General features: G+C 36.0%; 5 protein-coding genes and 1 long non-coding RNA gene across 8 annotated transcripts; 3 read left to right on the plus strand and 3 right to left on the minus strand.

Annotated features, from left to right (window-relative positions):
- Positions 1–5467: 5467 nt before the first annotated feature.
- Positions 5468–15797, minus strand: LOC116171100 (solute carrier family 66 member 2). Of its 2 annotated transcripts, XM_031487774.1 has the most exons (5): positions 15457–15797; positions 15274–15410; positions 15076–15141; positions 7038–7254; positions 5468–6992 (listed from the first exon to the last, which is right to left on the minus strand). In XM_031487774.1, the coding sequence occupies exons 1-5, from the start codon at positions 15657–15659 to the stop codon at positions 6800–6802; spliced, it is 816 nt and encodes a 271-aa protein (XP_031343634.1). In that variant the 5' UTR covers positions 15660–15797; the 3' UTR covers positions 5468–6799. The 2 variants fall into 2 exon arrangements, with proteins under 2 accessions (XP_031343634.1, XP_031343635.1); XM_031487775.1 differs by lacking the exon at positions 15076–15141 and having other exon boundaries at positions 15457–15796.
- A 1249-nt stretch (positions 15798–17046) lies between these two features.
- Positions 17047–18385, minus strand: LOC116171324. Its single transcript, XR_004145433.1, has 3 exons — positions 18264–18385; positions 18145–18209; positions 17047–17193 (listed from the first exon to the last, which is right to left on the minus strand). It is a non-coding gene; the product is annotated as an uncharacterized LOC116171324 (long non-coding RNA).
- On the plus strand, positions 17335–18221 carry LOC116171323 (mitochondrial import inner membrane translocase subunit Tim21). The gene is made up of 2 exons (XM_031488096.1): positions 17335–17924; positions 17974–18221. Exons 1-2 carry the CDS (start codon positions 17421–17423, stop codon positions 18091–18093), a joined length of 624 nt encoding a protein of 207 aa, XP_031343956.1. The 5' UTR covers positions 17335–17420; the 3' UTR covers positions 18094–18221.
- A 1950-nt stretch (positions 18386–20335) lies between the features above and the next one.
- On the minus strand, positions 20336–21209 carry LOC116172328 (transmembrane protein 231-like). Its single transcript, XM_031489521.1, has 4 exons — positions 20939–21209; positions 20734–20897; positions 20557–20682; positions 20336–20502 (listed from the first exon to the last, which is right to left on the minus strand). The coding sequence occupies exons 1-4, from the start codon at positions 21075–21077 to the stop codon at positions 20491–20493; spliced, it is 441 nt and encodes a 146-aa protein (XP_031345381.1). The 5' UTR covers positions 21078–21209; the 3' UTR covers positions 20336–20490.
- A 3856-nt stretch (positions 21210–25065) lies between these two features.
- Positions 25066–35120, plus strand: LOC116172196 (hemocyte protein-glutamine gamma-glutamyltransferase-like). The gene is made up of 8 exons (XM_031489354.1): positions 25066–25172; positions 32638–32839; positions 32890–33113; positions 33161–33430; positions 33478–33740; positions 33793–34131; positions 34183–34779; positions 34827–35120. The coding sequence occupies exons 2-8, from the start codon at positions 32638–32640 to the stop codon at positions 35053–35055; spliced, it is 2124 nt and encodes a 707-aa protein (XP_031345214.1). The 5' UTR covers positions 25066–25172; the 3' UTR covers positions 35056–35120.
- Positions 35121–40424: 5304 nt separating this feature from the next.
- Positions 40425–47071, plus strand: LOC116171812 (annulin). Of its 2 annotated transcripts, none has more exons than XM_031488814.1 (5): positions 40425–40707; positions 44682–44915; positions 44965–45621; positions 45671–46017; positions 46064–47071. In XM_031488814.1, the coding sequence occupies exons 1-5, from the start codon at positions 40605–40607 to the stop codon at positions 46961–46963; spliced, it is 2241 nt and encodes a 746-aa protein (XP_031344674.1). In that variant the 5' UTR covers positions 40425–40604; the 3' UTR covers positions 46964–47071. The 2 variants fall into 2 exon arrangements, with proteins under 2 accessions (XP_031344674.1, XP_031344675.1); XM_031488815.1 differs by lacking the exon at positions 40425–40707 and adding an exon at positions 44501–44613.
- Positions 47072–71850: the final 24779 nt, after the last annotated feature.

Below are 71850 nucleotides of genomic sequence, written 5' to 3' on the forward strand. Positions count from 1 at the left end.
TTGTAGCCAATTATCACGCAAAAAGATAATATGCATTCGTTTTTTCGTCGTTAAATATACATGATTGATTGATCGCCATTTCATATGTCAACCACAGTCGCTGTATCTTTCGACTTTTAAAAGTATGTTCGCATCAAAGCTACACTATCAACTTTAAATGATGTGAATTCAAAGGGGCGAAGCGTAAACCCAACGAGGGTTGTTGAAATCCATTTTAGATTGCAGCATTATTAACGTGTCTCTTGACAAATCAAAACAATTAACACATTAACAAATTAACTTACATTTATACAGGACAATGTGTGGAACTGAAGGTAATATATAGATTAAAAATTTCCAGAACGATATCTGTTACCTAATCAAACCATCAAATTTGATGTACACTACTATAGTAGTCTTGTTGTACCTACTGAGTACTGAGTGTCCCATTTTCGACACTTTTTATAGGGTAGCTATCTCCGTAATTGTTAGTCCCATCAAAAAAGTCATCATCATATGATGCTCTTTTTGGTCATACTTAAGTTGATAAGAAAAAAATTAAAAAATATTCACTTGCGATACGAGGGTAAATAATAAAATTGTCAATTTCAGAATGCCGCTATATTTTCTTAGCTAAAAGAGATCCAGAAAAATGTTTATTACAAAAGTTTCTTTGTAATGATTGTTAAACAATCCCCCGTTTTCTAAATAAGCATAAGGGGTCATTTGTTTAAATGAATCACCCTATATATTTTAGTTTAAAAAGTTAAACTATTAAATTCTCTCTTAAAAAAATATATCACACCATGGATAATTCTAAAAAAAGATTCAAGTGAATCAGCAAGGGATTTAACAAAATTCAAAAAACGTCCCAAATTTTTAGATTTTCAAAAAAAAATTTAAATCTTTTTGCATCAATATATTGCATTTTTTCAGTATCGTATTTTTGAAAAAAGAATCTTTTAGATTAAAATATGCCTTTTCCATTTAAAAAAATGAGGTTAGGTCCAATAACATGCTTTTTGAGGCAACTTTTGTGTCATCCCTGACTTGCAGTAAAGCACATGATTTATCTTCGAATCTCCCATTAGTTACCTACCCGCAATTTAATTGTAGGTATACGTTTTTTTAAATTTTTAAATTAAACTTTAAAATAAACAAAATGACGTTCACAGAAGGACAAGAAATCGTCATTGATTACAGCGTTACCTGTGATGCAAGCTGTGATGTATCTACGCAGACCGGTTCCGGGTAGTTTGACGGGACCGTTTTTGGCGCAGACAGTTTGTCACCGGAAACGTACCTATACACATTGAGGACCTTAATCGATATTTGAAAAATGAAAAATAGAAATATTTATCAGAAGCCATTGTGGTAATTACGAAGACGTTCCGGCTCCAAGATATGCCTGAGCCAAAGTATCCCGATGTCTAGGTACCAAGAAAGTGTCCACGCCATACACTTTTTACCTACGTACCTACTTTTCTGTGGTTCAATGTTAGGGTGACTTAAAAAGTGTCGTGTGGCGAATTGTTTGATATTAAAACGCCACCTACAGCTACTGAATTCTTTCCTATCAACGTAACTGTAGCAATGAGTCACTTTTTATTTTTGTTTCAGTAGGTATCTCCGTTTGCCATTACAGGATCCGAGCAATTAGACGGTCCAAAAAAAATTTCAAAAATGCATCTCTCAGAAATAAATACATAAACATCAATATTATCACAATAATAGCAACAATAAATATTGAAATAGGTTATATCAAATAAACAACATTTACATAATCATAAAATCAAAAACAAAAATGTAAAATTTGAATACATGAAAGACACCTATACGAATAAAAACCCTGGAATTTCATTTCAATAAGAAAAAAAATTCGTTAAGTCGCTTGTCAGCAAAGGCGAAGAGTGCACTTTCAAATTAGTTTTTTCGATGTCCCTTATGGACATTTCATGCCTTAACAAGAATACAAACATGAAAAATGTGACTCAGACAGACAGACAGACAGATGTCTATCAAGAGCGAAAAAGTGCACTTTTTATTTTTTTAAAGTGAAAGTGCACTAAAAAGCATACGATAATGTGAGAATCTGTAGATATTGTTCTGTAAACTACGTCAGGCGGACGTTTTATTTGGCTGCGGCATCTGCAGTCATGAGGGGTCACTCTGTATGTGTATTTCAATTATTTTAAAGTGTAAAATGTGGTCGTATTTTTTTTGGTTAAACGCAAATCCGATCGTAATTATTTCAATTCAAAGTCAATTTTATTTTGTATCGGAATTATATGTGGTTAGTTTTGTTTAAATAATGCTGTTCATTTTGTTTATTAATTTGTAGATAAAGTGATAAAAGTGAAAAAAATAGGTCAAAGAAATCAAAGGGATGAAAGAGATTAAAGGAATTAAATGGTTCAAAAAGATTAAATGGCTAAAAGTGATCATAAGGGGCAAGGGAAAGGATCAAAACGGCAAAAGCGGTCTCAAAGGATCAAATGGGTCAAAAGAGTCAAAAGAGGGATCTAAAGGATCATAAGAATCAAAGTGGTCAAAGTCAAAGACATCACAGTGATCAACGGGCAAAGGGGTCAAAGGTTCAAAGAGTTCAGAAGAAATAAAAGAATCTAAAAGATCAAAGAGAACAAAGGAATCAGATGGATCAAGCGATCAAAATGATAGTTTCATTTTACCTAACAACAGTCCATAATCAAAGGAATCAAAGTGATCAAAATGGTTAAACGAACATTATCCCAAAGGGATCATACGAATCGTCAAAGGAATCACAGGCATTATAAAGGATCCAAATGGGCAAAGAGCCTCAAACGAATCAAGGATCAATGAGATTAAAGTGTAGGTACAGTTGCTTTGATCACATCCTTCAGCAAACACATGACCAAGCCACATTCTTTTCCTTGTCAAAATTTTTTTATACAAATATCTTTCTTTTCGTATTCTTTCTAGTAGGTACTTACCAGTTCGAATCCTGTCAGACCTACACTTAATTCCAAGCATTCTTCTCCACATCCACGTTCCATAGCTTCAGTCCTTTTCTTATATTTTTTTAAAAATTGTCCACGTTTCACATCCGCACAGCGTAACATACATCTGCGCAGCATTCAACTTTTCGTGACAAATGCTTCTTGTACCAGTCCAATGCGCGTGTTTATTTTTTTTCAGCTTGTCCAATGATGTTACAGTCGTTTCTAGATATTTACACCTTTCTACCTGTTCCAGCATTGCATCTTACACATACACTTGCATTTCTTATACGCCTCTCCAATTCTGATTACCTAACTTAGTATAGTTGCAAACAATTGGTGATGATTCTACACAAAGCGCGTTTGTAAACCAAGTGTCCTGTAAATATCAAACCAAACTACCAGCAGCACGTACAGAAATCTTACCAAAAAAGGGTTAAAAGTGATAGAGCAAATGTATCACATGTTTCATGAGGAACATCTATAAACTTCGCTCTTTTAGACTTCTAGCTACAGTATAGTTTTTTCCTTTGTGCATTGCTTTATATGTTTATTTTAGAAGTCTAATAAACGGCATTTATTATTATTATTAAATACACGCAATAAGAAAAGCTCAAAAATCTCAATAACGCTATAAATATTTACAAAGTTTAATGTAAACAAACACAAGGATGAATAGGAGAAATATGGAACCTAAAAAGAGATTTCCTCGGGGATTCCTAATTAAAACAGAGCCGAATTAAAATGGATTTGTCTATCGCATCCCAATTAAGAGTCCGTGCGCCGATAATGAGCGGCTCATGCTCATGGTTAATTATATACCTACCTAACATGGAAAAACAAAATCAAAATCATTAAATTGGAAATTGTGAATATAATCATGGGTGTAAGCTACTGTATGTCAATTTCAATCAAATAATAATCGCTGAAGACTTACAGGTACCCGATTTTCTGAGACCGACGCTTCAAGTTCTCTATACCTCTCCCTCTTTCTTACTGTATCTAATGTCATATTTTTTTATTCAGGTCATGCTTGTAACACGTGTCCCAACTCCCTCTAATTAACATTTCTTCTCTTTAGTACCTATATGTGGGGTCTGGTTGTGTGATAATCGATTTTATCATAACGGCCGCTTGCCTCCTCACCTCCACTTTTCGTGTTAAATTAATGGTAGCCTATGCTGGATTAGAGCCATGCCATTTTGATGTGTTTTTATATGGTACATGCAATCATTGATGCGAGTGAAAAATCTGACTTCGTTATTCAATGATGCAATTTATCATTTTACCAGTTTGTCTAAATTGAACCGTAGATGTATTTTTATACTAAAATGCTTGCTTTCCCTTGTAACGGGCGTTATCAAAAATGAGTTTGCTGTCGAGTCGCCTTGGACGTTCAAGTTAAGTACGTATTCCAACGTAAACAAAAATTCCAAAAAGTGACTCGACAGCAACTCATTTTTGATCGCATAGTATTTCCCATGTGACTTTGTATCTCGTTTTTATTAATTTGTTTTAGCGCATTTGACTGCATACGGGATACCTGATTTTTATTGTACAATGTCTGATTTGTGTATTTCTCTTGCATTTTGTTGTCTTAATTGATTTATTTCTTGTATTTGGGTTTTTTGTCCAATGATGATTTTTCCCTGGCCTTTTCGTGTGCTTATTGGCTATAATATAATATTTCATTTTTCTTGTCTTACGTCCCAACGCATAAAACACCGACATTTGTATACAGTACCACCCAATTCGAACCGATTACCATTGAGATTTGAAAGTGCCCAAAACGTTCGAGATTACGAAATGGCGGCTAGATGACTGCAGTTGCAGAGTTGCCAACTGTAAGTACAGGATAAGTCGAAATTACAGTGCCCGATCGGGGGGATTCTAAGATCATCATGGCTTTCTATGTTCCTTCTACGCTTTTGGCAATGGGGAAAATACATAAATATGTAGGTACATTAATTAATAAATCGCATTATTCATTGCGTGTCAAACGTGGACTTGATGATGTCTTGTGGGAGGGGGCTACGAGGAGTTTAAATGCTATGGATATTGATGTAAGAGAACATAGCTCAAAGAAATTAATTCGAAAATTATCTATACAAGGTGATGGCTATAACAATGCCCACGATAACATCTCTATTTGTTATTATTTCAGACTTCGCACATAGGTAATATGTGGCACAAAATTTTACACGAAGATATCGGAATGTTTTAATGTAGTTTTGAAGACGAAGCATGGATTCATTTAAGAGAATAGGTTAATAGTTGAAACTATTACACATGAACAACTGAAAAGAACTTGACGTCAGACTTAAAATTTAAAACTAGCATCTTGTAGACACTGCCTGATTAGGTTCAAAACGAGTAACGACTTTCCAGATTAAGTTCGTCGTGTATTATTGTTGTAATCTAATTGAGTCTCTATCATTCTATCACATTAACTATCTGCTTTTATCATCTTCACCATCTTTTAGCCATTTTGTTTACCTAAGACACAACAATTTAATTTTAAGGCATCAATTGTTTTATTTTTTATAAAAAATATTTTTTACAAGGAATTGACTAAGTCAACGATATAAATAAACAGTAGGAGTAACAAGATTAACTATCAAATAGTTCAATAAATAGCGAACGGTACCCACTTATACTACAGAGAAAAATCAGACTATTCATAAATATTACAGCTTTCAGTTATACTTCGACTACAAAAATATTATCGGAATAAATACAAAATATTCTTAACGAGAAGAAAACCTTCAGTCGCGTTGTAATAAAAAAAATGCCATTCAATAACTTATTCTAAACAGCAGGTACCAAAAGATAAACATGTTTTTCGGTCTAAAATTATACAAAAATCACATTTTCTTATCAATAGTCGGGTATTGCAAAGTGAGTTAGTTACGTGGTATGTTCAGAGTAAAGGTGGAACACCTTCAAAAGAAAGCATATTAGCAGATTCCAATTTACACAATATCTAACTAAAAAGCGCCTATTGTAAATCGACATTAAAACTTTCAAGCTGATATATTTCAACTGTTCCCAAACCCTGTTCTACAACAGCAAACAGTGATTTAATTGACAATTAACTAAACGTGTTATTTGTACTAATTGTACCCTTGGAATTGCAAAAATTGAAGTTTGTTTTGCAGTGAAAATAGAGGGTGTTGGAAAACAATCATCGTCAATATGATTATAAAAATATTAAAAAGACTTAAAATTAACCGACAGTGTTAGGATATAAGAAAATATTTAACAAATAACTATTTTGCAATTATTTCTAAACGTTTATCAATAAAAACTTTTGTTAACAGTCACAGTTTACGTCATAACGTGTGCCTATGTACAAGCATATTAACTTTATTTTTTCCGTGTCTGTTATAATTAAAATTATACTTACAACCTTTCTCAAAGTTACTAAAATTAACATTTTTCTTTAATACCTCATTGGCTATAATCACATTTTTATCTTCAACAACTGGATCACTACATTGTATTTTATACTGACAGTTAAAAAAGGGAACGGCGGAATTAGATTTTTCGTTGTGAATCTCCGCTTGTATTAAATGAACATTTGTCTTTTTAGTTTCTTGATTGTGTAAAAGATTGTTACTAGCTTCCGCACTCCTCCAATGAACGCTATTAACTTCACCAGTTGGTCCTGTACTCGAGATCGTATTGATTACGTAACTTTTACTAACATCACAAGTAGTTTTGGAAGTCGTCGGATTGAAATGATGCATTTTATGGGGGTATCTGCAATATTTATCTACTTGGTTTGCCTGTATCATACTTAAGTTATTTTGTGTATCATCGTGAGTCCACACCATGGCTACTCAATCCCCCCGGTGAGGTCGCATCCTTTGAGGTTCATCATGTTGTTTGTACACGTAAACCTGTATCAAAATTAAAACGTCGACCGCAACCTGTATCGATCCGCAAACCCAAAACTGCAACGGCGCCTCGCGAAATAAAAAATACAAAGTTTTAAATATGTCGCCGCACGTCCACATTATCACCATACTGATGCTAAAACAACTTTTGTACATGTTATTCGAGCAATTGAGAACCAACCTCATGCCTTCCGTCGATTTGTGCTGGAAATTTTTTACAAGTTGTGGAGTACCGAGCATGGCCTCGGTGAACACAGCCAAAAATCCGACGAGTTCGACGAAATACGATTGATCGATAAGCAGATACATTAGAAGTGACGTTAGGATAGTAAATACCAGCATGCAGTCGAGGTACGATTGGAAATCCGACCAGTTCCAAAAGAATTTTGGATCAAAGTCTAAAATTCATTCAAAAAATTGGAAACGCGCTTTAATCGCTTTGATCTTCATGCACTACTTCCGATTAGGTTTAACATTTAGCTGACTGAAATTACAAGCAAAAACACTATCATCAGCAAAGCAGGATATTTGTAATAATTTTACATAATGGCACCAACACCGAGTTGAATTCTATAAAGACATATCAAAAATAAAGCATGCAGTGTTATTCCCGACATAATCTAAAATGCGTCCAGAAAACATCTCTCGAATGACTGGAATTTCAAGATCAGAATCATTGGCAAAAGTCACTGCATGTTTTATTTAAATGAAAGATGAAGCTTATACAATTGGTTTAAAAAGTTAAAAAGGAAACATGTGTGTGCATGTGCATATTAGACAGCGCTAGATTAAAGCAAAATCGCACCTCTCTCCAACTCCTACATTTTACAGAAGAATACTTCAGTGAAAATGCTACTGAAAAAACTTAATAATTAGTGCTCCTTTTAAAATGCGTTCCTGGGATAGTTTTCCAAGTGACTTCAATGTTGTTGTACAATGCTGAAGATGGTTATCTTACATAAGGTGCCCTACGACGAATGTCGACCATCTATATCTCGACAAGGAGACCTTCAAATATTTTGAAAATTTGGCAGTATCCTAAGGTCGATACGAGATATTCATCTAAAATATAGGGCGATTCAAAAAGAATACCGCAACTTTGAAAATCTGTAATGAATTAAAGAATCAAAATAGAACCATGGGTTATAAATCAAAATGAACAGGTTTTTTTTCCACTAGGAAATAAGTTTACAGATGTTCAATACGGCCTCCTCCAGACACTTGACCGATATCAAAACGATAAGTATATACGTGGGCGAGTGTCCTGAACTCTGTACAACACCCCTTCTCAATGAACTGTTTATACCAACGTTTAATATACCACCTATCAGTAGGTTGCACGCTAAACAACTGTCGTCAATTGATTTCTGATGCAAAATGCTTTATGTGTAGCGGTCGCCATTTTGGCATGTCAACACCAATCACTTTGACGACAGCGGACAAATAAAAAACTAAGGAACTTCAAAAATTCCCATCGATTTTTAAAGTTGTGATATTCTTTTTGAATCAACCTGTATTTAGAAGTTTGTGGGGAGTTCTGGTTATACCAATGGAACGCCCTATATGTTATTTCATTTTTAGATTCCATATAAAATTCTATATACACTTCAGATACATATAATGTATACGTAAATTTAACAGTTTTTGCCAAATTTTTGTGCGAGGGTGTCATGGCGGCGAAAATAACACGAGCACCAAAGAAATGACGGGTTATGGCCAACTAACAACAATTCATAAAACAACATGTGTGCCAAAAAGTTATTTACAGACAAATTTTTAATTATAAAAAATAGGGCGCATTGTCTCAAAATCTACTCGAGGGGATGGATTCTATGAGCTTCCTTAATATTTTGACCATGCTTTAATGTCATTTTGTTTGTTTGTATTTTGATTTTTGACACAATTTCTACATAAATTGTTCCTTCTAGAAATGTAGATATTATCAGCGGAGGTTATATGTTTTGTTCTACAGAGTGGTTCACCGTCATGTTTCACCATTGCGATCTCCGTAAGGATCTCACCCTTCTTTTTTTGTCCTCTTCACATTCCTTAAAAATCCAATATGGCGGTCTGATAACAGATCCAAAACGTCCGTTTTCGACCGTTTAAGCTAGGGAAAATGAAATCGAAATTTGACGTTTTCAGTTATATAGGGTTATCATAAAATAAGGGATATATTTTAAATTATTATAATTTTTTAACAAATTAAGTTAATAACAAGAAATAAATGAAATCTAATTGCTTAAGAAATGGGATTTAGTATGCCCAAAACCAGTTACGGCAATTGCTCAATATGACCTCCATTTTGCTGTTGTAAGATTACCAACCTTTCCCCGAAATTGTACACAGCATTCCGTAACATTTTTATGAAAGACCTCTGCAACTTGGACATCACTAATTCTTGGTCTTCCTGATCTTGGTAGGTCAATTACAGACCCTGGTCTTTCAAATTTTTGTATCAAATTGCGGTACGCTTTCATTTGAACTCTACATTTACCAGAGTTTTAATTTCAAACTAAAACTCCTGATTTCGTTTTGACACTCATGTCAACAATTAAAATAACAACAATTTTGTTTCCCATACCGGCAATAAAATCCCATTCCTTAAGCCACTAGATTTCGCTTATTTTTTGTTATTAACTAGTTTGTTAAAAAGTTCTAATAATTTAAAATATATCCCTTATTTTATGATAACCCTGTATCTTTGAATATAAAATTTATTTTATACTTATTCAAAGGTTATATCCAAAGGTTTTTAAAAAATTTCAAATGCGTTTTTTTATCACAAAAAGGGACACTTTGCCTCCATTTAACCTACACTGTATATCTACCGTTAATTGCCTTTAGAAGTCTGGTTGAAATGAGTTGGTGGGACGGGTAGCGTGATAGTTTAGTTGCCTAAGTATACATACCTGCCGAGACACCTGCTAACAGTCAAAAATCGTACAAGTACTTTTTTAAATAATTACCTATAAACCAAATCCATGTACTGAAAAAAATGTAAATTCCTGCAGACTACAGGATTTAATTGCGTCATAAATGTTCTTGGGACTCCAATCAGTAACCGCGTAATCTTTGACAAAGGATTTACCTCATAGACAGGTTCGACATTTTTTTATTTTAACCGAGATTTCAACTGAAATCGAGAGATTTTGTTCTTTTAAAACGACTAAAAAAAATTGGACGCAAAATATTGATATTTACGTCCACTGTAAGTATTTTAAAATCAAGGGTCGGCGCGAAGCAATAAAACGTACCCGTGCGCGAACCTATACCGCGTGACGTCAGTAACCAACACGTCGCGCTGGCAGACTATACGAATTTACGTAAAAAAAATTTCGCGAATCAACTTTTTGATAACCTTGCATCCTCGCTTGCATCCTTGCACCATTGTGCAGACAATAAATAAAATAAACAAATCGATCCCAGTTTACGTGAATTCGTATAATCTGCTAGCGCGGCGGCAAATGTGTTGGCTACTGACGTCACGAGCCTAGTCTCGCTCACAGCGGACGTAAATATCCTCGTAAATATCAATATTTCGCCCTCAAATTTTTTTTATCGTTTTTTAATAACAAAATCTCTCAATTTTAGTTAAAATATAAGAAATACAAAAAATATCGAACCTCCCTATTGGCTAAAAAATGGAAAAACCAGAAATGATCCCTTCCTACAGACGGCCTATTTGATCTAATCAACAGTTACCTACCTACCAATCTTGACATGTCTGTGACGTAAGCGACTACTAGAATTAGAATGTTTATGTAGATTGACAGATAATTTTGATTAACGTATGTATTTCACACATTACATATTTTACTCTTAATACGCTTTTATTTAATATCTACGTTCATTATTCTACATGGTGGCAGCATGAGTCGTAAGAAAAATAAGAAGAATATTGATGAATCATTTGGTGAATTGCAAGATAATTCATCGGTCGGCCGTCGACACATCACGTTTCAACCACCGGCTCAATTTGACTTCCAGTGCCCAGAAAAATGGGAAAAATGGTTTAAAAGATTCCAAAGATACCGGATGGCGTCGGGGCTTGATCAGGAACCAGAAGAAAAACAAGTGACTTCTTTAATTTATTGTATGGGGGAGAATGCTGAAGATATATTGACTCGCTCCCAACTTCCTGAAGAAAAACTTAACTCCTATAAAACTGTAAAGGCCGCATTTGACGAAGCTTTTATAGGGAAGCGGAATATACTTTATGAGCGTGCTAAATTTAATTCTCGAAACCAGAAAAAAGGGGAGATCTTTGAACAGTTTCTCACTGATATCAGCTTGATGGCCGAACGTTGTGCTTTCCGGGATCTTAGAGATGAACTTGTTCGTGACCGTATAGTTGTCGGTATTTTAGATAAGACTTTATCCTCACAACTACAAGAGGATGCTGACCTAACTTTGGAGAAAGCTATACAAAAGGCAAAACAGAGAGAATCCATAAAAAAACAAACTTATGAACTGGAGGAGATTCAATCAAAACCTTCATCAGAAGTTGATCGTATCCATTCCAGTTCGTCTAGCAAATTTCCACTAAAGGAGTCCACAACTGATATTATGGAAGGTGGGTGCTGGAATTGTGGGGGTCCTAGACACCCACGAAATTCTTGTCCAGCTAAGGACTATACCTGTAAGTGTGGAAAAGTTGGCCATTTTAAAAAAATGTGCAAATCAAATACCATTGTGGGTAAATTCACAAAGAAAATTGGGGAATTGCGCGAATCCTCGCAAATTTCAGTCAGCGAGCAAGAGGATGACGCAACGTACCTTGGAGCGTTGAATACCATTGGTGGAGTTTCCAATGCTTGGTACGTTGACATTTTTATTAATAATCAAAAGGTTAAAGCTAAACTTGACTCTAGGGCAGAAGTTACAGCCATACCATCTAATATTCTAAAGCAAATTCCAAATCTTTTCAAGTCAGACAAAACTCTAAAAAATGCCGACCAAAATATCATGGTGGTGGATGGCATGTTTACGGCAGATTTAGAATTTAATGGTCAGAAAGTGAAAGAAAAAATATATGTAATTCCTAGTTTAAGTGAACCTTTGCTCGGAATTACAGCCATAAAATCTCTTAACCTAATCACAGTTCGAAAATCGTATGAATCAGGCAATATTCAATCAATCGCCTTAGATAAAGTTGTACAAGAGTATCCCCAGCTTTTTATGGGATTAGGTAACATTCCAGGAGAATACAAAATTGAACTAATTGATGATGCTAAACCATATTCAGTTAGAGCCCCTCGGAATATTTCAATTCCTCTCCGTCCTAAAGTAGCAGCAGAGTTGCAAAGAATGTTAAAGATGGGAGTAATAGAAAAAATCGAAGAGCCTACTGATTGGTGTGCACCTATTGTCCCAGTCATTAAGCAAAACGGTAGTTTACGATTATGTGTAGACTATACAGATTTGAATAAGAATGTGAAACGCCCAAAAATCATATTACCAGATGTTGAAGAAACCTTGGGCCAGATTGGAAGCTCTAGAATATTTTCAAAATTGGATGCGCAATCTGGGTTTTGGCAGATAAAAATGTCACCTGATACTGCTAAATTAACAACATTTATTACACCATTTGGAAGATTTTTCTTTAAACGTCTACCTTTTGGAATCACATCAGCCCCAGAATTTTTTTCTGCTCAAATATCTAAACTATTGGAGGGACTAGAGGGAGTCTTATGTCATATGGATGACCTACTTATTCATGGGAAGACGCCAGAAGAACATGATTATCGATTAACTCAAGTTTTGAATAGACTGAAAGATGCTAATGTAGTTTTAAACAAAGAAAAATGCTCTTTTTCACAAACATCAGTGAAATTTCTGGGTAATATAATTGATTCTCAAGGAATAAGGGTTGATCCTGATCGTGTGCGAGCCTTAGAAGATTTACCTACTCCAAAAGACATATCAGGAATTCGTCGTCTGAATGGCATGCTAAATCAACTCAACAAGTTCGTTCCAAACCTTGCAGGGAAAACGGAGGCTTTTCGTGAAAGAAAAATAGAAAGTTTTGTTGGACCCAAGATCATCAGAAAATTCTTTCAGAAATAATTGAATTAGTTAAGAAATCAATTTGTTTGACACGGTATGATGTAACAGCAAAAGCAACTGTTATGGCTGATGCATCAGCTTACGGACTGGGCGCAATTTTACTACAGAATGAACATGATAAACTGCGAATTGTAATGTGCGCATCTAGATCACTTCAATCAGCTGAAAAAAGGTATGCCCAAATAGAAAAAGAAGCTCTTGCAATCGCTTGGGCAGCGGAAAAATTCTCTAAATTTCTAATGGGGAAGAAGTTCACAATTCTAACCGACCATAAACCCCTTGTTCCATTATTAGGCAGTAAAGACCTGGATAGCATACCTATACGAATTCAACGATTTAAGATGAGGCTAATGAAATTCGATTACACCATTGAGCACATTCCAGGAAAAGAAATGTTTACAGCAGATACTTTGAGCCGAGCACCTCTTTCTGATTCGGAGGATGATTTCACTGCAAAAGTCGAAGCTCATATCAAGGTGGTTTCTTCGGGATTCCCAACAACTCCATCCAGACTCGAGGAAATTAAAAACGCCCAAAGTCAGAATCGTGAATGTCAACTGTTAGTCGAGTATGTTGAGAACGGTTGGCCAGATCACAAAAAGATGTACAGGAGTTGATGAAGCGATGGTTCGCATTCCGTAATGGTATCACAATTATTGATGGTCTAGTCTGCTACAATGAAAGAATGATTATACCAGCAGAGCTACGTGAAGAAATAAAGGAAAAACTGCATGACGGTCATTTCGGGATAAACCGTACACTCCTGAGGGCTAAACAATCTGTTTTTTGGCCAGGTATCACTGAAGAATTAAGTAATGTGGTAGAAAATTGTAACATTTGCGCCAAGCATAGACGCCAATATACCGAGAAGATGATCCCTTCTCCTACTCCTTTGTACCCATGGCAAAAAATAGCTGTAGATTATTTCGAATTCCAAAAATGTACTTATCTGGCTGTGGTGGACTACTATTCGAGGTATTTGGATATTATCAATGTCACAACTATGTCTGTGACAGAACTAATAAAAAAAATTATGATTTCAAGATTGTGACGAGCAGCCCCTTATATCATCAGTCGAATGGAGAAGCGGAGCGATCAGTCCAAACTCTCAAGAAGATTCTTTGCAAGAATAAGGATCCCACTCTCGCCTTGCTAGAATATAGGGCCACTCCCGGGCTTTCTGGATACAGCCCAGCAGAACTCCTGATGGGAAGGAAGTTGCGCACTCGGATTCCTCTCCTGACCAAAGAACTTATTCCAAAAAACGTGAACCATAAACAATTTCGTGAGTGGGACAAGTGCTATCGTAGTGAACAGGCAGAATACTTCGACCAACGTCATCGATCGAAAGAAGAAGTCCCTCTTGAGATTGGTTCCTCAGTATTCATCCCTGATAGGCAAGAAGAGGGAACAATTGTAGAGAACGTAGCTCCGAGATCCTATACCGTAGCTACAAAGGAAGGATTATATCGTCGAAATAAAACTATGTTGAGACCACTTTCTTCTTCGGATAACCCTACATCAACAATTTCCTCTAGACGCGCTATCAAAGCACCACAAAGACTAAACTTGTGATTGTGATGAAAAGGGAAACCCGGGAAGAGGAGATGTGACGTAAGCGACTACTAGAATTAGAATGTTTATGTAGATTGACAGATAATTTTGATTAACGTATGTATTTCACACATTACATATTTTACTCTTAATACGCATTTATTTAATATCTACGTTCATTATTCTACAATGTCTTTCACATACAACATACAACGCGAAAAATATGACATAAGTTGTGTAGATTGTCCTATGGATAAGTATCTCCTCCATAGGAGTCTGAATACAGAACCCTGCTAGTTTGTTCTACAATCTACATGACTATTTTTGTATATCTAGTGTTCATAAAGAGAATGTAAAGGGGTAATCACTTGAATACCATGGTAGAATAGATAATATGTTAAAGAAAATGGCCTACATTATTCTTCAATCTTCAGTAATAGCAAAGATCATGAAGTATCTCGTGTAGTATGATCTTTGGTAATAGCGAGGTATTAAAAGGTGCCATATGGGAAATCATTATTAACTCATGCACCATCTACAAAACCTACGAACGAATATAACGTAAACAAACAAGCCAAGCTAGCATGCAATTTTACCACAGATAGTATGTGAAGAGCGTGGTGGTTTGGATCGAAGCAATCGCACCACCTCAGTGGGTTTAGCTGCCAAAATACGCAAAAGTTAGCCTTATATTATAACAACCAATTAAAAAAACGACAAACAACCCACAAGTTTTCAACAGTGCGAAACTAAATTATACAACGTAAGCACATCGGATACGAGTGATAACCCACCTGTAAAAATTCGCTGGCGTGCCTGCAGTAGCTGGTTTTTATTTTTGACACGCACACATAAATGTATCATGGTGAACATCATAACGTTCATAATTAAACTTTGAATAAGAAGAGGGTATTCGAAATGCTTCCCGAACCTGCGAAACGCAATACTGAATGATTACACACGAGAGGAGCACTTACCAAAAGAGTATCCTTAAGGTGTTTGCGATAAGTAAAGCTAAACAAACGTGCAATGAAAACCCTTCAGCGTCGTGAGTTCTTTTAATTTGCCTGTATTGGGGGATGTAGGGTATTACACCACCAATTATCATACCTCCCGCACTAATCCAACCCACAACTGTCCCAACAGTAAGGGATAATTCGTCTGATAATATCCAATCCATTTATAAAATTTGCTAACTACCTACTACTAAAATTTAGTTAAATTTTGCATGATTTCTTCACTGCAGTTTAAAGGTTGCGTAGCCGTGCTGCAGTCTCCCGTCTCCGTGTTGTGCAGTGAACTGTCAAATGTCAACCAAATGTCAGTGTGTCGTGATCTTTAAAGTTTGCGGTTTCCATTGGCGTACACACCAGGAACTAACGGGCGATCATTAATTATTCTGGTCAGTTTATAGTTGTCACAAAAAAACGTGTGCCCTTCCCATAGACATGTGGGCGGCCAGTGACGGATTTTCCATAAGGCACAGTGGGCCCGAACCTAGGGCGGCCAGAGATTAGGGGCGGCCAATCGTCACTGATGATAACAAGAAATGACTCAGACTCAGAGTACGTACCTGAATATTCTAAAGTGAAAAGTTGTTGCTCACTGATTTTGCTGTGCTTAAGTGCAGACGAGTTTTGTAGCAATGTGAAATACCTATAACTTATTATACCTGTATGAAAATACCTAAACCCAAGATATGTCTCTATATATCTTGCCTAAACCTATAGTTAAACTAGTTAAATAAATAAAACCTGGCTAAAACCTTAGAGAAAGTATTACGAACTATTATAGCAGAGTTAGCAGCTGTTATAGTTAAGAGTTAACTAAATTAAAATTTCTGAATCGATTTTAAAAGTTGGCAATAAAGTAAATTCATTATAATGTACCTAGTCTATATGATTTGTACTAAGACAGGGGCGGCTACGTGGCCTGGGGCCTAGGGCGGCCAAGACTGCAAATCCGCCACTGTGTGGGCCGTTCCATACTTTTCACCTGAACAATATTATTTAAGCCCCGTTCAATGCCGTTACTTAATCCGTTGTATACGCAGGATGTAACAATTAGATAGGTATATAAAAAACCAAACAAACGTGTTATTCGTTTTTAAAGGAACCAAAGGTCTAAATTTTGAGTTTAGGAGCTAAGTTCCCAAATAACACACTATTTGTGTTTTTTGTTTCATTTCAGCAACCATAAAACATAGGAAGAATGAAATTACAGGCTGTGCCTAAGCTTTTGGTACTTATGGCCTTCCCAATTTTCCACTAAATTGCTATCCCAAAATGCCAATTCCAACAGGGATCAAAAAAATTCTGAATTACACAAATGTGTGGTTTTTTTAACATAAAAGAACAGACAATTCTTCAAATTTCCTAAATCCGTTATATTTCTTTGATTCTTAACATCTTTTGGATTCCTCCATTCTTGGTTTTTTGATCCATAAAACCCTTATACTCCCAAAGGTCATCGGACCTTTTAGTTTCTAAGAGCTTTCAAATTCTTCCCAATAATTAATAACTATATTTTTTTTGTTAAAAAAGAATACAAATTTTCAATAACAACGGAATATATACTATTGCATATTTAAAACGTTTTTCCTTTTTTCTGGAGCCCAATATCTCACTCACGCACCATTCCATTCTATTTTCATTAACTTGAAGCTCAATTTATTATCGGTTTCCAAAATAGCCATCGTTGCAAAGGGCAAAATCCTAGAATTGAAAAATAATTCCGATTTATTTACTTTATTTCAGTGGCAGTAGATGCATACGAGTGCTACATTTATGCTTGTAGGAATTTTGATTAGGAGTATGAAAAATGACCCGGATGCCGGCCGGTCATTTTTTGACAAGTTGTGACCAATACATATACAAATGTTAGGTTAGAATTACAATTAGTTTCCGTTAATTAAAATTTTAAGTTTATTAAACGTTAAATAATGATATTAAGAATAATTCCACCCTTAACGCGATGTCGTCGAGCGACATTGTTACAGTACTCTCAAATAGTGACTTACCAATTATGTAAGAGACAAAAGACAGATAAAAGTGTCACAACTACCTCCAGAACGGAACTAGATACAAATGTAAAACCTATCGGCGAGAAAGTAAAGGAAACAACAAAGACAGCTTCCTATTTAGGCATTATTTTATTAGGTGTGGGAGTTACGGGTGCTTTATTTTATGCCGTTTTTAGTGAACTATTTTCGAGTAAAAGTCCCAATAATATTTATACGAAAGCTGCGAAATTGTGTATAAACGATAGTAGAGTTCAAATTGCCTTGGGTGAACCCATTACAGTTTACGGTGAAGAGAACAGAAGACGGAGACGGCAACATGTTAGTCATGTAACTTACGAGAAAAATGGTAAAAAGCATCTACGTATGCAGTTTCACTTGAAGGGTAGTGTTAGAAAAGGGAAAGTTCAATTGGAAATGCAAGAGGTAATCGTTAGTATTCGAGTTGTCCTGTTAATCATTATAATTTTTGTAGAATGATGCCGGCAAGTATGAATACCGTTACTTATTTGTTGAAGTTGAGGATTTGCTTCATTCGACAATTGTTTTAGAAGACAATAGGAGTCAAGATGCGACGCTTCCATCTTTTGTCTAATTTGTGTTGCAATCTTTATTGTTTGTTTGTAAAGTTTGATTGTAGTCTTACCTTTATAAATGATTGTACAAAAGATCCATACTCGGTCTAATAAAAATAAAAGAAAGGCTGAAATACTAACACACAAAGTAATAGTTTTGATATCAGATTTATTTAAGTAGGGAACTTACCTATTTGTAAATATTTAAAACTTTAGTTTTGAGGGAATGATACAGCAAATGAAATAAAATAATTTAGACCATTATAGGTATTTCCTATTCACATTTGCAGTTGTGTATTGTATTCTTCTATTTTAAATATTAGAAATGATATGTAAACACTCTCAAGGCGTTTCATATACAGAGTGTTCAGAAAGAAGAAATTCAATGATGGGCATATGCATTGTTTAAAAGTATTTAAACAATGGCATAAGCTATAAAAATATTTTGTGAAAAAAGTTGTTAAATCAAATGCGTCGCCGCCTACCTAACTAAATTCATTTATGGCCGTTTGCACCGCCAAAATAAGCGGAGCTTAGCTTAAGCCTAGGTTAAAATCCATGGCAACCATTGTCTCAACAATCGTTGCTATGGATTTTAAGCTAAGCTCCGCTTAAATTTGTCGGTGCAAACGGCCATTAAATGGAATATCATACTTTTATTAAATTTATAAGTAAAGTTATCAGAAATATATGTTGTAAATTCCAATAATCTAATAAAAGGGAGGGTTTTCCATTGAAAAGAATTAAGGTAGGTAGTGCCACCCTGCGATGACGCGTTTAATTAAAAAACTTTTTATCACAAAACATACCTACGGTCATAGCCTACGTTTATAACAAAGTTTTAAGAATTTGAAAATCTGCAGTCGTTTCCGAGATATCGCCCTATCCCCATCCTCGCTGAACACCCTGTATACATCTGCACTCCATGGACAAGTGGGTGAAACATTCATTGCTAAAATAAGTTATAGACGGACAACTAGGTAAATGGAAAAATAATTAATTTTACGACGCACACAACATTGAAGCCATTTTTTAAATGCTGCTCACTTTAAAACCTGAAATCGGTTTATGAAACGTGGGGTACGTACTTAACAATTAACAACTTATAATACACAAATTGTAAAGGGCATTCACGGTAGGGAAGTATATCGGGTTTGCCTTACAAAGAAGTAGAGTACCTACCTACCTACAATACCTAAATTGCGTGATTTTCGCAATAATCAACTTTCATGTCCATAAATAGTATAAGTAGTGTATGAAATAAGTTTATTCTTTTTTTGTAAGATCAAGAAAATAATGTTTTCTGATGTTTTTTGTTTTTATATCACTTGATTTTTTGAATATGTAGCTTTATCAGAAATTGAAAGTAGAGTAGTTTTTCTTCTTACACTATATTATCCTATCTCTTGTAATAAAAGAAATATAGGCTTGGACACGCAAAATCAATCACACTGTATAGACCGTAACAATTCAAAGAAATCTATTCTACTCGGTTATATCTAAGTTTTCTGTTTCAAAAATCCATCATGGCACCACATAGACACTGGAAAAACTAAAAAAAAACTTTTCCATTACTTTTATTCAAAAAACAAAAACACATTAAATTCATCTTGTAAGACTGCAATTCTTTCCACAACTACCGTCTCTCTATAGGCTGAAAATTGATTTCAACACCATTTGCTAAATTTAACAGAAAATACTATTATCATTGAATTTAGTTATAAATTCAATGCTATTATGAATCAACAGTAAAAATCAAGTTATACGTATTTAATTAAATTTATTTTATTTTATTTATATTTAATTAAAAATACGTTCGATTTACTACCTACTGCGTTTTCTTTAGAGGCGAAACTTCATAAAAAGGCACCAAACGATTATCAAACACATATTGAATGATCCTTTCTGTAAACCATAAAAATATAACAAAGACTGATAGAAACTGGATCCATGCCCATTTCACTTCTTGCCAGAATCCCGGTGTGTAGTAGACGTGGTGTATCGGGTACTGGATTATTAAATTCAAAACAAATTCAGATGATTTCCTTGGTGTTTGTGTCATGTATTCATTTATCAGACGGGTTGAAACTACAATAACAAAAAAAGTGTTGTTGGTAAATATGCCACAAACTGCTCTATAGAAATATTCAACATAAATTTGATGATTTTGATAATAATAGTGGCTATTTATGGATACATACCATTTCTTAAATTGTATTCCTCCAAAATCCGTGAAAGATCAAATTTGTTAGTATTCTCTTCTTTTTCGTTTACAATAGGATAATTGTATCTTTTGTTCGTCTTATGTTGGTGGCATCCTAATGGTTCAAATTGGAACAGTCCTAATTGGGCATTTAATGTAATGTCCCTCGTAAAACTTTGGCCATTGTTCTGTACAATGATGGCTGATTGCATTTTCATGGGGCATACTGTCTTAAAAATAGTGAATTGAACACCGACGGCATTTGCATAGGTTTTCTTACATGTAAACTGTAGTCTAATGTTAGGATTAGGTAGAACGACACTATTTCCAATTCGGTAATGTCGACAGTAACACTAAACTGCAGTTCGTCAATTTTATCATCTCCATTCTTAGTTACTTCTATTACCTGGAAAAGCACGTTGCAATTATTAGAAGCATAGGCGAAACAAAAACATACCTTGACAAGAGGGCACCTGTCAAATTCCGCATATTTTTGAAGGAACGGGTAATTACTACAAAAGATCGGCGAAGTGGCGACATTCGTTAACGCGCCAAAAATATATTCACCCCTAAAATGTACGCTCGGCTGCTCGTAGAATGAGTCCTGCTTCAACCAAAACGCTAAAAATCAATGGTTGGAAATTCCGCTATTTGTCGCTTACCTCTACTGTTATAGACTATCACGAAAGGCGCAATGACGGAAATTATTCTTAGTATTAAGGTAAAAAAAGTTGCTTTCGAAATTAAATAGGTCTTGTATTTTATTGGCAAACATTTAGAATAGATTTCTAAAACCACCATTGCTTTTCATTGGGTGGAAACACTTAAATGAATACAATGTTGATATTCAACCTGGTTGCTTAGCAATACCTGAATAGAAATCAATAATTGCGCATTTATGCTGTTAACCATTAACAATAATTGTTTACAAGGCAATTGAAGCAGTAAATGGTTTGAAGAATGATTTCTCTGTAGATGGTGATGGTGTACTATATATTCCAGGTGCCCGAGGACTCACAAGTCACAAAGCTTGTATTCTTATTTTATTTTTAGTTGATATTTTTTACTTAATTTAGGGCGTGACTTGTACACACCTGGCGCCCAAAATTATATGCACTTTGTCAAATGTCGGTGGCAGTTTCACTGGAAGACCCGTTTCTCCTGGCTAGCCGTTGCCAATTCCCTTTTCCTCCTTGAGGTTCGCTGCACTACGTGACACCAGTCGGTGCGTTTTCGGGCCAGCGGCAAATTTCTTTCGTAGACTTGCGTGACGGCAAATATTTTTACAACCGTACAACTAAAAATAGGAAAGTCATATTCGCACGAAATAAAATATTCTACGCCTGTTTCAAACCGCGCATAAGTTGAAGCACTTTGAATCTGCGCTATTATCAACAAAGGCGCACCTTCACACCAGGAAAGCTGAAACCGTATAAATCCACGCAGGAAACCCCTTTAATCTGGGCGAAACGTAAGGCACATTCATCTATATATTTCGGACAATATCGTCAACTTAAGGAGAAGGCTAATTAGAGCTATTGTAAAATTTCGTTTTTCGATTGCTTTTCTACGCCGTGATTTAGAAATCTTGGTATCATTACAATTACAATGTATTGTTAAGTCGTTTATTTCCTTTATTGTTAAGTACCCAATATACTCAATATTTTGTATTCGTTATCAACTAGATCAATTAGAGGGTCAAGTGGTATCAGTTTTTCTATGTCAAGGATATAAATTAGTTTTGACGTGTCTCAGACATGTGCTATTTTTTGCTGAATGAGACTAATTTTGTTTTTTTTTATGTTATTTTATTTTGTACAATGCAACCCATGGTGACCCAGTTTGTTCAAATTGGCGCTTTTTTTCTCTTCTCGTACGAATCCGAGTTCGGGCACAGACTTCAACCGTTTCCTTCAAATTATGGTGTAGATCAACATGTTGGGTCTTCCTGGCCCAAAATGATCGCTAAAGCTGAACAAGCCCCATGTTTGAATTGTGGTCAAGTTCAAAGGATCACAATACAAATGTCTGGAATTCATAAGCACAATAAACGGCAAAAGTTAAAATTTGTGAAAAGTGAACATAAAAACAGGACCCACTTGGCAGATGTCTTCGGATTTGAGGAGGTCTGGTAACATCCTTTCGAAAAAACCGAAGGATAAATATCTCATGACCTTGTTATAGGAAAGCATTTCGTTCGTAAAAAAATAAGTAATTTGATGTTTTGCTGTTATTTTTCTATTGGATACAAAACACCTGTCCAGCTTGCTCAAAACAAAACAAAATTGAAACTTACAATTTTAGGGGAGCTTTTGAAACAATAAAAATTCCTCTTGTCCGCCTGTCTGTCTGCTCCTCGTCTAACTCGAGAACGACAAGAGACAGCGATGTCAAATCTTGGCCAGTTGATTTCGACAAGTTCAAGCATCAGTACTATTGAATATGAGCCGAATTAAAAGTCTGGTTTCCGAATGCGCACATTGCGAGCTGAGTGGCAAAAAAATCCCTTACTAAAAATCGTAAGCGATTCTTCGTATCTATATATAATCTCTCCTCGTACTCATCCGGCATCTGCTATAAGAAAAATTCCAATACTGACTGAAAATGTCTCAATTAGAGAAACTCTGTAGCCTCGATCAACTTCCGAAAATTCCAAAGAATTTATTACACAATTTTTGATTAACACTTACTAAATCTTGATCACGAGTAGAAAAATGTCTGACATGACAACTCTATCTGGGTCAAACAATGGATTCGAATAAACACACAATCAGGCAACGACAAAAATGTATTCCGAAACACTGAAAAAAAAGTAAAACAAAATCCCTATAAGAAAAAAAGCTTACAAAGCTTGTTTGGACATATTACCCCCCACGCAGGCATCGAAAATGAAAATAAGAAATCTTAAAATTACCTTTTTTTTAAATAATCCAAATAATCTGATCGTACAAGATTTTCCAAAGATAGGAACACTAAACTTACAAAAGAGCCGACAGCTTCTGAACTTTTCTTTGATTTATAACATAGAATTAAATGACAAACAAAACTGGCTTAATGAATAAGATAAACAAATTTTCGGTGGCTGTTCAGACGGTTTAAACTTTTAATAAGAACACCTTATCTTATAAACAGCACGTGCATTGATTAATTTTCCCTTATCACAACGACTAGGGGCCTATTTCATAAAGTTGCTTTGCAAGATGTGACTTACTTCTAAAACCTTATCTAAATTAAATAAATAACAAAAGCGATCAAATTGAAACAAGAATTACGCATTTACACATTTTCTAAAAGCAAAAAAACCACTGAGAAAAAAATTCAAATGAAACGAACCAACTCTGTGCTTAAAGTAAATAATCCCCCAGATTTACTTAATAAATTGAAATATATTTAATAAAATAAAATAATAAGTACAAAATTGCGGCTATTTAACAAAAATTAGACACCGTCCATACTACAGAAATTGTACGCACATTTTATTACTTTGAGAACTTTCCACTTGATTATAAATTTGTTTATCAACTTATGCCGTTAAACTCAGAATACAGCATTACAGCTCTTAATTGATCTATGAATACTGACATGATTTGGCTATTTTGCTAAAAATATCACTCGAAAGTGGACCAAAAGATAAATTTTTTTTTGTTAGAATTTTTTCTTTTAATGAAGCTAGGTACTGTAAAATCATTGTATATGTATCGTGCTCAGTAGCAAATCAAATTTTGTGTATTTTAAGAAAGGTAATAGAGTGAGTTTTTAAAAATCTTGATTTGACGCTTCTTTTCATTGTCAAAAATTCAAAGTGGTACAAAAATTTAGTTTTCCGAGTTTCCGACCCTAAATCAACCGTTGCGAATCTGGAGGTACCTATTGCAATAAGAAGCCATCTTTTGTGTTCAATATGACTGGTTACACCACAACTATCACCATAACCCAATGGTAAAATTGTTTGGCTCCATTAGATGACCAAATCAAAATTACAATGCGTTTGATAGGTACCTGCTATTAGCGTAGTTAACAATAACGTTTAAATTTATAAACGATTTTTGAATATCAATGACAAAAAGTTTAGGTCTAAAATAAAAAATTACCATTATATAACCTCATTAACATTCCACGAATGAAGTGATGTTTTGATGGACAATTACCTATGCTGTAATTATAGTATCAGATTGGCGGATATATAATGTAGTACCTACCTAATCAGACATGCTCCAGTTTTATATGATCATGAGTAAGTAATTATAACAATCTGTTGTGCACTTATTTAATGTCTCTCAAAATAAGCTGAACTTTGGTATCTATAAATCATTTTTTTGTAGGTAATTCATTTCGGCAAAAGCGCTATTAGAAAAAGTGAAACTCCTACAAATATGATTTTAAATAATTACGATCAAGTTTAATCCAAATGTTACGGAAAATATCACGATGCCATGCCATTTGAAAGCTGTGGGTGCCTCCTAGGAAAACCTCCATAAATCCGACAAACATATTTTAGTCCTAATTAATACCTACTTTGGATTCACCTTACTTTATCAGAAGGTATTCAATAAAATAATTGATCAAGGATATACATTATTAGAATAAGACACGATGAAAAATTCATAACATATATCGAATAGCAATTTCCGAAGTAGACTCGTACATATTAATTTTAAAATTTATAAAATCGAAATACCCATAATTTTTTAATAATCAAGCGTAAATGGTAATTAAGCAAATAATTCTTTTTTCATAACACGATAAATTCCGAATTTGTGAATGCTACATAATTGATTGTGATTTATTGGAAAGAAGACCCCGCGGAGCGCGCGATCGTCACAAATTATATAAGCTACGTCGAGACGAACTTTAGATCAGTTTTGTTCACTGATTTGACAACTGATCATCATAAGGGTATGTCCTTTCTTATTTTGAAAATTCTTTGAACTTTTACTATGTATTCGAAAATCTGTCTGATGCATTAAGAAAAGCAGCGCAGTTTTCTAAAGAATTTGTAAATTTATATGGCAATATTGCATGGCTATTAATTGTTTAATTTTCTGTGAATATGTATAAAAACAACTATACATTAATTAATTCCCATGTTGTAATACTCACTACTAATACGGGCGATGACAATATATTACATATTATGTGTAAATTAATCATTTTGTATAATCAATTTAAGAATTTTAAAAATGTCTCGCCTTAAACTTGGAAATGGAAATGGGGTGATAAATAAAAGCTTCTTGAGGATTTTTGTGCACCAAAGATGGTAACAATAATGTTAGGTAATTATCTGAATTTCCAGATTTTCATTAACTTGCTTGCTCCCTCTAAACAGGGTGTTCAGTTTCACGCATCTGACGCATCTCCATATAATATACCTACCTAAGTAAAACAGAAGTTGGAAACACAAAAAGAAGTGCTTTAATTTAGGGAGAGTTTCATTAAAGCACACTTTTTCTGTCTGCAATTGCGACAAAAAACGATGAGGAATGTTTTTAGGGCGCAAGCTTATAATATTTTCGTACAAATTCCAAAAATCCAACTCCACTATCGGTTATACAAAACGACCGATTATTCTTGGTCTTAATATCAAATTAAGGAAAGCAATTATTACCGACTGTCGGTCATTATTGAAAATGTCTAACTTATACAATTTGTCCATTTTGCGAATTCCTTGCAAGACGATTACAGCAACAACCTGTAAGTTTACATATGTAAGCGGTGTCTTCCAAATTGAAAAGTTTGTTTTGAACAAAAATTTTTGAATTTAGGGTAACATGATGAGGTAGTGTATATTTTTCCCGAGGGGTAAACCGCAACCCAAATTTTGTACACTGATTTCCTATAAATATTAGATTTCCTCTGAGTTCCTTCGAGTTCTTCAGAGTTCATTTGATTTCTTCGGAGTTTCCCTGATTTCCTCCGAGTTCCTCCAACTTCCACGAAATACCTCTGATTTCCTTGGAGTTCCCTCGATTTTCTTTTGGAGTTCCTGTGAGTTCCTCTGATTTTTTAAAGTTTTTTAATTATTTCATTGTTATTCCGTTGATTTAACAATTTCCTGGTACGTAAAACCCGAGGTAAAACCATAAAAAAAATATAAAAGTGTCAAGTGTCAAGTTAAAAAGTAATCGTAAACGATTTACATAAAGCGCGCATTTCCACTTGCATTCATTTCCCATTTGTAAGATGCAACTTCTGTTAAAATCGTAAAAATCCGCCCACAAATATGAAAGATAGCGTTGCACATGGGCAATCCATTGTTGACGTGCTACTTCAATTTCAGTTTATGAGAAGAATTTCATTTCAATGCTTTTCTAAATAAGAAAGTTGGAACTGCGCATGCGCAAACCTAAATTTTAAAACTAATGTTAGATTTTCCTTTGTTCCAAGCGCCTAAGTATCAAATTTCACTTAAATGTTCCATAGATAAAAAAGTTGGCACTGCGCATGCGCAAAGCCAAATTTTGAAACTGGCGTTTGATTTTCCTTTATCCCAAGTGCCTATGTATCAAATTTCGTTTAAATTCTTCCATAAATAAAAAAGTTGGCACTGCGGATGCGCAAAACCAAATTTTGAAATTTGCGTTTGATTTTCCTTTATTTCAAGTGCCTATGTATCAAATTTCATTCAAATACTTTTATAAGTAAAAAATTTTGCAATTCGGTTTATAAATGGTCGAGATGCGAAAAGGGCACTGTGAATTTTGAATCGATTCGATTCAGCTTTTGGCATTGCGTATTGTATGGCTAAATCTATGCCCATATTGAATTTCATGCAATTCAGTTCATAACTCACGGAGATGTAAAAGCGATCGAACATTTCTAAACAAAGTTATCGTTCACACGGACAGATAGATGGACAGACAGACAAAGGAACAGACGGAGAGACCAACCGGCAGGCGACAGATAGCAATGCAAAATTATAAACGATCTCTAGGATCGTTAATAAACGGCAAAAGTGTAAAATTATGGAACATGTAAAAAACGGTTTTTTGTTTTTTTTACAATAACTTTTTTTGTAAGCGGTACAGAAAAAATTCCTTCCTTGGTACAAGACTCGACACCATAACGAACCAAATAGCGAAAAAAGTAGAACAATAGCTCTTAAGATAAAGAACTAGTAGCGTCGCAAAGTTAGCGGAGCGGACGGACGGACGGATAAAGACACGACCTTAGACGAAACACTATTTTATATTTTAATAGACCTATTTGCAATGAGAAAAACTCATTATTAAATGAGAAAAATACCATAAACAAATAAACAAATTAGTTAAGACCAAATTAAATAATAAAATGCAGCACGAGTTCCTTTGATTTCTTTAGAGTTCCCTTGATTTCCTCGGAGTTCCTGTGATTTCCTTGGAATTCCTCCTGAATACACATGGAATTCCTTGGAATTCTTAGCTTTCCTAGGAGTTCCTCCGGAATTCCTATGATTTCCCATAGATTTCCTCAAACGTGTACACTGATTTCCCATCGCGGTTTACCCCTCGATTTTTCCAATTAGTAAATTCTCAAAAATTTGCTATGAAAAAATACTGAATTATATGCATAACGACACAAGTTCCGAAAGTTATTCCTTATGATGTGGCTTCGCGTTGTAGCTATCTATAAGCAAAGAGTAACTATAAACTCTTTGCTATAAGCCAGTAAATGAACGTGGAATACGGCGATACTGTGTAATTTTCCGCGTCTCCACCGAATCGCATGAAAATTTGGATTTAGGTTCTACTTACCCTCCACTTCAAAGTTGATTTTGAGCCCAGGGTTGCTTTTTATTTTTTAGGGGAAAAAACTACCCCTATTAGAAAAAATCGTATAATTGTAAATTAAAGCGGGTAATTGATTCAAATCATCTTTTAAAGGAGTGACTAAATATCAATTAACATTAAACAACATAACTTAAGATTTTATCACAGTTTAACCTCTAAATCTTACCTCTAAAATAGTTATAATTAAAACAATGGCCCATGTGAATAAAAAGAAGCATTTGTGCTTATACTTGCAAAATTCAAAGTAATTACTCGTAAGTGCCCCCTCACACTGGGCGACCTAGCAGCGCTGGTTAGCCATAGGACGGGACGCAGTGCAGAGCTGCTGAGCAGCCCAGTGTGAAGGGGCACTTATGAGTATTTACTATGAATTTTGCAAGTTTAAGCACATGCTTCTTTTTATTCATACGGGCCAATGCCATAGGAACTTTGACTCCACTGATTTGCATGGAAATTTGGATTTAGCTTATTCTTACCCTCCACTTCAAAATTGGATTTGTGCCGTTGGTTGCTCTTTATTTTTTAGGGGTGGAAACTACCCCTATTAATCTTGTAATTGTAAATTCAAGCAATTTGGGATTATGTATACAGTAACATTAAATTTTGATTTCTTTGCTATTTTTATTAAATAAATATACACATATATACGCAACGCTTATATATAGTTTGTAAGGATGGGTGAAATGTCTGTGCCTAAATAGCACATTACATTATGTGTATCTTACAATGCTCCAGTAACTACACGCCTTTTGGTGTATTAAATATGTGATTGGTTTTTTACTCATAAATCGGTTAAATTATAAGCTACGAAGTGCTTTAAAAAACAATTTTGTAGTTTTTTTTAAAAGCTATAAGATTATTCAAATTAATTTTTTTTTGAACCCATATTTTTGAAAGCGTTGTAGGTGAAAGGGCTCGAATGAGTCACTAATGACGAGTGTATGCAAACTTTGAACAGCCATATCTTCGCCAATTTTTGTTTTACAGAAAAACAAAGAAAAGCAAAAGCTACATTTTTTTATTCTTGTAAATTTTTCGTAGCACCAATACTTTTGAAGTTATTTTGAAAAAAATGCAATCTTTCAAAATTTCAAAATTTTTTTTTACTTCAAAACTCTCGTCAAAACTACATTTTTTCAAAAATAAGCACTTTGCACCGGTCAAACTTACAGATCATATAAACAATACATAAATAAAGTAAACTGTAAAGCGGTAACGCTTAATTACAATTGGGGTGCTAATTAGGGGGCGATTTCCTTGATTTTTTTACCAAAAAAAAGGACCAACTTTATTTTGAGCGGAACTCACTTAGTTTTGATGCTAGAAACTTTTCTTAAAAACAAAAAGAAAGGTTTTTTCAAATAGTTTAAAAAAGTATTCATAAGTTTTCCCCGAAAAGTGCTACATTTTTCGGTTATTTCACGTTGAAGTACTCGATTTGGAATTTGACGAATGAGAACCTACTTTTCATAAGCTACAACTTTGCTTCTACTGGGTCTACAGACTTCATATATAGACCATTTTGTTTGTTTTACTTTTTTCGATACAATACTTACTTTTAGAGTTATTTGCGAAAAACACGTCTGAAAACGCGGTTTTTTTGTTGAAAAATGAATATTTTCTCTCGCAAATAACTCGAATACCCCTCACCTTCACCCCCCAAGTAAAAGCAACCCTGGGCTCAAGTTCACCTTTGAAGTAGAGGGTAAAAGGAACCTAAATCCAAATTTTCAAGCAAATCCGTCAAGGCGCGAAAAATTACACGCCAAAACGGTCATTTACTAGCCTACTTATAGTTATTTATGCATCAAGGGCATTAAGGCGATATTTATGCCGAGGGCCACAGACCCCGAAGGATTATAAGTCGCCCGAGGGTTAAATATCGAGTAATGCCTAAGGTGCATACACAATTTTATTTTCCATCGTTCCAAATAATGCATTTCCAATATACAAATGTAATGATTATACAATATACATTAAAGTGCTTCCATATCAAGTAGCATCTTTTTTTATTACATAATATCCGTCAATATATTTGACAGGCCGCTTGAGGGCATAATAAGATGACAATCCCGAGGACAATCCATTATACCCTCGGGCGTTATAGACTGCTTTATATATCTCATATGACAAATATAATAAAATATTGGCATATAATAGGCAAATGAAAAACAAAAATTATTATAGATGTATACGACGATCATTGTAGATTGTAGATACGGAGATGCAATTACAAACTACCCTTATTTCGTAATGTAGAAATCATGGCTGAAGAGAAGAAAAATTTTCTCTTTAAAAAAATAAAGTTTCCACATTTTCAAAACTCTGAAATTTCACATTAATTCAGTTGTTACACATTAGGTAACGCCTCAATCTAACTTAGGCAGACCCTGGAAGGCATAGGGCTGTTATTGACCTTATTAAAGACAATTTCATTCGAGGAGTACACTTTCTGGACATTTCACAAAAACTTCACACAACTCCAAAACCTTTCTTTTTGGGCGTGTGGTCATTTATAAGTTTCGCCAAAGTTCGATTTAAAATTAGAGAATCCCATTTGAAATAAATAAACTTTGAGGCTTTCCGATTTTCTAAAATTGAAATCTCCAAAACGGAAAAAAATTTTAAACAACAAAACAGCAAAACCGAATCTAATTTTCACGTGTTAACAAAGAGGAATTCTATGAAAATAACTTTACCTTATTACGATACTGACACCGTTCCATTCGCGTAAAGACGCTTTTAGATAGTTAATTTAAACAATTTCAGCGTGTCTATATGTCTACCACATATACTACAAAATACACGCCGTTTCTTCCAATTAGTTTAAATTTTACTATCATACACCAAAAAATTATCAAATCTAAGTGATCACTTTCGCATATGAGGTTACTGTCTTTTCAAAAATGATTTTGGCATGGTCTTGTCTATATTTTTAACTATTATTTGTCTATTAATAATATACAGGGTGGCCATTTGAAAACGAAACAGAGCCTATTTAGGGGACCTCAAAACATTTACGAAAAAATCCTCGGACCCGTCAATTTTTGATCCAAGGGGGAACCATTTTTTTGCTAGTTTCGCCCCCCTGAGGGCAAAGTCGTAGCGGGGGTGACAAGTGCCCTCAAAATTTTAAATCGAATGGGGGGTCGAGTGATACCTTATTTTGAAGGTATTTTTATGTAGAATATAACTCTTAAGATTTAAATCAGTTTTTTTCAAGTAAATGTTGAAAATGTTGGCCTTCGACTTCCATACAATATTACAGGTTTTGTTCAAACCTTTCCCGTATATTTTGCAAAACTTCTGGGGTGATTTGACGACATTCATCAATTATTCCTTGTCGCAAGTTCTCTAGCGATGTTGGCTGACTAGCATAAATTTTAGTTTTTAAATGTCCCCATAACAAAAAATCTAACGGACTTAAGTCCGGGGAACGAGGAGGCCATTCGATAGCTCCTCTTCTTCCAATCCATTGTCCTGTAAACGTTTGGTCCAAATATTGAAGAACCCTTGCAGCATAGTGGGGTGGCGCACCATTTTGCTGAAATACTAGACGATTTTCCAAGTACTCGTTGTTATTTTCTAGTATCTCCACTAATGCTGGATGAATCGTATTTTCTAATAACTCCAGGTACATCTCTCCTGTTAGATTGCCAGGTAAAAAGAAGGGGCCTACGATATGGTTACCAAAAATGCCAGCCCAAACATTCAATTTTTCGGGGCGTTGTGAAAGTGAGAAAGTGTTGATCATTTGTGGCTTCTTCAATAACAATAACCAAGATTTCCGTTGCAGAATTGGCATAGCCACTTACAGGTATTAAAAAGAAGAAAAACAACAAGTACGGTTCAGAATGTAGGAGAACAACATTTTTTGTATTTATTGTTGTATTAATTTTTGTTATTTAACTAATTCGTTTACAAGCATTATTTTTCATAAGAAAATGTTGACACGTTTTTGTAACTTTTATTAGCCCCTGTATCGGCTAGGCAAATTAGTAGCGATTTAAAACTTAAGGGTTATAATCCACATAAAAATACCTTCAAAATAAGGTATACTCGACCCCCCATTCGATTTAAAATTTTGGGGGTGGTCGTCACCCCCGCTAGGGCTTTGCCCTTAGGGGGCGAAGCTAGCAAAAAAATGATTCCCCCTTGAATCAAAAATTGACGGGTCCGAGGATTTTTTCGTAAAAGTTTTGAGGTTCCCAAAATAGGCTCTGTTTCGTTTTCAAATGGCCACCCTGTATAATAATAATAATATACCTATATAATAACTTTAGGGTTCCTTCGTTTTGATCAAAATTAACGTAATTGGTTTGGTGTAATAAATTGAAATCTAAAGAAATTCTACGGTACCCCTAAAATACCAATGATACTTCCTCTGAATTACAGGGCAGGACAGGATTTACATACATTAATAGTTATTATTTTTAAATAATAAAGCAATTAGAATGATAAGTAGATGCTTCAAACTGAATGTTAATAAGCAAAATTTATTCTAAACAGATGCCTTCTACGGCACCATGTCAAGGTTACAAAATTAAATAACATTCCTGAAAATGATTCATTTAAAAAGTGTTAATTATTTACAGATGGAACCAATAACCGTTCAATCAATCACGTTTTTTCCTCGTGAAAACGCAAAGGAAAATTACACGGACGAATACGATCTAGTAACCAAGACCGAAACTCCCACCGCTATCTTTCGTAGAGGACAAACTATTCACTTTGACATCAAATTCGATCGACCCTTCAACGAGCAAAGAGACACTGTGAGGGTCGGATTTTCATTGGGTAGGTACAATTGCGGCTTGAACAAGTATGAGTACCTGCGTTGTTTTTAGGACCAACTCCGAACGTTACAAAGGGAACTCGAGTAATTCTACCGCTCCTGCACTTGCAGACGGAGTGTCCCAAGGCGAACAGGTGGAGTTTGGGATTTAGAGGAAAAACTGGGAATGTGGTCCACTTGCACGCTCACATTCCGGCGTCTGTACCTGTTGGTATTTGGAATTGTTCGGTTCAAACGAATATTGCCGGTTCGCGAGATAAAAGAAGTGACTATAAGGTGAGTTCGCTGAATAACTTACGTAGCTGATGAAGGCATTCATTTAGAGCGATGAAGAAATCTATATCATATTCAACCCTTGGTGCCGAGAGGACCCCGTCTACATGCCCAAAGCAGAAGATCTAAATGAGTACATTCTGAACGAAGTCGGTAAAGTTTGGGTAGGCTCGTTTAATCATCCCAAAGGGAAGAAATGGATATTTGGACAGTTTGACGAAATGGTTCTACCTGCCGCCATTTTACTGTTGGAAAAGTCGAATCTGGCCCATTCCGACCGAGGATCTCCGGTTTTGGTAGCAAGAGCCATTTCGGCGATGGTGCGTGTCTTAGAAATTTGGGACAATTATGATACGAGTAATTTTAGATTAACTCAAACGATGACGACGGCTTGCTCGTGGGGAAGTGGGACGGAGATTATTCCGACGGTACATCGCCGTTTGATTGGACTGGGTCGACTGCAATCCTGGATGAGTATCTGATTCACGGTGGAGTCCCAGTCAAATACGGGCAGTGTTGGGTTTATTCGGCTGCAATTGTAACGGTCTGTCGAACCTTGGGCATTCCTTGTAGATCTGTAACGAATTATGTTTCGGCGCATGACACCAATCGTTCCCTTACAATTGATAAGTAATTAACTCCTCATGATGGAGGTATACACTTTAATTTGTCAATGTTACAGATACTTTGACATCTTCGGAGAGCTTATCGAAAACGGGCCGCAAGGAGATTGCAACGATTCGTGTTGGAATTTCCACGTATGGAACGACGTTTGGATGGCACGTCCCGATCTTCCCAGAGGTTATGGTGGTTGGCAAATCATAGATGGAACGCCTCAGGAGCTTAGCGGCAATGTATTTTGCTGCGGACCTGCATCCGCTGAAGCAGTCAAACGAGGCGAGGTTGGATTTTTGTACGACACCCCATTTGTATTTTCTGAAGTAAACGCAGACGTATGTCACTATCAAGAGGATGACGAATCTGAATGGGGATTTTCGAGATTATCCATAAACCGCTATCAGTAAGTAATTTTACCTCTTAAAACTCTACGTTTCAATCGGCCCTTTTATAGTGTCGGTCGCAAGATATTGACAAAGCATCCTCAGAAAAATGACGATCTGGGTGATTCGGATATATGGGATGTTACTGACGTGTATAAAAACCCGGAGGGATCTGAAGGAGAGCGACAAGCTGTTGCAAACGCAATTAGAGGCGTTCCACGAGCTCAAGAGCATTACAGCGTTCCCCCAAAAACCGCCGAAGACGTGTCGTTTGATTTGATTGACATTGAATCTGTACCGTTCGGAAAAGATTTCGACGTAGCAGTCGATATCAAAAATAATTCTACAGGAGTACGAAACATCACGGCGGTTTTAACCGCTTCATCGATTTACTATACCGGCACAACTGCCGCACGGCTTAAAGCAGCACGAGCAAATTTTGCACTAAAACCTGGTCAAAAAGATTTAATAAAGTTGCGCGTGCCTTTCTCGGACTACGTCAACAAATTAGTGGACCACAGCTTGGTCAAGCTGTACGCAATTGCTAACGTCAAAGAAACCAAGCAATCGTGGTGCGAGGAAGACGACTTTGTACTTACGAAACCCACGATGAAGATCGACGTCAAAGAACGCGGAAGATTGGGAGAAGATATGAACGCGACCTTCAGGTAAACTGGCTTGTTCCCATCGGATATTTCATATAGGTGTGTTACAGTTTTACAAATCCAATCGACCTCACGCTAACCAACTGCAAGTACACCGTAGAAGGTCATGGTTTAATCAGACCGAAAACCGTAGATTTTCGGGATGTTAAAGGAAAGGAAACTGTTGTATTTGCGGAAACCTTGACACCCACTTTGAACAAACAGCGAACACTCGTTGCCAGTTTTTCATCAAAACAGATGCAGGGTGTCCAAGGCAGTACCACTATTATAGTAGAATAGAGCACTTCCAGATGTTATTTGGACAGCTAATGTGACTATTGTTATGATTAAACCATTACGAAATATCCGGAAGTAATTAATGTGCAAAATTTCTTCAATTTAACCACACACAATTGATAAAAGAAGGGGTTTCGTATCATGTATGATCGTCATTGGTTTTCGTGTTAATTTTTTTCGGATTAGTTTGATATTGCTATTTTTGTCGCAATAAAAAAGCGTTTATGTGGTCAATAAAAAACCTATTTTAAGAAATTACATCCTGGGTACACTCGCATATAATTTAATCACAAAATTTAGCAATTACATATTGCATAACAGGTACTTGGTATTTTCATAATGAAATATTCATACAAGTGTTGAGTGATTTGCTAACAATTATCCAAATTAATAGCCTCTTCCTTATACAACCTACTGTCATTTAGTTTGTCATATACACGTACCTACATTGTGCCAAAGACTATTCTCCCAGAACTGCTACCTCCGAGGAGAAAAATGAGACATTCTGCTTGCGATAGAAGTAAATTCCAAACTATCTACCAATTAGCTTGCTTTGGAGCATGAGATTGGTCAAAAATGTGTAGTTACGAACTATTCTTTATACCGAAAAAATGCATCCATACAAAGTTAATGTTGTATTGAAGCTTTTTTGGCGTTTAATGTGATCGAAGGCTAGAATTTTACGAAAGAATGACTGGAAACCTTCATTTTTCAAACAATATTGTGGGCTCGAAAATTACCGTTACTGGGCCCGAAATAACCCTGCAGACAGGCTGGAATGTTTGCGAGGCATGTGATTGGACCTTCTTTTATCGAAGGAAATTTGAACGGTTATCGATATCTCCAGTTTCTTCAGCAAGAAATAGTTCCAGCCATAAACAATTTCACTGCCGATATTTTAAATACCCAAAAACATGTTTGCGATCATTTGTATCGTTGCACTTGCAGTTGTTAAATGGGAACCATTTTCAAGACTTAAAAATAGAGCCGTTTTGCCATAGTTTGTTATGTTATTGAATTGTTTCTTGAAATTTATTTTGTAACAGATCAAAATGTAATATCATCTAAGAAACGAATGAATGTACGTATGACATATGTTTAATAAAAAATGTTTATTTGTTACTCAGTTGTAAACGTTGATTAACAAGACTAAAAAAAAAAACTAACGGCTCGCCAGTCAACTTCTCCTATCGCCAGTAAAAACTCACTTACCTGGCTAATAATGTAAAATACTATTAAAATTGACAATCAAAATAAGTAATACTATACACAGCCTGTTTAAAATTGACAATTAAAATAAGTAATAATATACAGGGTGTTCCAATTTAAAAAAAAAAATTATCAATCTCCACAACTTTGTAGGCAACTCTTCAATTTATCACGATAGGTAACCCTAAAACTTTTGTATAAGACATTTTTTGATAATCCCTGTATATTTCGAAATATTCGACAGTTCTGGTAATTTTTCCCAACCCTGTATGTACCTCCTCAACTCGTATTATTATCGCAGGCTGTACAGGGTTGCCAAAGTTGGTCGTTAGTATGGGGTCAACTCTTAAAGTACAAGTGAAAAAAAATAACCTCGCAGTCTCGATATCTTTTTTTGAGATAAGCCCATGCTGAAAACCAAACTGACCTACAGTCTTTTGTTTTTAGTTACGAGCAGAGGTTGCATTTTTCGATTTTTAAAGGATATGCCAACTGCCACTGCTGATCACGTGCGTAGACCAAGTATCGGTGAACTGAGAGGTCGGATCTAAGGAGAGTTGCTGCGCGGGAGGAGGCAAAATTTCAATTTGTCGAAGCGAAAAACCTCCCAAAACTAGTATGGGCACATGTTTAGATCGGATTCTACGGTGGCCTTCTTCGAAATAAAAATATTTATAAGAACATTTGGCGAACTGATAAAACCGTAAAATTCTTGGAAGCTGACTGGGTCACTGGGTCAACTGGGTCACCTGGGTCACTAAATTACACTGGGTCGCTGGGTCACGTCATACTCTTTTCAGTTAGACCCAGTGACCCAGTTAGATCCTGACCCAGTTTGACCCAGTGACCCAGGTTGACCCAGCGACCCAATTTAACCCGGAGACCCAATTCGACCCAGTAACCTAGTTTGATCGAATAACGCAGTTAAGTCAGTGCCCTCGGTTTAAGTGTACAGATTATGAAATAAATGAAATGCTGGTTTGTTGAAAATAATACTCGATTGCTTGACAACTGCGATTTCTGTGATGTTTGCTTTAATACTGCCCTAAAAAACTTTCCATGTCCCGAATTGTATTAGAATAATGTTATTTCTAAACAGTTCCCTCCTTCGTTTCTTTGCTTCAGGGCTTACCAGTTTGCTTAGGTGCTCATTCACATTTAATTTTTTTCTACTAGTTAGCTTAATCCAAATAAATCTTTTCTCTAAATACTTTCATTGACTACTGGAGTACAAACTATAAACAAATGCATTTGATTTTTTTAGGTATTAGTTCTCTTGAATGAAATTGGGCTACGTGCTTGTTGGCGAATATTATTGAGGAAGTTTTTTTTTAAATTAAAAGTTACGTGAAATTGTTTTGGATGATACCTAACAATAATTTAATTACTGGGCCACCGGGTCAAGACGGGTCACTGAGTAAAGCTGGGTCAAGATGAGTCACTGGGTCCAGCTGGGTCACCGGGTCAAGCTGGGCTACAGGGTCAAACTGGGTCACCGGGTCAAGCTGGGTCACCGGGTCAAGTAGGTCACCGGGTCAAACTGGATCACTGAGTCAAGCTGGGTCACCGGGTCAAGCTGGGTCAACTGGGTCACTGGGTCAGTAAACTAACTGGGTCACCGGGTCACTGGGTTACTCTATGCTTGACCCAGTCCAACTCTGCTTGGAAGTAGTCACATTTGGGGAGGTTCCCATGCTATGTATATTGAACTCTCTTACTCAACTAGTATTTTGTACGAAACCTTCTGCTATCTTAATTGGAGGTGGTTTCGTCTTCCCGGTATGTGGCCATCTTTGACTTTGAAATTTCCTCACAACAGGCAATGGAGGTGGAGAAGACTTACATCTTTGTCGTACAACACCCGACCTGTGAAATTATTGACGATTTACCTAGATAAAACTGGAAGTCTACATTATATTGTAAATCGCAGTCTTTGGACCGGAGGGCGTTCTCAGAAGAAATAACATTTTCTCTGGGGAATTGGCAATTTATCCTCCAAGGTAAGTAAATGGAGATGGTTTGAATTTAAATGATGAATAATTATTGACTGATAGTTTTGTTCTTAAATAGGTATACAAAAAAATGCACCCACGCAAAATTTCATAAAATCCTGAGCTTATGCTATTTATATGGTTCGACCAAGAATTGTATTTGGGTTTTTTTGGAATTTTTAAAAACTAAATTTGGATTTGGAGGGGGTAGGCGAGTGGTTAAGAACACCAGCCTACAACATGAAGGTGTCGGGTTCGATGCCTGGGCCCGTCAACAGAATTCGTCGACTCAGCATGCTACAAAATGAGTTCCTGGGATTCACCCTGGGGTTATAATAGGCGAGGAGCGTAGTGCTTCCCCCATGTAAGGGGAGTCCACTAGAGCAGTTTATTTAATTTAAATTTTTTTAATTTTTTCAATGTTATGTGGGCGAGAATTTAATTTGATTTTAATAGTTAAAACGGTTTGAATTTCTTTGGGGTTGCGAGTTTTTTTAAATTAGAACCCATAAGATTTAAAGGAGAGTATCATTTTTTGGCAACATTCGTAAAAAAAGTTTTGGGTTGTATTACTGCCGCGTAAATTTTCATATGTCGAGTAGGTTTAAAAAATTAAATTCGGGCGGATTTTGATACCAGTGGTTATTGATACCACACCGCTGCGTTAGAAATTCACAAGATTTGTCGCATTGCGTACCTTCCGTTGCGGTTTTCCTAGCCGGCACCACAGTTTCGGGACAGAGATGGTAGATTTTGTTTGGTTAGAGAACGCGAAGGGGGCTCCCCAAGTTTGGACGCGAGCAAAGGAGTTTATGGTTCCGTTTAGGATTTTCTCGCGGGCCATTGGTGACAAGAAGAAGAGCGGCCAGCTCGAGCGTAAATATCGTCTACAAAATTTGAGCATTTGAGCAAAAATTTGAGTTTTTAACCCCAAAAAAAATGTAAGTGTTGTTTTTATAAGCAAACCGTTTTTATTGCGGAGGTTGTATTTTATATCTTTTGCAGAGCGAAATTTTTGATACCAGTGAATTGAGTGAATTGTCTTTTGTGCAGGAGCCAAGTGAATTACTCAGAAGGTGCAAATGTTTTGTATTTGGAGACATTAGCACGTAGACTTTAACGCCGGAAAATATAATTCCTTTGTAAACATTAAATTAGAAGAAATTTGAGGTGGGTTACATAAAAATAATCTATGTAATGGATAGGTATGTATGTACCGTGTGTCCTATTTTGGTCGAGACTGCAGTGTATCTCAGCTGTTTTTAAAGATTGAGATTTACGGTTTTGGCGGCCCTGTGCCATTTTTTGTGAAGCTCAATACCACAAACAGAATCAAAGCTACGTTTGTTTCTGAGATACAGGATGAAAACGAAAAGTTTGCTTTTTACCACCCGCACGTTAGTAAGGGAGGTATTGCATTGAGGTAAAAAATGACCCTCACCAGGAATCGAATCAAACAAAATCTAGATGATGTCGGTCTGTCGGTCGGTATGTTTATCGAGATTGATAATCAATACATAATTCATAATAGACCATAAATAGAATGTCAATTTTGGCACATTTGTATACCAGATTTAGCAACTCTTGGTTCAATTGGGAATAATCTTCAGTTTAATAACCCCGACCACCAAATCTTTAAAATAGTTAAATCAAAGCGACGATTTTCATTTTTTAATTGCTATGCGTGCACATATCTCTCGACATATCTAGAGAAAGGGCGTTTCACACGTTTCCCAGGGTCGTTTTTTAAGGGCCCGAATTTCTAAAAGTGAACTATTTATTAACATTTTCCAAAAAATTTTTCATTTGAATAACGTATTTATTATTCATATACCAAGGACTGAAGTATAAATGCATAATACTTCGTGAAAATAAGTAGCAGCAAACAGCAAGTAGCAGTGAGTGAATAACAATGTACAGGTACACCTACTAAGCTTTTACAGGTAAGTATCCGATAAAAAGGTGATGGCGTCAACGTAGAATAATTTGAGATATACATAAATTGATAAATCCGGTGTCCGGCGTGTAAAATTATAACATACCTAATCTTGATGAATGGGTTTATTATACTGGAAATGCGCTCACCGTCATGTGACCACGGTTGCTAAACTTCAAAGTATGCAATACTAGTTAATGACTAATATTGACCAAATACCTCGCTTTAAACACATTACAAGTCTTGACCAAACGTAAGATCCCACTCAACGTTTATATATGGCTACATGACCAACAAACCCAGTCGCGAAGCAGCCTCTTTAATATCAAGATCGTTCTACATTTACACTTTAATTAATATACCAATACTGACCTATTTCAAAGGAACCGAAAAAGGAAAGTGTTTTTCCAAACACGATGGGTGTCAAAGAGTGTGATGGTTGTTTTTCGTGTTTTCGTGCCAAATTTTCACCAAACGATGAGGTGCCTCTACATGTGCTACCGAAACCCAAAGAAGCAGGTGAGAATTACTCCTACTATGAAGTCGAGAGTTGCGGAGGAAAATGATTTATAACAAATGTCCTGTTTTTCTGCTTTAACATTTTATAATAAGTTTGGATAGTAACGTCGTGCTCGTGGTTTTAGCACGGGTAATCCATAGAACCCTTTCAATATATCCCCTGAACTGCAGTCCTTATAATAAGGGCCTTACATTTTCTACTACATAAAAACATTATTTATTCAATGATAGAACAAAGGTTTTTATTATAACGGGAATAAAGGTATTTAGATGGGAATGAACTCTCATATTAAACACGTACACGCTTACATTGTATCCTTAATTGTCATGTCTCCTATTAATTTCATGAATGAATGACGCCAATGTTAATTTCGTGCACCTAGCAGAGCAGTCGAAAAGAGTGTGATCACTGTACAAAAATGCAGAGTGTACGAGACGTTAACGTAATTTATATTTATAGCCAATAAAATGTACAAAAAATCTTAGTAACAACATAAATATAACCTTGACTTACTAATCATTGGAAATCATCGCTTCTTTCTGTATACTTACCTGTTTATTTACCAGTCAACAGCATAATTGAGATATGCATTTCACACCTGAAAATGTGTCGTCTCAAAATGCATTTTTAACAATTCAAACTGTCAAACAAAAGCGATGTCTGAGTATTTTTCAAAAAAATTGGCGCCCTTGAAGACGCTCTCTGTGTAATGTCAAGAATTTTAATTGCAAGTTGTAATGACATTATTTCTTTTTACATGTGTTTTTGCGAAATCTTATGTAAGAAGGTGACGCATTTTCAAATACGACAGTCGCACCTATAGCTTCCATGTTTAGTTAGGTCCGGTTACCCATTCACTATAGGTATTTTGTAGAAATTTTATTAGAATGAATATAAAAAGGTATAGCTACGGTTTACGTTTCGAGGGCGCAGTACCTACTATTTGCAGAAGTAGGTAACGCTATTTATTAGTCCATGCTAAATAGCAAAATAATTTACTTAAAAAAAGTTACTTTTCGATCCAAACCGGGTTTTTCATGCAGTTGAGGGTGACAAGATTAGAAATTGGGGAAAAATAATCAAAACAGCTGAATTTTTCCGCGGGAGAAATCGCTAGGGGTTGAAAGGGGTGTTTGTGGCAAAACCATTAATTTTCGAGTTAATTTTAGATGAAAATGTTCGAAGTAAAAAAGTTGTAGGAAATAATGAAATGAATAACTTTTGTACCTATCTACACTTTTTTCACATTACCTCAAATTTTCCGAGAAAAATGGGAAAATCTGTTTTTTTTTGTTTTCAATGCTTATTTTTACGAATAATTATTTTGAAAAAAATTTAAAGGATCTTTAATAGTTTTGAAAATTTCGATATACGATATATATAAATGAGAAGAGTACTTTGGAAAAATAAATCGTTCTTTTGTTGTAAACAATGCGTTGGCATGGAAATAGCGCGTTCGCAACCTCCAGATGCAATATGGTGCTTAAGAATATTATGTTGTATTTTCATACTTCAATTCAATTATATGTCAGTTTGGCATCATGGCTATGGGGAGCAAGGATAGCGTTATCGAAGAACGAATTAGTAAGAGAGCCATGTATTCCATAAGACCCCATCCTGCCTCTGGAGGTGAGAACGCGCTGTAGTTGTGTAGAGATAATTCGATTTTTATCTGAACAAAATTAAACCTTCCTTTTGCAAGAAAATCATAATCCAATTTAGAACAAAATACTTAAAAAATGCATAAGAATAAATAATATTTAACCAATGTGACATGACATGTGTTCAAAAAACTAAATTTGAGCCTGTGCCACTCTCTTCTTGAGATTTGTTATGGCCGACGCTATGGCTCTTGATATATCCCATATCGACGAAAAATAAAAATTACCTTTGAACTTCACGACGCAACCTTTTGAGCTCAAGATTTTATTTTTCATAAAACAACAAAAGACATGGATATTGACGAGGATATTGATATTAATAAAAGAAATGTTGAAATTTATTTTTAAATTTGCGGGTATACCAAAAGCTCGACCAAAAGCTTAACAAAACATGTAAAAACAGTTTTGAATGCACCTTTTAATTCTGAACAACTTTGAACTCTACAGTTTTTTCCGTAAAATGTACAGAAGGGCAGGATATAGCATGAAACTAATTTCCCATGTTAAATCCCTATGTTCCTACTTACCGTGCACCACCCTGTATACGAAAGGGGCTAATTCTTTCGGATATTTTATAATTAAAACTTCATACAGGTACTAAAACGCTTCGTTACCGATCTACGGGGTGTTGAGATTTCAAGATTTCTTCTTTTTAAGATACTTCTCTCAAATTTGAAATATAAGTTATGCTGAAGGGCTTATATCATTGGTCTTGTCAATGGTGGTGAGAATCTACAGGGTGCTGTGTTTTCAAGGATCACGTTCCGTTTTCGACTCCTGAACTTTATTTTAGTGCGCCACTGGTAGATTGTGAGACAAGAATTTAATTTTCTGATTTGTTTCGACACTTTTTGGTTTCTGATAATTTTACGTAACTGTTATCGAGAAAAGAAAATTTCGGTAGTTAGCTAAATGAAAGTATAAGTTTTAAAATGGACCAGAGTAGGCCCTGGTTTTACTTGGATAATATCGTGTATTTATTAGTTTTGGCAGTTGGAATTGAAAATTGTATTTTGTGTTTGCCCGTTAATTGTAAAGGTACGGTAGAACTATAACACCCTGTAGCTCAGTAACGAAGCGTCTGCGGACCTGTTTATTTGGACTTTTAGTCATAGAATACACCAAAGTATTGACCGAGAAGAAATACTTGGAAGTTGAAGTTCAAAGGTACATTCGGATTTTAAGAGCAATCAATTTGTAGTCGGTGCACTTAATTAGTACAAATACTAATTACATTTTGTATCGGAATGATGTGGAGTTCTGTAACCGATGTTGTAATAAAGGAGCAATAAGTTTCGAATTAGGACACTATAAACTAGCACTTACTTAATTAGTTCTAAAATTATTGCTATTTGATCCATTCCCACACTGTACACATCGTTTCGTCATCACTCATCTTTCATTTGTGTGGGTGTATTCTCAACTACTATATCATGCAATAAACGTAGTCAATGGTACTATCAGCAATAACGCCCAGTACTGCTAGTTATCGCTGTATTTCAATACTGCTGGAATGCAATGCAATGACATTCCATGTACCGAATGCCACAGTGGATAACCCTTCGTTTGGTGGACCAACTTTTAGTAACGGAAATGTGTTACAAATGTCGAATGCCTCCGACTTAGTGTGGAATTTTGTCATTCGAAGTGGAAACGTGGTGTCGGTCTGATGTCTTCATAATAACTTTTACTATTCATGGATGTCCAACGTCTGCTAAAAGTAAAATTCTTTTGGAATGAAATCCCAATATTTTGCATCGAATTAATAGCGAAAAAAAAAAACGTTTTGCATAACAACTTCTACTTCAAACTATGTGGATCAGATGATGACCTGAAGAATGTGACCAAACAATCATGAATTCACTAAAATACCCTAATTGTTGTATTTGGGTCCAGCTGCCACTGTTTAAAATAGATGCATATACGCAACAACTTGAGATTAAAAATCAATAGCTTTTTACAAGAATTAGTATACATTAAAAGTATTTATAACAAACTTTTGCCCGGCGTTACAGAAATATCGATGAGGCTAAGGCTACAATGTTTTGTAAATTGTATTTTTAAGTACCCCTTTGTGAGCTACTTTAGTACAGAAAGAAATCTTCGATTGAGTACACAAAGTCGGCGCATAAATTTGCGTTGATTAAATTAAACTAACTTTCATTTTTTAACAAAGAGAAATAACGAGAAAAATGATCAAAACCGCACCTCATCAACGCCCTTGGCAACCCAAATCTTCCGAAGGTTAACTAATATAATTCCTTAATTGTGAAAAATTGCACCAATTATGTAATTATGTAATTTATTTTCAGACGAAAATGCTGTGCAAGAATTGAAGCAGGCCGATATATTGATCGTCCGAAAAATTGACCCCTGTATCAAATTGAATGGCGAAGCCCATCATACCTCGAAGTATGAGTTAATGAATAGATCAATTGAACCCGACCTCGTTGTCAGAAGGGGTCAACCGTTTACTATTATATTGGCACTTAATCGACCTTATAATGAGGCTAAAGATGCAATTTCTTTTATTTTTAACGTCTCAGGTGAGTACCTCCCTTTCAGTTACTCTGGCTAATCATACCTAAATTTTAGATGAGGAGTCTAGTTTTGGTCATGGAACTTTGATTTGCGTGCCGATGATCAAGCAGTTTAATAGGCACTTCCCCTGGAACGTCATTTGCAGTTCGGTGGAGGATAATACCGTTACAGTACAGATAACTCCCGCTTCCGATTGTGTTGTTGCAAAATGGCGCATGGAAGTAGATACCAAAATTATAGACGGCGAGGCTTACAGTTACAGCTGGGAGACGGGAATTTACATCCTGTTCAACCCCTGGTGTAAGATCGACCAGGTGTTCCTAAAACATGAAGAATGGAGAGAGGAAACTGTGCTAAATGATGTGGGTTTAATATACAGGGGCACGTTCAATCGTATACGCCCGTGTATTTGGAAGTACCACCAGTTCGAGAAAGACGTGCTGGAATGCTCTCTTTACCTAATTAAGCATATCGGTAAAATCCACGGCAGCTTTAGGGCCGACCCCGTATTCATAGCCAGAGCTCTATCGGCCGCGGTGAATTCCGTCGACGACAATGGGGCAGTCATGGGAAATTGGAGTGAGGATTTCTCAGACGGAACTGCACCGACTCAGTGGATTGGGAGCATGGAAATCCTTCAAAAGTATTATAAGAAGAAGAAGCCGGTGAAGTACGGGCAATGCTGGGTGTTCTCTGGAGTACTTACGACTAGTAATGGTTTCCGTTAGTTTGATCCACGAGCTAATGTGATGAATTTTAGTATGTCGAGCTGTTGGTATACCTTGCCGTCCAGTTACCAACTACAAGTCGGCCCATGACACTCAAAACTCGTTAACTTTAGACTACTTTATGGATGCAAACGGTAAAGTGATCGAAGACATGAATTCTGATTCCATCTGGAACTTTCATGTCTGGAATGAGGTGTGGATGCAAAGACCTGATTTAGGGAAATCGTATACGGGTTGGCAAGCGATTGATGCTACTCCACAAGAACAAAGCGATGACATGTACAGAGTGGGCCCATCGTCGGTCGTCGCCGTTAAGCTTGGCGAAGTTAAACGTCCATACGACACCGGCTTCCTTTTCGCCGAAGTTAACGCAGATAAGGTAACTACACGCTTACTCTCCTTCCGCAACTGACCCCAATTTTCAGGTCTATTGGAGATATACCGGTCCAAACGAACCCCTGAAGCTGCTAGGTAAAGATATCCACAGTATCGGAAAGCTAATCATTACCAAAAGTCCCGGACGATGGGATTACGAAGACATCACTCGAGTTTACAAATACCCCGAGAACGCCGCCGAAGAACGCGCCACAATGTTCAAAGCTCTACGCCAATCTGAAAACATGTTCGCTCGCTATTACTTGAATGACGATTTTAATGACATCGACTTCAGTTTGGAAATGAGAGACGACATTAAAATAGGCCAACCGTTCGCGGTGACGCTAGTAATGAGGAACGTGAGCAAGTCCAAGGATTATACGGTGATGGTAACTTTGAGAATTGATGCCATTACCTACACCGGTAAAGTTGGCGAATGCATAAAGCAGGACAGATTCAAAGTGCTGGTGAAAGCTGAATCGTCGACGGAACTACAAACCAGCGCAGCTTATCACGAATACAGCAAAAAGCTGATGGACCAAGCCGCTTTCAACGTCGGCTGTCTGGCGTCAGTCGAAGATACCAACTTTGAATACTACACGCAAGATGAATTTCGCGTACGCAAACCGGACATAAAGATAGTGTTGCTGGGGCCACCAAAACAGAATCAAGAGGTACGCGTCGACGTATACGTGGAAAACCCTCTACCGGTACCGTTGAAGAAATGCGAATTTACAATTGATGCCCCAGGGTTTGAAAAGAAACTAACACTGAGAGTCAAAGGCGTCGTGGCGCCGGGAAAGAAGGCGCTGGTGGAATTCAAGTTTATTCCACTTAAATCGGGAGATCAAACGATTGCGGCGACGTTTAAATCCTCGGATTTGGAAGATGTCGACGGATTTCTAAATTTCAACGTAGAGGCCGCCAAATTAGATAACGGGCAGAGCTAGTCGTGGGTACCAAATACCTTTTTTTTAAATTTAGTATTTGTACATATTTAAAGCGTGAATTTATTATTTATAAACATTTATTAAATTTTATTAAATTATGCAATTTTACATTTTTTTTAGTAAGTGCAGCAAGTCAGCCCAACATCAACAACTAACAAGTACTGGACAAAAACAAGCAACTGTATAAAAGAAAGTCGTGGGTCGGGCGCTACCTAGTGAAAAGAAATTTTCATTAAATGATATGAAATGTTCATCAAATGAGATGAAATTTTCATGAAATGAAATAAAATGCATGGTGGTATACAGGGTGTTAAATATAAGTATGTAAAAAAAATTGGGTGGTAGAGGGGATCAAAACAAGCATTTTTTCCAATTAAACCGAGGGTCCAAGGTGTTTCGCTTGTGAGTCGCTCCCACAAAAGTGGTGAAATTTGCATTCTTCTTTAATTTTTTTCTCAGCAACCATAAGAGTTAGAAATACTAGTGGCACCTTTTTAAAATAGGTTTTTGTGTATGCAATTTACGATTTTGCCAAATTCCTACCACGAAAGGGCGCGCCCCTAAATGAGGGTGCGAAAAAAATTCTGGTTTCGACGAAATTTGGCATCTGGGGGTTTTTGAACATGAAAATCACGAATATGAATTTTTGAAAATTCGAAAAAAAATTCCACTGCAATTCTTGGGCCGTTTGGGCGGACAATGAAAATGCGGATTCCACGAAATTCGTTGTGTACACAGTTGATGAGTAAGGAACAAAATTGTCCAACAGTTTTTTAAAATCACGTTTCAAACAAAAGTTATAGTCATTTGAAGATTGGACCTTCAGGTTACAAAGTGTCCTCCGTCTACTATTGCGTGATCTAATTTCGTGTTCACTCGTGAAATAACATGAAATATTCCTGATGTGAAATAAAATGTTCATTCAATGAGAATGAAATTTTCATGAAATGAGATCAAATTTTTATAAAATTAAATGAAATGTTTATGAAATGAAGAAATGTTCATGAGATAAAATAATGATAATGAAGTGAAGTAAAACGTTCATGAAATGAAGTGATATCTTTATAAAAAGAAATGAAATGCAATGGAATGTTCATAATATCCTATATCCAATGACATTTTTATGAAATGTTCACAATATGTAATGTAATGAATTGTTTATGAAATGCAATGAAATGAAATGAAATATTCATAAACAAGTACAAATTGTGCACAACCCCTGTGCAGATAAAGCGCATTTTTTTTAAACACACCTACGAAATTTCTTCCGTAAATAGGACAGTTGGCACTGCACATCCTACACAAAACCAAATTTGGATAATGGCGCTACATTTGCTTTTACTCCAAGTGGCTATGTATCATAATTTCGTTTTAATGCCTCCATAAATAAGAAAGTTGGCACTGCGCATGCGCAAAACCAAATTTTAAACCTGATCTTAGCTTTGCTTTTATTCCAAGTGACTATGTATCAAATTTCATTTAAATCCCTCCATAAATAAGAAAGTTGGCACTGCGCATGCGCAAAACGAAATTTTGAAACTAACGTTAAATTTGGTTTGATTCAAAGTGGCTATGTATCAAATTTTATTTAAATGCCCAATGGTTATATTTCTTCCAAACGTCCCAATCGCCCTTTGTAGGTACTTTCCTTTGATAATTCACTCTTAAGATATAAGGAATTATAACCGATCACGACAAAGGATCGAGGAGGAAGACTATGGTTAGTATAAATTAATTCCTTTCGTTGAGACCTTTAATATTTATGAAATACAATGAAATGTTCGTGAAATGCAATAAAATATTAATGAAATGCAATGAAATATTTATGAAAAACAATGAAATTTTCATATGATGTAATAAATGTTCATGAAATGCAATATGTTCATAAAATGCAATGAAATGTTCATGATATGAAATGAAATGTTCATGATATGAAATGAAATGTTCATGAAATGCAATGTTCATGCAGTGCAATGAAATCGATCGATCCGCTCGCGAGCACTTTTCGGAGCGGCCGCTTGGTGCTGGATATTCGAGCGTTTACTTAAGTGCTTTTTCCGCTCGCGAGCGGTTTTTCCGCTCCTGAGCGTTTCTTTTCGGTCGTGAGCCCCTTTATCCGCCTTCAAGCGCCGCTCACGAGCGTTTTTTCCTCTCCCGAGCGGTATTTTTCCGCTCCCGAACGGTCTTTTTCGCTCCCGAGCGCTTTTTCCGCTCCCAAACGCCTCTTCCGCTCTTGGCCGTTTTTCCCGCTCACGAGCACATTTCCCGAGCGCTCGCGATAAACCGCTCGAGCACTTTTAGGAGTGCTCGGAATTCGCAAGCGGTCTCGCTTTGCAAACAACTCGATGCTCGCGAGCATTTTTGAGAAAATTAGAGCGCCCGAGCGGTTTTTTAGAACGCTCGACCCAGCTCTGAATGAAATGAAATGCGTTCATTGTCTGAAAGGTGTCAGTTTGTTTCCTGCTTAAATACAAATTCTACTAACGTGTCAAATAGCATTATTGGAAAATTTCCGGTCACGATGGGAGTCCCTCAAGGGTTTGTACTTGGCCCGGTATTATTTATTTTATATATCAATCATATAAGTGAAGTAACAATAAGCGCACTATGCATCCAAAATATCCTCAAACTGGGTTTAAAGAATTTGAAAAATTCGAAAGTAAACATTCAAAGACTATAAGAAGAATTGATATAAGTCTAAATAACGGAAAAGCTCAAGAAAGTCGGTAGAATACGGATAGTCCATAGAACAGTGGGGAAAAATGCGAAGAAACGGAAGAATCCAAAGAATCACAGTTGAAGCAATGTGTAGAAACTAAACGAACGAAGGGAATTTGACGCAAAGTATAAATCTGGAGAACGTGAAGCATTTGAAGAATTGAAAAAATTCGGGGAAGAGGAAGAATCCGATGAATCATACGAATAATTTGAGAGACCTGATACATGTGGAAAATTTGAAGGGTTCCAATAATAATTCGCAGAATCTTAAGTTAAGAACAACAAATATTGACATCCTTCCTAGCGCAAACCAGATATTAACAAAAAAGTTTTTGAAAGTTTTACGTCATTTATGCCTGATGTACACTGCCAAAATTTTAACGGAATCAAAATAGCCGTTTTGTCGAAAAAAAATTTAGGTTTTTAACTTTGGGAATTTTTTCTCAGTTTTTGTGTAATAGAATCGAGCATAATTTTTGTAGGTTGTACACAGAAGAAAAAAGTCTTTCGAATATCAATTTTGCTTTGCTAGATGAAATAAAAGGTACATACGGTGTCGTTGCGGCGCTCCAAAACTTTTTTCAAAAACCCGGTCCGTTATTTTTCGTATTCGCATGCCTAATTATAGGTACATATACAAAATTTAAACAAAATCCTACGAGCCGTTATCTCGGAAATACGTATGTAGGTACATACAGACGGAAAAAAATTATTCTTTAGAAATCGCTTGTTGACCGTTACAAACGGGCTTTAAGTGACAGGAATTAATAATAAATAAAACAAGTTAAAAAGTAATCGTAAACGATTTACATAAAGCGCATTTCCACTTGCATTCATTTCCCATTTGTAAGGTGCAACTTCTGTTAAAATCGTAAAAATCCGGCCACAAATATGAAAGATAGCGTTGCACATGGGCAATCCATTTTCGACATGCTATTTCAATTTCAGTTTATGAGAAGAATTTCATTTCAATGCTTTTCTAAATAAGAAAGTTGGAACTGCGCATGCGCAAACCTAAATTTTGAAACTAATGTTAGATTTTCCTTTGTTCCAAGCGCCTAAGTATCAAATTTCACTTAAATGCTTCCATAGATAAAAAAGTTGGCACTGCGCATGCGCAAAACCAAATTTTGAAACTGGCGTTTGATTTTCCTTTATTCCACGTGCCTATGTATCAAATTTCATTTAAATTCTTCCATAAATAGAACAGTTGGCACTGCGCATGCGCAAAACCAAATTTTGAAATTGGCGTTTGATTTTCCTTTATTCCAAGTGCCTATGTATCAAATTTCAATTTAAATTCTTCATAAACAACCAAAGTTTTGGGCACGCGCATGCGCAAAACCAAATTTTGAAATTGGCGTTTGATTTTCCTTTATCCCAAGTGCCTATGTATCAATTTTCGTTTAAATTCTTCCATAAATAAAAAAGTTGGCACTGCGCATGCGCAAAACCAAATTTTGAAATTGGCGTTTGATTTTCCTTTATTCCAAGTGCCTATGTATGTATCAAATTTCATTCAAATACTTTTATAAGTAAAAAAGTTTGCAATTCGGTTTATGGTCGAGATGCGAAAAGGGCACTGTGAATTTTGAATCGATTCTATTCAACTTTTGGCATTGCGTATTATATGGCTAAATCTATGCCCATATTGAATTTCATGCAATTCAGTTCATAACTCACGGAGATGTAAAAGCGATCGAACACTTCTAAACAAAGTTATCGTTCACACGGACAGATAGATGGACAGACAGACAAAGGAACAGACGGAGAGACCAACCGGCAGGCGACAGATAGCAATGCAAAATTATAAACGATCTCTAGGATTGTTAATAAACGGCAAAAGTGTAAAATTATGGAACATGTAAAAAACGGTTTTTTGTTTTTTTTTACAATAACTTTTTTTTGTAAGCGGTACAGAAAAAATTCCTTCCTTGGTACAAGACTCGACACCATAACGAACCAAATAGCGAAAAAAGTAGAACAATAGCTCCTAAGATAAAGAACTAGTACCGTCGCAAAGTTAGCGGACGGACGGACGGACGGATAAAGACACGACCTTAGACGAAACACTATTTTATATTTTAATAGACCTATTTGCAATGAGAAAAACTCATTATTAAATGAGAAAAATACCATAAACAAATAAAACAATTAGTTAAGACCAAATTAAATAATAAAATGCAGCACGAGTTCCTTTGATTTCTTTAGAGTTCCCTTGATTTCCTCGGAGTTCCTGTGATTTCCTTGGAATTCCTCCTGAATACACATGGAATTCCTTGGAATTCTTAGCTTTCCTAGGAGTTCCCCCGGAATTCCTATGATTTCCCATAGATTTCCTCAAACGTGTACACTGATTTCCCATCGCGGTTTACCCCTCGCGTTTTTTGTAACAAACAAAGAAAACACTAATTATAAGTTAGTATACTGATTTCAAATATGCTTATCATGACTCGAGTTGATTTTTCATTGAAATTTTGTGAGGTTGAGAAGTTTAAGTTTATTTAGTATAGCGGTGTAGCTCAAAGGGTTTGGGGTTTATTAATAAAATTGGGCGGTCCATATTGATTCCGTATACTAAAGAGGAGCTTAGTAACATGACTGGATGACAGTCTGACGCAACATAAAGGGTGTCAAGTTCGATAGCGGTCTACCATGTATAATGTGATCTACCATAGAGTAGCTGGTTCAATATGCGGTCTACGTAATATGCAGACCAACAGAAGTATTACGGATCAATAAACGAACTAGTGTCAATAATATTTATTATGTTTAACCAAAGATTATGGTTACTCTTTGGTTTAACTATGTACATACAGTAAAGATGGTTACATTGTCAATTTNCGCAAAACCAAATTTTGAAATTGGCGTTTGATTTTCCTTAATTCCAAGTGCCTATGTATCAAATTTCATTCAAATACTTTTATAAGTAAAAAAGTTTGCAATTCGGTTTATAAATGGTCGAGATGCGAAAAGGGCACTGTGAATTTTGAATCGATTCTATTCAACTTTTGGCATTGCGTATTATATGGCTAAACTTATGCCCATATTGAATTTCATGCAATTCAGTTCATAACTAACGGAGATGTAAAAGCGATCGAACATTTCTAAAGTTATCGTTCACACGGACAGATAGATGGACAGACAGACAAAGGAACAGACGGACAGACCAACAGGCAGACGACAGATAGCAATGCAAAATTATAAACGATCTCTAGGATCGTTAATAAACGGCAAAAGTGTAAAATTATGGAACATGTAAAAAACGGTTTTTTGTTTTTTTTACAATAACTTTTTTTGTAAGCGGTACAGAAAAAATTCCTTCCTTGGTACAAGACTCGACACCATAACGAACCAAATAGCGAAAAAAGTAGAACAATAGCTCTTAAGATAAAGAACTAGTAGCGTCGCAAAGCGAGCGGAACGAGCGGACGGACGGACGGACGGACAAAGTGGCCACAATAGCGCATTTTTTTTATGTTTGTGGAAATGCGCTAAAAATTAAAAATATCAGTTGTATGTATATAAATTTGGCGGCAGTTACTGGTTATTCAGTTGCCAAAAAGTTAAGTGAAGCAACCACAGAGCAGACTTCATGCAATTTGTAGTAAGTACATAAAAGGTCTTGTGCAGTGTCATACAGATACAGTACGGAAGCTGTACACGAAAATGCAAAAAATGATTTCTGTGCCTATCCTCGGTGGATGTTGGTCCACGCTGCTTTGAATAATGTACCTACTGTCTGAAAACCTCATTATTCAATCGTACCTAGTCCACATTTCTGATCTTCAGAGTACCGTTTACAGTACCTAGGTACCTACCTATCCACATTGAATCTATCCATAACTATTGAATTTTTTAACTACATACCTACATAGGTGCCTATAAGTATAGCGTTGAGTGAAGTTTACTCAACGCCTATAATGATTATAAATTCAATGGAACAAGGTCTAGTTCATCATATGAAATTACGGTATCACCATTGGATATTTATTATTAAATATTGACAAGCCAATTTTAGACCGGCAAGAAATGGTTTTATAAAAGATAGATTATTGCTCTGCAAAGATTATTGCTTTGTTGAGTGCCCCATAGCGTAAAAACACAGAACTTTGCACTATAGGGATGCACAGACAAAAAACCTAAATGAATTTACAGAGCATTGCTTCTCTTATATATATGTTGTAGCTGAGTACCGTGTGCAGATCGCGCAGATTACCTTTATGGTGGTATAACCATTGAATAACTATCTATAAATTCAATGGTATATCTTACAGCATGTGGTATACAAGAGCACTGCAAAGACCGAAAAGAATAGGTAAATTTGTAAGGTACCTAACATATTTACACATAGAAGTAACAACTTTGAGTTTAGCTACTACTTAAGAGAGGGAGATACTATTCAGTTTTCAACATCGGAAATAAAATCGCAGCACTAAAGAGAGAAAGCCGAGGAGAAAGCAGAAATTGCGGGACGTAGCAATCGGCTTCAAAAGAGATTTGATCAAAGTTAAAATTTCCTCTGTTTTTGTACTCGAGCGTCTAAATTCGAATGATTTAAACAACACCGTTACCTACTCATTATTGCCGTCAGCATCGGCATTATACGGATTAAACGTGGCAAGAAGCAACTAATTCATCAAAACGCGCTTCCCGGCCCTGTAATTATCCCCGAAGCCGCTAGCATCACTTGCTTTACCTTTATGGAAAATTAGAAGAGACTTAAAGATCATTTTTAGACACGATCGCACCGAAGATCGTTAGAGAACTACCTCCAAAGTAATTTACACTTAAGCCAACGCCAGAGTAATTGAACGCTCTAATTAGGATTAATCAAATGTTCCTTTCACAGAAAAGGCGAAGGTGTTTTTTTGTATGGAATATTAAGTGATTCCGTAAGCTTCGTGGGTGGTATCCACTGGTATTTAAAGATAGTGCTGCAAGGAAAATCTGGAACTGTCATCATGTCTTAAATGTCATTTTTAAATACTTCTAATTTTTGTGGTCTTAACTCGTAAATTTCGTTTCCTTTGTAAATTACTTCGAAAATAAATTAGTCTTAACGTTGTAGTTGAAATTTTTCTGTGTTCAAAAACACAACTAATGATCAAAACGTAATTTATGGCAAAACTTTGGTTGCTTTTTTTCATGTCGCGGTTTACCTACTCGTTAACTGCAACGACGTAAAGTGTTGCTTTTCGAAACTGTGCCCATGGTGATATTTTTACATTTCTGTTCAACGGCGAAAATATGATCGAAAGTGCTCATTAATGTCATTCATTCCTCTTGCAATCGGCTCCCGGCTCGCGCTTTTATTTTTCGAAAGGAGATTGCCAGTATACGACGAGGTTGTAATCCTTAGTAGTAAAATTAAATTATGGCCACACCATACATCACGAATGACGTTTAAGACTATTTAGAATTCTCAACAACAGATGTATGGAAATTTCTTGTTGATAGCTCTTTACAATTATAAGTCATTACTTTTACATTAGTCTGAGGCGCTTTGGAAACGTATTGAATTATAACTCGTCCTCGGGCCGTATTTCACCGTTTAAAAAAGATCAAATGAGTAATTAATTTTAAACGGAGGATAAATTAACCTTGTATTGTACTAAATCTTTTTGGGTTTTTTCTTTATCCTATACGCATAGGTAGGTACCGTTTCTATGGATGCGTTTCAATCATGTTTGTATAATATGCCACCGTAAATATTATCCTCGCCATTAGAGATTGCCGGTACGTCATAAGTAAATGACTCTAGCTATCCAAAACGTTTATAGTAAAGTCACATGAAAAACAGCACATCAAATAAAGACAGTGAATATTCGAAGTGCATTTGAAGGAAACGAAGTGAGTTATTGAATGAGATAATGAGGTAGAAAGAGAAAAAACAAAAACGAATAACCTAATGCGTTTCGTAAACCGTATGAATTTGAACTCTCATTTGACTAAAATAGTTCTTCCGTATATTTGTTTGACAGTTGTGATTTTTAATTGTTTACCTGTGCTTAAATCATCGGTTACGCACTTTTCAATCAGTTCTTTTGAGAACTAATCCGTCACTTACGTGTATCCTATTAATCACTTTAATCTCTCTCTACGAATTCCCATGTCTGTAAAGGGTAAAACTTTGCATACAGAAGCACAACAGCTCGTGTTAAACTTATGCAACATTTTGAGAAGGAGAAAGAAAACGGTGGTCCATTGATACCCGTATCTGCTGTTCAAGAAGTAAGTGTGATTATATATACTTATATTTTCATTTAGTACAAACACACAATTATAGCGAGTGGCCAACGCTTTGGGTATATCTGAGAGGATGGTGCGAAGCATCAAGACAAGAGCGGCATCTAACCCTGTTTTGAAAAGCGCGGGTAAGAAACGGCCCCGCAAGAGAGCCAAATCTGACCTGTTTCGTTAAAACATTTCTATACACGTTCTATACTGCGTAGGGTAGAAGGAGGATCAACATCAGGATCCAGTTGAGGGGCTGCTTATTTCTCATTTCTGATTCCTAGTGATCTAACATTGTGCTAAAAATGTAAAAAAAAGTATAAATATGAAAGTAGAGTGATAGTGACAGTCGTATATTATAATATGTTTTGAACATAATTAATATCCATTTAGTGTATCATTTTGAATTTATCCTTATTGTAAGCCATCATAGGTAACAGTGAGTAACTTTGAAAAGTGGTAGTCTTGCAATGTGCAGCTGGGTGTATGAAAATCGTATAACCTATAAATTGAATACTCTAATTGTGAATTTATAATTTCTTTATCGGCAAACTCACTTATGAATGCAAGAGCCGACCATTGTAATAATTCTGACGTAGCGTAATTACTAAATGTTCACATTTTTGGAAAAATTCCATTGTAATGAGGCAGCTTTCAACAATGGGTTTATCTTACCATATAGCCTGTAAAAATAACGCATTAATGACCTGTTAGATTACAACGATTTTGTTTTCTCACCGTCTTTATTACGTTATATTTTATACCAATTAAAAACCAAAATCGACTAACGATACTTTCTGCGATTTGACAGTTTTGCACCTTCAAATAAACATCCAATAAATGACAGCTGTCGCCATCTCGGAGTATATTTTCTAATCAAGTTGGCATTATTACGGAAGTAATTTGACTCATATTTTTCATATTAAACCATACGATTGTGAACTATGACGTACCGGCAATCTCTAATGGCGAGGATAATATGCAAATTAAGTAGTGAGACTGGTCCTATAATGGTTGCTATGGCAACTTTGGACGTGCCAAACTTGGAGGTATACGGTAAATAACCCTGTCATACGCGTACAGTACCTACAAGTTTGAACTCTGTAGGGTCATGTGGCTGTCCATAATCTTTTTTCTCAGTTTTTGCAGTCCTTTATAAAAATGGTTTCAAAAAATCGTTCACAAAAGCAAAAGGTCATGAGAAAAGAAAACTGTTTTAATTTTTTGGTTTCGATTGAGAAGACTCCCATTTCTTAGAACGTGTCATTAACTGGTGGCAAAAGTTGCGTGTTTGATAATAACCTATTGACTTTTTTTTCTCTCAAAATATGTTATTTGGGACATTGGAAACCGTTCTAAGGGTGGTAACCGACCAGTTGAAGATTATTTCAAAATGTGAGTTCCAGCACTGCTGTGAAGAATCGTCTCTAACGCTGTGTGGCTTCTCAAGGAAACTATGTTGAAGAAGACTATATTGAATTGCAATTATGATAAAATAAAAAAAGTTTAAAAAGTACCAGTCCCGTTCCACTAACACCACTACAATGTGTTAATCCCAAATATGTTTTCTTCCAACTATAGGTATATAGGAGGCGACTTTTTAGGTAATCTGCCTAGATATGAATAAAGGCAACCTCTACACACTTGTAGTGTACATAGCAAGTGGGAATGTATACAGGGACAGGCGAAATAGTTGTTCTAAAGATAATTTTTTTGAAGGCATTTCAAAGGCATGACTATAAAGGAACGCATGGCGTCCAATCTCTTTAATTGTATTAGGCTATTAACAAAGGTCACGTATCTCGGTTGTAACTTTCCGTTGAATGGACCTACTCTTGGTTTGTGTAGCTGACTTAATGCGGTCTTAGTGTGTTAGGAGAAGTTGGTACCACTGGCATTGAGATGATATCACTTTTGCTTTTGTCGTTGGAATGACAGGTCGATTTTTGCAAAAAATTCTGATTTGGATTGGAAAATTCCAGGATCATCACGCTAAAATTGTTTACCTGAAACCGTCAAGAAAATCTAAATTTCAGGGCTATTTTGACATTTGAAAGTTGATCTTTACCTGACTAGTACTGTAATATTTTTGCCTGACTCCCATTACAGTCCTAAATAACAATTAGGTCGTTCATTGAGTAAGTTATTCAATCAACGATTGAATAATTATAATGCAGACTATGTGGATATTTTTAAATATTAATATACCTACACAAAGGACAATGGTTTTTTAATTTCTAACAATTAATGGAATATGTGATTACTTTAGTTTTGCGCCAGTCATTAAAAGGTTTGTACGCCTTTTCGTACCTCTTTCTTGACTTTGTAGGGAGCGAATAGTGCACTACGGCGGCCGCTGCTTTGGCTACATTATAACAACGTCTCTCGTAGGTACTCTTCTTCACTGATACCTGCTCTTGTACCTAGTTATAAAGACTCTGTAGTTGAAAAGTACAAAGCTTAAACTGCAAATTGCATTAAAAATGACACTGATTGTTTTAATTATTTTGAAATTTCTATGGAAACAATTAAATAAAGTGATTTTAGCATGCGTGATTAGGTATCAAAATTTCGCACATAGGTATGAATTATTTAATTTGGAAAATTTATCTACATGTTGCGGTTTCAGGTAAAATTTTATACATAATATGTCATGAAAGTGAGTCCACCTGACTTGGAGGCATTAAAGAGATACTCGGACGCTGCGCGTCCTCGTACTTTTCAATAAGCCTCCGCGTCATGTAAACGACAACTTTCATGACTTATTATGTAAATAACTATTAAACTAATTGTCTACGCGTTTTTACGCGAATGAGACGGTGACTGTATCCTATTTAGGTAAAGTTATTTTCATAGAATTCCTCGTGGTTAACATGTTTGTTTTTAAGTTATGCCATTTGCGTTAATTTAATTACCTATCTTGGTTTTACCTATATCGCAATCCGAAACCCATTTATAAATAGGCATTCCCGCCCACATATACTTCTTTGTTGCTGGTATCAGTTGCCCAAGCTCAAAATTAAGTTTTTATTGATTAAACGCCAAATCGCAAAATAAAATTAGCACAAAATTGAGTAGTGGTGGGAATTAATTCCTGGTATGCTAGATATCATCCAATGAAAGGAATTAAAACTTTTCCCTTTTCTAGTAGGGTTTAGAGGTGATACCTCAAAAACGTCCAAATTTTCAGAGAAAGAAGAGATGGTAAATACTTTGTTATGATAAATAAATCAAGTACTTCTCCTCATTATAAGTGCAGGTTAGCATACAAAGTGCAAGATTAACAGGGTCATATTCGATCTATATAATGCTTAACTAATCCGATCTGATTAAGAAGCAAAGGATTTTTTTAAATTATAGAACAACTCTGCGGATACGTCCTTCATAAAACACACTTTCCGATAATGGGGCCCAGTATGATAGTTTCACGCCGCCGTATCCTCCGCAAGCTAATCCCGTAGAACGTGCCAACCGACCATGATTGCGCACTTTTGCGAAGAAAATTACCGAAGTAGGGATAGGTTTTTACCTCATTTCATGATGGCTATGAATTCCTCAGTGCAAGAATCGACCAGCCTTTTTAATTTTTTCCCGTGAACTTGTCCTTCCGAAAACTTGCCACCGTCAACAAGAACCTCCGAATCCCGATACCCCTATCGACATGATCATCGAAATTTTAAAACACCAGCTAGAAGAATAAAACTGCTTGATAGTCTATCATTGGTCCTGCTCGGCCGAATTTCCGGCCTAAAGGCGCCTCGTACGTAACACTTCCGACTTGTCATGCGAAAACCTACTTCTCGTCCTTGGTAAACAATATACTATATTTCGCAATCAAATGTAAGTAATCAAAAAATTACTGTTGTAATTGCAGCACTCACTGGCCATAGCCAAATGGAGCTGTTTTTGTCTCGATTCGAATTTCCACCGGTCTGCTCTCCGGTAGACTTCACGTAGTAGTTTTGGACACTGGGATGTTTATACTGCTTTCCACCGCTTTAGTAGGTAGTTTAGGAAGTAGTACAAAGGGTCCGAATGGGAGGACGAAGTATGTGTAAACTTTCTCCACGTTACTATCGTAATCCAGAATCGGAGATTGCCAGGAATATTATTAGTACTACACAATGTTTAACGTAGCATTCCGTTAGATACGAGTTGTTTGAGTTTTGTATCTACTTAACGAATGGTCCGTAGAAAAAGCAATAATTTTTAGAAAAACTTTAAACATCGCTTTTTAGCGCCTATTATTGAATGAATAGGACAATAGGTAATGTATGTACCAGGTCGAAAAGATATTCTGTGAAATTTAAATTACCTACCTCTTTCCGTAGGGTGGGCGGTTTTTGAGATTTGCACGAAAAACGTAACATTGTTTAAACAAATTTCTTCACGGAGAGGGCCAAATTGTTTAACAAATTGTCATCTCTTACGTCACGTCGACTTAGATAATCATTGATCATATATGGTACAAATAACAGAAAATAGTGTACCAATTAAAATACTACACTACCTATCGACCGAAAATAGGGAGCGAAAAAAATTAATAACTTGCGCGAAGTGCTATTCTGATTTCTTAAAATGAAAGCAGGTATAATTCGTTTCAGGAAAATTAATGTACATTTAAAATAGATTTAAAATCAACTGAGCCATTTCAAGATTTATTTCAGGCGTTTCGCGAGATGTTACATAATGAATTATTAGAGAGAGGCACCAGGTAATTACCTTCCAAGTTTACACCTAAGTAATGATTTCGACACTGAATGCTTTAAAGGGGCCGCAGGATGGATGGCCGACAATAGCCTAATAGTCGATACTCGAATACTACCTTTAATTTATGAGATACAAGAAAACTAAACTCGGTTTGATAATTAGATGCTGAAACTAATTAACTGTTCGAACAGGTCGGAGGTGTGAAACAAAGAGCCGACTACACAGCCCTGGGCAGTCGGGGGGTCGCTGATACTAATGTTAGCCATCCTTCACTATGTTCTGGTAAATGAATCCCTCGATTGGGGTATTAACTTGTCATTGACGTTGCATGATAAAATCAGGGATTAGATATGTCGTGTGTGTGTAACATAATAGTGTCTACCAATCAATTAAGAGCGATTATACCTACCAACCAATCCGTAGTAGTATCCCTATCGTAACGATGATGCATATCAGTTCAATTAGATTTCAGGAAAAACCATCGGCGTTTGGTAAAATATGTATGTATATGAAAAATGGATTTGCAATTCTAAGGACAAATCTTTATTTCAAATTTAAATTTGTGTATGTGGAAGAAAATGGAAAGAGCTTTTGTTAGATTTCTTTTCGCTTGATGTAGTGTGCTCGCGTCTCGTCTTGCTTTCTAATACCTTATTTACCCTTATTTCTATATGTATATGTACCCTAATGAAAAAGTATAGCAAAAACATGTTGGCGCCTATTAGCATTACCTACGTTAGAGCTCAGCTGTGTATTTCCGAATTTAAGGAAGTAACCAAAACTAGGAAAGTACTAAATACCATCAATAGTTTCACCTGGCAATGATGGCATAACTGAATTAGCTTAGAAATCTGTGGGAGAAACTATTTCTCCTATTTTAATCTTTTTAATAAGCCTTGAAAACGGAGTGTTCTATTCCATCGTTGTCTGAAAAAGGCAATTTTTGTCCCTTTGCATACAAAAGTTGATTTCTATGACCGCAATAGGTAGGTAATTATAGACCGATTTCCTTGTTACATAATAATAAATATAATAAAAACAGACTCCTAATTTTCAGGAAGCATATAGGCAAGTAGTCCAGCAATCAGTTACGGTTTGTGCCTGACCAATCTATACACAAAATGCTTTAATCAACGGTTTATTTGAAGGGTTCAATAATAATTTGTTCCTATCTGGAATTTCTGTTGATATTACCAAAGCTTTTGATCCTGTTGATTACAAGACACTTATAAGGCGAGTGGCATGGAACTGGTGTCGTAATTACCTCATGAACCGAATTCAATCTGTACGTATTGAAAATGTAAGTATAGTGTACCAGCATTGATTATATACTTCTAATAATCAAGGGTACCAGCCACAGTGAGAGATAGGGTTCTGCGTTGGGCCCTATTTCGTTTCTTGTTTTCATTAATAAACTATGTCGTGGCAAATTGACATGCTTTGCACATGACACATCTCTTTAATAATCCTCTGGTACCGTAGTTACTCTTCAGATATTTATTTTTAATGCAAGGTATGTTTGTTAACAGAGAGAGTTGTGTGTACCGAGTGTATAAAAATTGATCGAGTTATTCCAATCAAATATCTTGGCGTGGTAATAGATGTTCTTGGGAACCACATATTACAAATTTAAAACGATGCATGTACTCTGCACAGGGCAAATTATTTATTATTATTTAAGCCCGCTCTCCTTTATTATCCTATATTCCACTCGAAATTGCAATACGGTATTTGTTGTTGGGGAGCCTAGTATAGTAGGAGGAGACCATGCATTTTCCATATTCCACACAATTTAAAAATGTTGCCTTTAAGATCTGGTGTTGTGTAAACTACGCAATGCGAACGTTTTGTAATTTTGTTTTGTATTTCAGGGTCAGTTTTGTATCAAAATTAATGTTAATTTGTTTATTCAGATAGATTTGCGTCTAATGTTATCTCTGGTCATTGCGATATGAGCGTTATCGCTGCGTAGGTCAACTATTTTTTAAGATAAGCACCTGTTATCGCAGATGTTTTTCGCCGTAGTCAACACAGGTGTTTAATTTACTCGATCACGTGCAGAAAATTAATGAAGGAGGAATGAAAGAAAACGGAAAGGGAGGAATGTTTTTAATAAGCGAACTGGACGTTAAACGTGTTTTTTTGGGTGGTGGAGGTTTTTGCTGTATCGCAGTTGCAGAAGCGTTTCTGCTATAAATGTTCTAGGTTGTGTTTAATCGAACCCAAATTACGGCCCAGGCAAGAGTTCTCATGTTAAAATGGTTTGTTGTCACCCAGGCTCATGTCAGGTGAGAACAGAACAAAAAATAAAACACGTTCAAGATAAGGAACGAGTGTCCAAGCAAATAAAGGCTAAAAGCTACAGTGTTGCCGGTTCTAAGGCCGTTTTTACACGAGGATACAGTCGCCGCAGACTGATATCTCGGATACACCTGTAACATTGCGTCTTACACGGGGATACTGTTCGCGAGATGTATTCGAGATACAGTCTGTCATCAGAATTTATGTCAACACTTTGGAGACTTTGGGCATTCTAAACTGCCGAGGGGCCGTGTTTTTGCTCTCTCTATGTGGGTATAAAAAACAGTGTAAATGTTTGGTTTGCGTTGGGATCATTTCGTATTTGAGATTCGGCAAGTACTTAAGTAAAAATCGGGAGGGAAAAAGACATCTTAATCAAACCATCGAAGAGAATCTATTGTATCGATCGCGTATATTGAATTCTTGGCCACACCTTTGGTGCAAATTTTCAGATCATAACTGGAGTTGAAGAACCAACCTTCCGCAAGATAAGAGTCATTGAACATTTATCCATTACTGAGCTAGCCGTGGTATTAATAATTTGATTACAAAAAATTAATTGTTACTGTAAAATTTGTAGCAGTGTCGCAGAGAATAAAATTAGAAATTAGAAACCTTTAAACGTAACTAATCGTTACAAACTCCTCGCCTTTTTTGGATAGGAGATTCATAAACACCTTATTGTTAAACAAAATTTGAATTCATGCAAAGAAATATTATCACTTAAGTGAAATACAAAGTCCCAACTAATGAAAGAAACAAATTCCTTTATATGTACCCAATTATAATAATTAAATGAAAATACAGATCTGTTCCATGCAATTAATTTCCACAGATCGGTACCTTCAAGGATATGATTACGTTAAACAAACATCCGCTGCAAATTCTTAAAAATAACCGACCAATAGTTTATACAATGAAAAAAAATTAAAATTATTTACAGATATTGCTGGAACCGGAGTTTCTTTTAAGTTACAAACGGTATTACCCTCCCTTGTAAGGACTCCCTCCAAGAAAAATTGAAAACTGGGGTGATACAATTGAACTTTTGTGACTCGCCCTGGAGAAATTGTCCTTCGTTGTATGGAAAAATTTTGGATAATGACTTTTTACCTAACTCGAGCGCATTTAAACCCAGCTTCGCTGGTACAATTGTATTGACATCTTAAGAAAACAATAGGTTAAGCTTGAAATACGATTTAAGCGTCTCTGCCTATTTAACGGAAACTGTTTTATGGCGGTGTTTTGTTTATATCACAATTTCCTCGAAATTAGTGCCGTTCCAGACTAACTTATACGTTCGCGATTTAAAAATAAACAACTTGTAACAACTGGGTTAATATCCCTTGTGCCTTGTGGTGATAATCGTTGAATTTGTGTACGCGCTGGACTAAAACGGATCGTATTTTTTCGGAATATCGTTAACACGAAAACTGCGTTACGTATTTTACTTTCGCACAATTTTGTACACGAGGGCCCTACTTCAATTCAGACTCACAGGCACTTTACAATTCAAAATTGGCGCGGACGATTTTTGAAACTTGAAACCGCCCGATAGAATTTGCGGGATCGCAAGTGGAACAGAAAAACTCGCACGCTACTGCGATCGAAGTCTCCCTATCTCCAAGGTTTCTCCTTTTTAAATTATAATTTTTTCAACAGATCAAACGCAACCGGAAAATATTCGCAATCACGCAAGCGCACAGACCTCTTCGTAGCTGCTTGCAGGGTCTTGCGAGTTCCATTAATTCAAATTCTCCAATCTCAAACATTCATTGCACTCTACTGTAACGAAGCACCCGTTTTCGTACAGGAATTATATCAGAATTAGTGACCACACCGAATATTGATGGAATATATCAGCTTTATTGAACACATGGACGAACCCAAACGGGCGCTTCATTACTAGAAATTGTAGTTCCGGGCCTATTTATTTATTTTCAAGGAATTAGAAATAGAAGGCAAAAGTAATTGCTTTAATTTGTAGTATCGTTTTAGGCGCCGATAAAGAAATCAAGATATTGTAACTAATTTGCCGTTTGTGGTCGTTCCCGTAGAGCCATTTTAAATATCTGTGCAGCATCTGAAAGCTCTCTTCGATTTGAAGAGGAGTTACAATTAATATTGTATGATTTCAGCTCCGCTCAATGGTAATTTAGAACGAGGATAGAAACCGTCAAGGTCACTAGCTTACACGTAGATAAATATGATAAAGTAAGCTGTCGCTTGACATTGCAATTAACAATGGACTACCAAATTTGCAAATTTCAGACCGGTTATCTGGGTGATCATAAATACTGCAGCTAATCAGATGTGTTGTCTATTCTTTCTCTATGCCCTTGTAGAAATCGGTTGCCATAACTACAATCGTTTTCCAGTAATCAATTTTCAAGGTACCGCCTGGATCCGCTATTTTTTAAATCAAAAGTCAAAATATCTTAAAAACCATAAATTGTAGATATCGATATGTGGATATCAAAAGAACTGAAATTTCACGTAGAATCCAAAAATGCAATAAAAAATAGGGGGTTCTATTTAAAATAACGAAAATTAACGTTATTTCCGGAAGCACCACCATTTTGAAAATCATCTAATGCATAAATCCATAAGCTTATTATTATATCTTGGGTTGTTTTGTTATGGCCGTCAATTCTTACTGTAAATTGGCTGTATTTGGTTTATAAAAGGGAAGAGAAGCACAAGCTCAATACTAAAATGGGACCAGCACGTGTATCGTGAACATTGCGATTACGAAAAAATTAAATCACGTGAATATTTTGGTATGTAAGTTAAACATTTATTCGAATTAGCTGAGAAAATACACAAAAAACCGGCGCTGTTCAAATAACTTCAAATTTAAATTAATTGCCCTGACAATGATTAATTTAACGTTACTTAACAACATAAACAGTTCGCATTTTGATATAAATCATATCTAAAATGTTATTAATTACCACGCTTTTCAATTCAATTATTTAAATATATGCATTAAAACCAAACGCAGATAAGGTAAGGTACGTACAAGTTCACCAAGCAACTACATCACCTCCCTCATTACCGTTTCGAATATTTCATTTATCCTAATTGACCTAAGTAATACCCATATCTACATCCGTAATCTAACACCAATATTAATTTGTCTACGTCATTATCCTGACCAATCATTAACCTACAATGCAATTACCGAATTATGCAAATCTGTCAAAATCCATCAGCGTGATCATGATCAGAAGGTTCTCTTTCACACATACCACTAATCAATGTCGAATCCAATCCAAAATCGACATCCTTGTCGCCTTCGAAAAGTTAAATTACAAGATTTACGTCGTGTGTGGCTGCCGTATAGAAGGGGTACTGTACATTTCAAAATTTAAGACTGGCACGTATAGGAAACGATCCGTGATTTTCTTATGACTTTTTCTAAATGGTCGTTAAATTTGATATCCCATACAAGAAGGAATTTGTTCACGTAATTGATTTATTTTGATTGCGTGCCAATAAGGATTTAAATCGCTGGGAAATATTTACATGGAATATTGGTGATTATACCTACCTACTTCTTTTAATTTGTGATTAATGATAATGTTTATAATAGTTAAAATGGCTTTAGGTAAAGTTTCTTCGTGCAATTTACGTTGAAATGGAGTACTTCCTTGAAGTGTAAATGAGCATGATTATCATTTTCAATGTTACAAATTTGCTATAATAGTTACTTACAAATGTTAATCAATTCTAATGTGCGTACCACCCAGACTGAAAAGCAATTTGTAAATAATGCATTTACAGGTTTGCTGGTCTTTTTAAACATAGTCCCATTTTGTCCTAAGGCACAAAACTATAGATATGCTGTTAATAATTTTCACAACACTAAAAGATCCTATATCTTGTTAATAAATAATTTAGAAATTTAGGAAAATACGAGTGTTGTTTTGAGGTAGAAACGTGCAACAAATTTACAATAATAGAATAATTTCCGTCTGTAATTAATATAAGCACTCCCTAAACGATCAAGCGGTTTGATCAAATGTTTGATCAAGCCGCTTGACGCGCGCTTCAAACAACCATCAAGCAGGCCTTCAAACATTTGATCAAACCTCATCAGATATTTTGTTTAGTTCGTTAGTAGTTGTTCATTCGTGCGGTTCATTCGCTAAATAGTTGTCAGTGTTGTTTTGTGAGTTTCAAGTGATGGTTTCAAATACTGATTTGGCCTTCCTGGCCCTAACATTGGTTGTCCTCAACAAGCGGAAAAAAGAGAAAAGAAAACGACGGTGGTCCATGGAGTGGTACAAAATGAGAAACCGTTTTTCTCATGACCATTTAATACGTTTTCTGCGGATTTCGGAACCAGAAGACTATAGGAACTTTTTGAGAATGGACGGAGAAAGTTTCGATTATCTGCTGGAGTTAGTAAGGCCCGACATCGAGAAGAAGGATACAAATATGCGTGAAGCGATTCCTGCAAGCCAGAGACTGTCTATCACACTGAGGTATCTAGCGTCTGGTGCAGATTTGGAAGACCTAAAATTCACTTGCGCCATAGCACCTCAAACTCTGGAGTCCATCATAATGGAAACTTGTTCGGCAATAACGAAGGCATTGAAGAAAAACATTCAGGTAATTATTTTTGAAGTAAATCTATTTATATTTTATTAAGAAAAAGCACAATGAATGTTAAATACATTTAAAAACAAAAGTTCACATTGAGGTAAATGAAAAAAATTTGTCGCAGTCTCATTGTCTTGGTTTTGCCCATGATGAAAAGAAGGGCTTGGATGCGATGAGTAGATAGGCTGCGCTGAGTTGGAGTAGTCTTGCCAATTTGAACTATTCAATGATGATGAAGGTGATGTTGAAGGTGTCCAGGGTCGAATAAATTTCACTCCTTCCCTTGTTAGGGTGCCCATTTCGGCTTCAAAAATTGTATCATTAATAATTTTTTCCGCAAAACGTCGTTGATCCGGAGGAATTTTTTTCAATTTCATAGCCCACCCCTTGGCCATAATGTCCTCTTCGGTCTCAGGCCGCTTGAAATATTCGGTGGCTAGTCCCACTAATTGCTCATTAGTGTCTACTCCTTTCCTTTTATTCCTTTTTTTTGAGGAGGGGGGGCTGGGTTAGAAGTTGGCGTTGTATGAATTCCAGAAGGAGATGTACTTTCTGAATCTTGAGATAGCTGCGAGTCGACATCAGGCGATGGCTGTAACAAAAAGTAAAATACGGTTCATATAAGCTTACGAAATGTAGGCATATAAACAATTTATTACTACTAATATTTTTTAGTACGAAGTAATAGGTACTTTTTTTAAATGTGGTAATTTTTATGTAAACTTTAAAATGCTAGTATCGTTTTTCGTTTACGTTACGAAATCGCAAGATGGATGGGAAAGAGTATCGCAGGAGTTCGAAGAACAATGGAATTTCCCCAATTGCTTAGGGAGCGCTGACGGTAAACACGTGGCAATCCAAAAACCACCCAATTCCGGATCATACTATTACAATTACAAGGGATATTTCAGCATTGTGCTTATGGCTGTTGTTGATGCTAACTACAAATTTCTGATGGTGGATGTGGGAGCGAATGGTCGAGTGTCTGATGGTGGCGTTATGAAAAACACCTTATTTTGGCGCAAGTTGTCTGAGAACCAGCTTAACTTGCCTGATCCTCGACAGTTACCAGGCACTTCTAAGAAATGTCCGTACGTGTTTCTTGGCGATGAAGCTTTCCAACTTCACCCTAATTTCATGAAACCGTACAATAGGGCTGCTCTGACAAATGATAAAACGATTTACAACTACAGACTCTCCCGAGCCAGAAGAGTAGTGGAGAATGCGTTCGGAATATTAACGAAAAGATTTAAAATATTTCAAAAACCCATTAAATTTGAGCCATTAAAAGTTAGAAAAATCGTTATGACATGTTGCCATTTGCATAACTATTTATGCTCAAAAAACAGAGCTAACTATTTGCCACCTCAGAACATTGACAATGAAGACGTTACTACTGGTGCTAAGGAACTTGGGTCATGGAGACAAGACACTCCACAGATGCTTTTCCTTCAAAAGACTAAAGGCAATGCAACAGTATTAGCAAAAACAGTAAGGGACGACTTCTGCGAGTTCTTTAACACCTCTGGGGCAGTTCCGTGGCAAAATAAGTGCCTCAATTAATAAGTGACAATATTTAGTGTTGATATATATTTAGGTTTTGAGTTAAGTACTGTATTCGTGTAATACTAAACTAATTAAAAATGTACAATAAAAATAAAATAAAAAATGAAGATATAAATACTTACCTCAGAAGTTTCAGTTGCTGCTATTTCCAACTGATCCTTTATGAAAAACATATCATTGTAATACCACAGAGACGATTCAGGGATGTCATCCGTAGACGTTCCTGATACTTTTTTCCCCTCGATGGTCTTATACATTCTATTAAAACTTGTTCTCAAATTATTAATTTTTGCTTTCAAAAGCTTCACTGTAAAATCTGGTTTCAGTACTTTTAAGGCCTCTACGATTTTTTCCAACGCTGCATTTTTTTAATTTCTATTAAAATAATCCTAGCTTTTCACCTTCCACAATTCGGGAGAATTGCGGTACAAGTTAATTAACAAGGTTATAAATTCCCGTTCCGAGTTTTCACATTCACTCTCCATGGTTTTCGCCTAGTGACTGACGCAATGTTTGACAAAAACCGTTCTAGACGATCAATCCCCTCTCCAACCGTTTGAGTCAAACAAACTTTCTATCAAACAACATCAAACCTCGCTTCAAACGTCAAACAAGTTTCTACACGTTCAAACACGTTTGATCAAACACGTTTGATCGTTTAGGGAGTGCTAAGTGAAAGAGTGAAACGAATATGATACGTTATAATCAAGCGCAATTTTACTAATCGTTTTAGTCAGTTGTAAAAACGTTTTAAGTGCATAGATGATTTTCCATCTCACCCAGAAGGTGTGACGTGAGAGGTGAGTTAAGATGGCACTGATATTTCTCAAACGCGTTACATAAACCGCCAACTAGTTCAGGGATGCTAATGTAGGTATAACATGGCAAAATAACACAGCGATTTATTTAAAATGAATGAAATTTCCATAAATTCAACTATCCATCCCTATTTAATTCCTGATTTCCGAAATGTACAACTGTCCCATAAAATAATCATAACCATTTTATTTTTAATGAAGAAATCCATAACATAGGAGGAGAGCTCTGTTCCGCCGCTTCCAGCAATTTACTGTAAAACAAAGAAAAGAAACAAGAAACCCGAGTTAAATGAAATGGGAATTGCTTGAGGAGCCAAAGTACTTGAACTGAAGTTAACGTGTTGCAGTCTCTGAAAGAGAATGCACACTCACATTTATAACACCACCAAAATCAAATCGATCATGGATCAATAGGCTAGTGAAGGTATGTACCCACTAATGATTTTCCAAATTTTAAGGCAATTGGTATAATCCCTTGAAGGGAACATTACTTACAAACTTGATTAATTGAAGAAAAAAAAAGTTAACATAGGTGACCCAGTATACATTTACAAATACCGCAGTCGAGATTTCACGTAATTCACCAAAATTGAATTATATCCCCCACAATGAGATATGTGTGTAGACACAATCCAAAATCAACGGTCATTTATTTTTTAGCGATGAACATAACTACTCCTCAAACATGCCAACCAAGTACTCGTAAGGAAGCAGAAAGGAAATGAAACGGTATAACCTATCAAGCCCATCCCAACTTACTTTCAAAAATGCACCAATACAAATTTGCCAAGCACGAACACGAATAGATGAATCCTTAAGAATTTATATCTTAAAATAGTACATCTAATTTCGGGCCGAGTCAAGTGAACGTCCATGCTGATCGCAAATTACCAATATTCCTTCACCATTTTGCCTAAGTAACGGTTTGAAGAAATTTGATCATAATGGTCAAAAGCAAGAAACATCGTGGCGGGTTCTCTAAGGTTGGCAATACTGCGCGAATTGAAAAACTTGTTGCCAGGAATGTGGACTGCTAAAAAGAAACACGTAGAGAATGCATCAGCCAAAGAGGAGGCTATGAAGATGATTGGAGTTAGAGCAGACCGGCGTGTAATCCAACTGGACGTTTTCGCACGATTAATGTGATGCAATAATTGTGATATTCTCTTGAGTCTGCGCTACTTGACCGAAGAAACCCAGCTTGGCATGGCATCAATTCCGAAAGTTTGGTGCTTAGAAGATATCGACGTTTCTACCAGTTCCAAAACTTCCACGCCATCTGATGGCTACATTTTGTACTCTTTGGACCGAAATGCTGCTCTTCGTAAATTTTATAAGTGAAAATCGGCAACATTCCGCGTTGAAACTAGGGGAACCTAACCTTTCGCTTGTGTTCTGTTTACATAAGCTGCATCAATATTGACTTGGTGACTGACTAGTTCAATAAGTTTATGGCCATCATGAATCTTACAGTGTTCGTTGGAAAAGTGTAGTCGATCTGGCAGACTCTTCATTCAAGGAGGCTATCCTGGAGGAGAAGCGGTTAATATTGGAAGAACTATGGTACGTGCACTATTATTGGTTAGTTGTAGGTGTAGGTACTTTACTTAGTGGAATGGTATTTTTTGCATGTCCTTGGCATATTTACTGTTAGTTTTTGCCAGGCAAAGAACCACACATTTGCTTTTGTTTTCAAGTCCCGACGTTCAGTGTGCCCGGATAGCCCTGCTAATCCTGTTGACCCTGTTACATCGTCAGAAATTTTGGGCCGACTTCGAGAATTCCTGTAGCAACGTGGCAACCTTGAGGAGCCCTATGATAAGCTAGCTGATCCCTTCAAGTCTCCTCATTCGCTTTCATCCAGCACACCGCCTCAATACAGACAGCAACAGGACTGGCACAGTAGCCCAAAGAAGAAACCTCAGCATC

Source organism: Photinus pyralis, unplaced genomic scaffold (assembly GCF_008802855.1).
Source record: "Photinus pyralis isolate 1611_PpyrPB1 unplaced genomic scaffold, Ppyr1.3 Ppyr1.4_LG5, whole genome shotgun sequence".
NCBI classification, from domain to species: Eukaryota; Metazoa; Arthropoda; class Insecta; order Coleoptera; family Lampyridae; genus Photinus; species Photinus pyralis.

What these genes read in the sequence shown, in the direction of transcription:
- LOC116171323 (XM_031488096.1), top strand. Translation starts at nt 17,421, where the DNA reads ATGATATTAAGAATAATTCCACCCTTAACGCGATGTCGTCGAGCGACA. An exon ending in TTCAATTGGAAATGCAAGAG is followed by an intron (nt 17,925 to 17,973) that starts GTAATCGTTAGT and finishes TAATTTTTGTAG; the next exon opens with AATGATGCCGGCAAGTATGA.
- LOC116172196 (XM_031489354.1), top strand. Translation starts at nt 32,638, where the DNA reads ATGGAACCAATAACCGTTCAATCAATCACGTTTTTTCCTCGTGAAAAC. An exon ending in GAGGGTCGGATTTTCATTGG is followed by an intron (nt 32,840 to 32,889) that starts GTAGGTACAATT and finishes CGTTGTTTTTAG; the next exon opens with GACCAACTCCGAACGTTACA. An exon ending in TTATCCATAAACCGCTATCA is followed by an intron (nt 34,132 to 34,182) that starts GTAAGTAATTTT and finishes GCCCTTTTATAG; the next exon opens with TGTCGGTCGCAAGATATTGA.
- LOC116171100 (XM_031487774.1), bottom strand. Translation starts at nt 15,659, where the DNA reads ATGGATTGGATATTATCAGACGAATTATCCCTTACTGTTGGGACAGTT. An exon ending in ACGCCAGCGAATTTTTACAG is followed by an intron (nt 15,142 to 15,273) that starts GTGGGTTATCAC and finishes GTATTTTGGCAG; the next exon opens with CTAAACCCACTGAGGTGGTG. An exon ending in AAATCGACGGAAGGCATGAG is followed by an intron (nt 6,993 to 7,037) that starts GTTGGTTCTCAA and finishes AAGTTGTTTTAG; the next exon opens with CATCAGTATGGTGATAATGT.
- LOC116172328 (XM_031489521.1), bottom strand. Translation starts at nt 21,077, where the DNA reads ATGGTGGTTTTAGAAATCTATTCTAAATGTTTGCCAATAAAATACAAG. An exon ending in GATAGTCTATAACAGTAGAG is followed by an intron (nt 20,898 to 20,938) that starts GTAAGCGACAAA and finishes ATTGATTTTTAG; the next exon opens with CGTTTTGGTTGAAGCAGGAC. An exon ending in ACAGGTGCCCTCTTGTCAAG is followed by an intron (nt 20,683 to 20,733) that starts GTATGTTTTTGT and finishes GTGCTTTTCCAG; the next exon opens with GTAATAGAAGTAACTAAGAA.
- LOC116171812 (XM_031488814.1), top strand. Translation starts at nt 40,605, where the DNA reads ATGGGTGTCAAAGAGTGTGATGGTTGTTTTTCGTGTTTTCGTGCCAAA. An exon ending in TTTTATTTTTAACGTCTCAG is followed by an intron (nt 44,916 to 44,964) that starts GTGAGTACCTCC and finishes CCTAAATTTTAG; the next exon opens with ATGAGGAGTCTAGTTTTGGT. An exon ending in CTCTGGAGTACTTACGACTA is followed by an intron (nt 45,622 to 45,670) that starts GTAATGGTTTCC and finishes GATGAATTTTAG; the next exon opens with TATGTCGAGCTGTTGGTATA.